The sequence below is a fragment of the Grampus griseus genome, assembly GCF_964374135.1.
Source record: "Grampus griseus genome assembly, chromosome: 8".
In the NCBI taxonomy this organism is placed as follows: domain Eukaryota; kingdom Metazoa; phylum Chordata; class Mammalia; order Artiodactyla; family Delphinidae; genus Grampus; species Grampus griseus.
In genome coordinates, this window is record NC_139002.1 from 106010745 (window position 1) to 106080016 (window position 69272).

The 69272-nt window shown below is 53.7% G+C and overlaps 2 protein-coding genes across 2 annotated transcripts; one reads left to right on the forward strand and one right to left on the reverse strand.

Annotated features, from left to right (window-relative positions):
* Positions 1 to 12866: 12866 nt before the first annotated feature.
* On the reverse strand, positions 12867 to 24841 carry MRPL21 (mitochondrial ribosomal protein L21). The gene is made up of 7 exons (XM_082659367.1): positions 24711 to 24841; positions 21388 to 21445; positions 19087 to 19172; positions 17861 to 18024; positions 16110 to 16162; positions 15634 to 15737; positions 12867 to 12981 (listed from the first exon to the last, which is right to left on the reverse strand). Exons 1-7 carry the CDS (start codon positions 24823 to 24825, stop codon positions 12917 to 12919), a joined length of 645 nt encoding a protein of 214 aa, XP_082515493.1. The 5' UTR covers positions 24826 to 24841; the 3' UTR covers positions 12867 to 12916.
* Positions 24842 to 24912: 71 nt separating this feature from the next.
* Positions 24913 to 50418, forward strand: IGHMBP2 (immunoglobulin mu DNA binding protein 2). Its single transcript, XM_082659368.1, has 15 exons — positions 24913 to 25063; positions 26780 to 26949; positions 30006 to 30189; positions 30396 to 30493; positions 32221 to 32384; positions 33867 to 34067; positions 36155 to 36302; positions 40642 to 40816; positions 43514 to 43696; positions 43984 to 44102; positions 44626 to 44720; positions 45667 to 45790; positions 46471 to 47301; positions 48768 to 48940; positions 49396 to 50418. Exons 1-15 carry the CDS (start codon positions 24978 to 24980, stop codon positions 49591 to 49593), a joined length of 2949 nt encoding a protein of 982 aa, XP_082515494.1. The 5' UTR covers positions 24913 to 24977; the 3' UTR covers positions 49594 to 50418.
* Positions 50419 to 69272: the final 18854 nt, after the last annotated feature.

Genomic DNA, 69272 nt, shown 5'->3' on the forward strand with positions numbered 1-69272 from the left:
AAAAAAATATTTATTTATTTTTGCTGGGTCTTAGTTGCGGCATGTGGGATCTAGTTCCCCAGCCAGGGATCAAACCTAGGCCCCCTGCATTGGGAGTGCGGAGTCTTACCCACTGGACCACCAGGGAAGTCCCCCCAAGTTTCACTTTAAAAAAAATATTTTCATGTATTTATTTATTTTTGGCTGCGTTGGGTCTTCGTTGCTGTGTGCGGGCTTTCTCTAGTTGCGGTGAGCGGGGGCTACTCTTCGTTGCGGTGCGCGAGCTTCTCGTTGCGGTGGCTTCTCTTGTTGTGGAGCACGGGCTCTAGGTGGACGGGCTTCAGTAGTTGTGGCTCGCGGGCTCTAGAGCGCAGGCTCAGTAGCTGTGGTACACGGGCTTATTTGCTCCGCGGCATGTGGGATCTTCCTGGACCAAGGCTCGAACCCTGGTCCCCTGCATTGGCAGGCAGATTCTTAACCACTGCACCACTAGGGAAGCCCCTGGCAGGTGGATTCTTAACCACTGCACCACCAGGGAAGTCCCTTCATGTTTCTGAATTAAAAAAAATTTTTTTTCGGCCGTGTGGCATGTGGAACTTCCCCAACCAGGGATCAAACCCGTGCCCCCTGCAGTGGAAGCGTGGAGTCTTAACCACTGGGCTGCCAAGGAATTCCTGGAAGGTTTTCTTAAGGAACTTTTCATATCAGGTGAAATACCAGTTTCAATTTCAAGGTATGGGTTTGACAGTAAAGCAGAGTCTTCCTTAAAGGAGCAGGCAACTCACATCTTTCCTTTTGTACGCATTGCACGGTCCTGTGAAGAGAACTTTCTGGAAGGTAAGAAACTGTCAGTGAGCCGCTGAGCAACGTGCCTTAACAATTAGCCATGATGCCCACGTTCACCCCAGCACACCCACTGGTGCAAGGCAAGGCGGGTGCCTCTAATGTCCCCACTTTTTTAAAAAATGTAAGTTTATTTTATTTTAAATTAATTAATTAATTAAATTTTGACTGCATTGGATCTTCGTTGCTGCACGTGGGCTTTCTGTAGTTGCAGTGAGCAGGGCTACTCTTTGTTGTGGTGCGCGGGCTTCTCATTGTGGTGGCTTCTCTTGTTGCGGAGCACGGGCTCTATGGACACGGGCTTCAGTAGTTGTTGCACACGGGCTCAGTAGTTGTGGCTCGCGGGCTCTAGTGTGCAGGCTCAGTAGTTGTGGTGCACAGGCTTAGTTGCTCCGCGGCATGTGGGATCTTCCCGGACCAGGGCTTGAACCCGTGTCCCCTGCATTGGCAGGCAGATTCTTAACCACTGCACCACCAGGGAAGTCCCGCTAATATCCCCACTTTGCAACAAGGAAACCAACGCACACAGTAAGAACTTGCTCAGGGCACAGACGAAATAAGTGGCAGAAGTGGGGTTCAGCCTTGCGGGGCTGGCAAGACTCCACTTTTCTTTAACATCTTTATTGGAGTATGATTGCTTTACAATGTTGTGTTAGTTTCTGCTGTATAACAAATAAAATCAGCTATATGTATACACATATCCCCATATCCCCTCCCTCTTGTGTCTCCCTCCCACCCTCCCTATCCCACCCCTCTAGGTGGTCACAAAGCACGGAGTTGATCTCCCTGTGCTATGCGGCTGCTTCCCACTAGCTATCTATTTTACATTTGGTAGTGTATATATGTCAATGCTACTCTCTCACTTCATTCCAGCTTACCCTTCCTCCTCCCTGTGTCCTCAAGTTCATTCTGTACATCTGTGTCTTTATTCCTGTCCTGCCCTTAGGTTCATCAGAACCATGTTTTTTTTTTTTTTTTTTAGGTTCCATATATATGTGTTAGCATATGGTATTTGTTTTTCTCTTTCTGACTTACTTCACTCTGTATGACAGACTCTAGGTCCATCCACCTCACTACAAATAATTCGATTTTGTTTCTTTTATGGCTGAGAAACATTCCATTGTATATATGTGCCACATCTTCTTTATCCATTCATCTGTGGATGGACACTTGGGTTGCTTCCATGTCCTGGTTATTATAAATAGTGCTGCAATGAACATTGTGGTACATGACTCTTTTTTTTTTTTGAAGATGTTGGGGGTAGGGATTTATTAATTTATTTATTTATTTTTGCTGTGTTGGGTCTTTGTTTCTGTGCGAGGGCTTTCTCTAGTGTGGGGGCCACTCTTCCTTGCGGTGCACGGGACTCTCACTATCGTGGCCTCTCTTGTTGCGGAGCACAGGCTCCAGATGCGCAGGCTCAGTAGTTGTGGCTCACGGGCCTAGTTGCTCCGAGGTGGGATCCTCCCAGACCAGGGCTCGAACCCGTGTCCCCTGCATTAGCAGGCAGATTCTCAACCACTGCACCACCAGGGAAGCCCCCATGACTCTTCTTGAATTATGGTTTTCTCAGGGTATATGCCCAGTAGTGGGATTGCTGGGTCTTACGGTAGTTCTATTTTTAGTTTCTTTAAAACCTTCATACTGTTCTCCATAGTGGCTGTATCAATTTACATTCCCACAATAGTGCAAGAGAGTTCCTTTTTCTCCACACCCTCTCCAGCATTTATTGTTTGTAGATTTTTTGATGATGGCCATTCTGACTGGTGTGAGGTGATACCTCATTGTAGTTTTGGTTTGCATTTCTCTAATGATTAGTGATATTGAGCATCCTTTCATGTGTTTGTTGGCAGTCTGTATATCTTCTTTGGAGAAATGTCTATTTAGACCTTCTGGCCATTTTTGGATTGGGTTGTTTGTTTTTTCGATATTGAGCTGCATGAGCTGCTTGTATATTTTGGAGATTAATCCTTTGTCAGTTGCTTCATTTGCAAATATTTTCTCCCATTCTGAGGGTTGTATTTTCGTCTTGTTTATGGTCCCCTTTGCTGTGCAAAAGTTTTAAGTTTCACTAGGACCCATTTTTTAATTTTTGCTTTTATTTCCATTTCTCTAAGAGGTGGGTCAAAAAGGATCTTGCTATAATTTAAGTCAAAGAGTGTTCTTCCTATGTTTTCCTCTAAGAGTTTTATAGTGTCTGGCCTTATGTTTAGGTCTTTAATCCATTTTGAGTTTATTTTTGTGTATGGTGTTAAGAAGTGTTCCAATTTCATTCTTTTACATGTAGCTGTCCAGTTTTCCCAGCACCACTTATTGAAGAGGCTGTCTTTTCTCCACTGTATATTCTTGCCTCCTTTATCAAAGATAAGGTAACCATATGTGTGTGGGTTTATCTCTGAGCTTTCTATCCTGTTCCATTGATCTATATTTCTGTTTTTGTGCCAGTACCATATCATCTTGATTACTGTAGCTTTGTAGTATAGTCTGAAGTCAGGGAGCCTGATTCCTCCAGCTCTGTGTTTCTTTCTCAAGATGGCTTTGACTATTCGGGGTCTTTTGTGTTTCCATACAAATTGTGAAATTTTTTGTTCTAGTTCTGTGAAAAATGCCATTGGTAATTTGATAGGGATTGCATTGAATCTGTAGATTGCTTTGGGTAGTATAGTCCTTTTCACAATGTTGATTCTTCCAATCCAAGAACATGGTATATCTCTCCATCTGTTTGTGTATCATCTTTAATTTCTTTCATCAGTGTCTTATAGTTTTCTGCATGCAGGTCTTTAGTTTCCTTAGGTAGGTTTATTCCTAGGTATTTTATTCTTTTTGTTGCAATGGTGAATGGGAGTGTTTCCTTAATTTCTCTTTCAGATTTTTCAACATTACTGTATAGGAATGCAAGAGATTTCTGTGCATTAATTTTGTATCCTGCTACTTTATCAAATTCATTGATTAGCTCTAGCAGTTTTCTGGTAGCTTCTTTAGGATCCTCTATGTACAGTATCATGTCATCTGCAAACAGTGACAGCTTTACTTCTTCTTTTCCGATTTGGATTCCTTTTATTTCTTTTTCTTCTCTGATTGCTGTGGCTAAAACTTCCAAAAGTATGTTGAATAATAGTGGTGAGAGTGGGCAACCTTGTCTTGTTCCTGATTTTAGAGGAAATGGTTTCAGTTTTTCACCATTGAGAATGATGTTGGCTGTGGGTTTGTCAAATATGGCCTTTATTATGTTGAGGTAAGTTCTCTCTATGCCAACTTTCTGGAGAGTTTTTATCATAAATGTGTGTTGAATTTTGTCAAAGCTTTTTCTGCATCTATTGAGATTATCATATGGCTTTTAATCCTTCAGTTTGTTAATATGGTGTATCACACTGATTGATTTGCATATATTGAAGAATCTTTGCATTCCTGGGATAATCCCCACTTGATGATGGTGTATGATCCTTTTAATGTGCTGTTGGATTCTGTTTGTTAGTATTTTGTTGAAGATTTTTGCATCTATATTCATCAGGGATATTGGCCTGTAGTTTTCTTTCCTTGTGACATCTTTGTCTGGTTTTGGTATCAGGGTTATGGTGGCCTCGTAGAATGAGTTTGGGAGTGTTCCTCCCTCTGCTATATTTTGGAAGAGGTTGAGAAGGATAGGTGTTAGCTCTTCTCTAAATGTTTGATAGAATTCGCCTGTGAAGCCATCTGGTCCTGGGCTTTTGTTTGTTGGAAGATTTTTAATCACAGTTTCAATTTCAGTGCTTGTGATTGGTCTGTTTATATTTTCTATTTCTTCCTGGTTCAGTCTTGGAAGGTTGTGCTTTTCTAAGAATTTGTCCATTTCCTCCAGGTTGTCCATTTTATTGGTATACAGTTGCTTGTACTAATCCTTTATGATTCTTTGTATTTCTGCAGGGTCAGTTGTTACTTCTCCTTTTACATTTCTAATTCTATTGATTTGAGTCTTCTTCCTTTTTTTCTTGATGAGTCTGGCTAGTGGTTTATCAATTTTGTTTATCTTCTCAAAGAACCAGCTTTTAGTTTTACTTATCTTTTCTATTGTTTCCTTCATTTCTTTTTCATTTATTTCTGATTTGATCTTTATGATTTCTTTCCTTCTGCTAACTTTGGGGTTTTTTTGTTCTTCTTTCTCTAATTGCTTTAGGTGTAAGGTTAGGTTGTTTATTTGAGATTTTTCTTGTTTCTTGAGGTAGAAGTGTATTGCTATAAACTTCCTTCTTAGAACTGCTTTTGCTGCATCCCATAGGTTTTGGGTCGTCGTGTTTTCATTGTCATTTGTTTCTAGGTATTTTTTGATTTCCTCTTTGATTTCTTCAGCGATCTCTTGGTTATTTAGTAGCATATTGTTTAGCCTCCATGTGTTTGTATTCTTACAGTTTTTTTCCCCTGTAATTGATATCTAGTCTCATAGCATTGTGGTCAGAAAAGATAATTGATACGATTTCAATTTTCTTAAATTTAGCAAGGCTTGATTTATGACCCAAGATATGATCTATCCTGGAGAATGTTCCATGAGCACTTGAGAAGAAAGTGTATTCTGTTGTTTTGGGGTAGAATGTCCTATAAATATCAATTAAGTCCATCTTTTTTAATGTGTCATTTAAAGCTTGTGTTTCCTTATTTTCATTTTGGATGATCTGTCCATTGGTGAAACTGGGGTGTTAAAGTCCCCTACTATTATTGTGTTACTGTCAATTTTCCCTCTTATGGATGTTAGCATTTGCCTTATGTACTGAGGTGCTCCTATGTTGGGTGCATAAATATTTACAATTGTTATATCTTCTTCTTGGATTGATCCCTTGATCATTATGTAGTGTCCTTCTTTGTCTCTTGTAATAGTCTTCATTTAAAAGTCTATTTTGTCTGATATGAGAATTGCTACTCCAGCTTTCTTTTGATTTCCATTTGCATGGAATATCTTTTTCCATCCCCTCACTTTCAGTCTGTATGCATCCCTAGGTCTGAAGTGGGTCTCTTGTAGACAGCATATATACGGGTCTTGTTTTTGTATCCATTCAGCCAGTCTATATCTTTTTTTCTTTTTTTTGTGGTATGTGGGCCTCTCACTGTTGTGGCCTCTCCCGTTGCAGAGCCCAGGCTCCAGACGCGCAGGCTCAGTGGCCATAGCTCACGGGACCAGCCGCTCCGCGGCATGTGGGATCTTCCCGGACCGGGGCACGAACCCATGTCCCCTGCATCGGCAGGTGGACTCTCAACCACTGCGCCACCAGGGAAGCCCTAGCCAGTCTATATCTTTTGATTGGAGCATTTAATCCATTTACATTTAAGGTAATTATCGATATGTATGTTCCTATTACCATTTTCTCAATTGTTTTTGGTTTGTTTTTGTAGGTCTTTTTCTTCTCTTGTGTTTCTTGCCTAGAGAAGTTCCTTTAGCATTTGTTGTAAAGCTGGTTTGGTGGTGCTGAATTCTCTTAACTTTTGCCTGTCTGTAAAGGTTTTAATTTCTCTGTCCAATCTGAATGAGATCCTTGCTGGGTAGAGTAATCTTTGTTGTAGGTTTTTCCTTTTCACCACTTTAAATATGTCTTGCCACTCCCTTCTGGCTTGCAGAGTTTCTGCTGAAAGGTCAGCTGTTTACGTTGTGGGGATTCCTTTGTATGTTATTTGTTGCTTTTCCCTTGCTGCTTTTAATATTTTTCTTCATATTCAATTTTTGATAGTTTGATTAATATGTGTCTTGGCATGTTTCTCCTTGGATTTATCCTCTATGGGACTCTCTGTGTTTCCTGGACTTGTTTGACTGTTTCCTTTTCCATGTTAGGGAAGTTTTCAACTATAATCTCTTCAAATATTTTCTCAGACCCTTTCTTTATCTCTTCTTCTTCTGGGACCCCTATAATTCGAATGTTGGTGCGTTTAATGTTGTCCCAGAGGTCTCTGAGACTGTCCTCAATTCTTTTCATTCTTTTCTCTTTATTCTGCTCCATGTTAGTTATTTCCACTATTTTATCTTCCAGGTCACTTATCCATTCTTCTGCCTGTTATTCTGCTATTGATTCCTTCTAGAGAATTTTTAATTTCATTTATTGTGTTGTTCATCATTGTTTGCTCTTTAGTTCTTCCAGGTCCTTGTTAAACGTTTCTTGTATTTTCTCCATTCTATTTCCAAGATTTTGGATCACATTTACTATCATTATTCTGAATTCTTTTTCAGGTAGACTGCCTATTTCTTCTTCATTTGTTTGGTCTGGTGGGTTTTTACCTTGCTCTTTCTTTCTCTGTCTTCTCATTTTGCTTAACTTACCGTGTTTTGCATCTCCTTTTCGCAGGCTGCATGTTCCTAGTTCCTGTTGTTTTTGGTGTCTGCCCCCAATGGGTGAGGTCGGTTCAGTGGCTTGTGTAGGCTTCCTGGTGGAGGGGACTGGTAACTGTGTTCTGGTGGATGGGGCTGGATCTTGTCTTTCTGCTGGGCAGGGCTGCGTCTGGTGGTGTGTTTTGGGGTGTCTTTGAATTTTGTATGATTTTAGGCAGCCTCTCTGCTAATGGGTGGGGTTGCATTCCTGTCTGGCTAGTTGTTTGGCAAAGGTTGTCCAGCATTGGAGCTTGCTGGCCGTTGGGTGGAGCTGGGTCTTAGCATTGAGACGGAGATCTCTGGGAGAGCTTCTGCTGTTTGATATTACGTGGGGCTGGGAGGTCTCTGGTGGACCAATATCCTGAACTTGGCTCTCCCACCTCAGAGGCTCAGGCCTGACACAAGGCCGGAGAACCAAGACCCTGTCAGCCACACGGCTCGGGCAGCCATCCTGTCATGGAGTCACCTGAGAGCTGGGCGTCCTATCAGGGGCTCCTCTCCTCAGGTCCCGGAGATGCCTGAGGGGTGGCCTCCTGTCAGGGGCTTCCTGGTCAGGTGCAGAGGCCTGAAGGCTGGGCGTCAGGTCTGAGTCATGTGGGGTACTGGGCACTTGCCTTCTCTGCTCCAGACTGCAGCGTTGGGGGGTTCGGCTGGTGTCTGAGGCCCAGGTTACGGCTTCCACCCAGGTTTACATCTGAGCCCCAGGTTTAAGACTTGGGGAGTTTCAAGACACCACTTTGAACAATTCAAAAAAGCCCCTCAGGGGCTTCCCTGGTGGTGCAGTGGTTAAGAATCCACCTGCCAGTGCAGGGGGCAGGGGTTCGAGCCCTGGCCCAGGAAGATCCCACATGCTACAGAGCAACTAAGCCCGTGTGCCACAACTACTGAAGCCCCCACGCTCTAGAGCCCACGAGCCACAACTACTGAGCCCATGAGCCACAACTACTGAAGCCCGTGCGCCTAGAGCCCATGCTTCACAACAAGAGAAACCACAATGAGAAGCCTGCGCACCACAACGAACAGTAGCCCTCGCTCACCGCAACTAGAGGAAGACTGTGCACAGGAATGGAGACCCAACGCAGCCAAAAATAAATAAATAAATTTATATTAAACAACAAAAAAACAAACACCCCCCCCCCCCCGAAAAAAAAACCCCTCAGTTTTTTATTTGTCCAAACCTTCAGCCCCAAGAGGGCCTCCCTTGGCCTCGGTTAAGAGGGGAGACTTGGCCACTGAGCCTCCTCAACCCCGGCCGCCCATATCAGAACTATCTGGGTAAGCAAAAAAACACCTTCACCCCTCTACGGTTTAGTTACTTTGTGTGTAAAATGGTGAGAAATGACAGTACCCACGTTGCAGGGCTCTTCGAGGCTTAGATGATTTAGTGCACCTGGCACAGAGCATCTCACAGATGTCACCGTTGTCAAGGTCTGACCTGCATGGACCTCCCAGTAACGGCCTCAACTCTGCTCCTTTGTCCCCTCAGGGCAGGGGCTGCGTCTCCCCACCCTTTCACGATTTCCTCTTTGGCTTGCTGGCTGCAGGCAGGCCCCACGCCAGGCAATTTTACTTGAAAATGACCCCTCCACGAGGTGACCTTTGTCCTCCCGAGATCGTTCCAGGACAACCTGATAACGACTCTGCCAGTCCTGAACTTCTATCAGGAGACTGGGGTAGGGCCGGACTCTATTTTGCAATTCTGTACTGCACACCAAGGCCTGGAAGCGTTGCCCAGGTTCCAAGGGGAGGATGTGTCTCTGGTGGCCGCCCCCGGGAGCAGAGGAAGAAGCAAGCCAGATGGCGTCTCCAGGGAGGTGAGCATTCCAGGTTCTGCATTTCCCCATCTGTCGCGGGGCCTCGCAGGAAGTGGGTCAAAGGGCACCCAGCCGCCAGGTGTGCTGCCCTTATCTCCGAGAACCAGGCCCTGCGGGTTTGTGCCCTGACTCAGCAGAAGTGGCCCCAGGAGTCCGAGGCCCCAGGGGTGGGGAGACGTCGGGAGGAAGCTGCCCTCCTGACAGCTGGGCTCACCTGCAGGAACCAGAGCAGCCCCGCCGGCACTGTACAGCAATTTACATCTTTATTTAAAAAGTATTAAAAAAAATTTTTTTTGGCCATACTGCATGGCATGTGGGATGTTAGTTCCCCAACGACGGATCAAACCTGTGTCCCCTGCAGTGGAAGCACCGAGTCTTAACCACTGGACCGCCAGGGAAGTCCCAACTTACATCTTTAATGTTTGTAGAGCTCTGTCTGACTGTGGTCCTGCTGGACACCAAGGACTCCATCTTTTCCGTAAAGCTGCTGGACCAGCAGCCTCACCCGACGCCACTGGGCAGGCTCCACTGACCCTCCTCCCCCACCAGCCCGCATGCCCCCACGCCTGCGGCCCCGAGCACAGCCTGGGACCCACGCTGCAGACGGAAGGAGCCCCTTCACCCTCCCCTGGTCAGCAGCAGCGTGGAATTAGGGGTTGTGACAGAGACATTCGTGCATGCACCTGCATCCCTGCCGCGGGCCAGGTGTGGTCCTGGATGCTGTGTGTACATTAGTGAATAAAACAGATACGCTCCCCCCTCCTGGAGCTAGTGGTCCAGTGGGGGAGGGAGGCAGAGGAGAAACCCGGGACAGTAAAATACACGTGCGCTGACACCAGGTAGAAGACGGGGAGCAGGGACAGTGACCTGGGGGGGGACCTGCTGAGATGGGACAGCTCCACAGCCCCATCTGAGCCAGTGATACGTTTCAGTAGCAGCCAGGCCCCCTGGTTAATAACGGAGGTGACAGTCTGATCAAAGCCCTGTGCCTGGCCCGGGGCTGGCCTGCATCCCATCGTCCCCTTTCACGCTCCCCCTATATGCTCCACCCTCACTATCTGTCTGGACCTGCTAGGTTTTGGGGTGACAGCGGACTCGGGTCTCGGGCCACACCTGGCCCTGAGAGGGTTAGCCCTGCAGTCTGGCGGAGTGAACTGGGCGGAGGATGCAGGGGCAGCCTGAGCTCGGGAGCCGGCGAGGCCAAGGTGGTGCCCGCTGGGCAGGGGTCTGGATTAATGGGGTGGGGGGGGGCAGGGAGGCAAGCAGGTGCTTGGAGGCCAGGGTGAAGGCCCCACTGCAGACGGAGCAGCAAAGTAGTCCTGTGAAAAAGGGAACAGAGACACCGGCCTGGGAGGACCCCGCAGGCAGCGAGGTGACAGGCGGTGAGGGTGGTGTGGCTGGAGCCCCCTGCCAAGCCCAGGTGACCTGCAGCTGCAGTGTCCAGGCACCGGCCAAGAACGGCTGGAAGGGGACAGTCATCAACGACAGCCACGGGAATCCAATTTTTGCCTTTTTTTTTCAGTCAACCGATGTGATTCATTAACCTAGTGGGTTTTTCCCTATGTTTAAAAAGTTGTGGTGAAATATACGTAACATACAATTTACCAACTTAACCACTTTTAACTGACAATCCATCGGCATTAATGACATTGACAAGGCTGTGCAACCATCACACTATCCACTTCCGGACTTTTTTTATGACCTCAAACAGAAACCCGGTGCCCAGGAAGTGAGAATTCAAGTGAGAATTCTGCTTCCCCTCCCCCAGCCCCTGATGACCTCTCACCTACTTCCTGTCTCTGAATCTGCCTAGCCTGGGTATTTCACATGAGTAGAATCATACCATATTTCTCCTTTCTGTGTCTGGCTTCTTTCACTCAGCACACTGTCCTCAAGGCCATCTGTGCTGTGGCAAGTGTCAGAATGCCACCAGTCCTCTCTGTTTTTGGCTGTGCCGGCTTGCAGGATCCTAGTTCCCCAATCGGATGGAACCTGTGCCCCCTGCAGTGGAAGCGTGGAGTCCTGACCATTCCTTTCTTATTGCTGAATAAACACGTCCATTGTACCTGTAGACCGCATTTGTTTATCCATCAGGATGGACACGAGCTATTTCTGCCTCCTGGCTATTGTGAATGTTGCCTAGTCCAGTTTTTAAAAGCAGTAATCTTTCACCAGTTCGACACCGATGTCAATGCTTTAAGGGCACGTCACCAGTTCCCCAGAGCACAGTGGCTCTGCCCCTTTCTAGGATCACAAATGCTGACTTCGGCTGAGCAGTTGCTGTCACCCAGAATCCTCACAGCGGTCCAGCGGGGGGTACCAGTATCGCCCCCATTTGAGGGATGAGGAAGTTGAGGCCCAGGGACCAGATAACGTGCCCAAGGACTCCTTGGAGGGTGGGTGTGGGGTTCACACCAGGTCAGTCTGGGTCCGGAGCCACCCGCCCCCTCCCCAACTACGTAAGCTGGGCTGCCTGACTACAGCAGACGACTTCAGAACCTGTTCTGTATTTCAAGCATATGGATGTGCATAAGATGAAGCATGTGGAAGGTGATTCCCACCTTACCTGCACAGGTTAAAAGGACCACAGGAGTGGGCCCTAGGCCGGCCGAGAAGACCCGGAGAGAGCCAGGGCCCGGGATCCAGAGCCGTGGCTCTCAGAGCAGTCCGCACGAGCCACAGCGTGTGGAAAGTTATCACAGATCCTGACGCGGCGGTGTCAGAGGGAGAGCACCCACGCTCTGAGGTGGGCTCACCATCCCTGCCGCCCACCCCAGGGGCACTGCAGCCAGTAACCGGCGGCCGGAATGCAGAATCTCCGCATCCAGTAGGACTGCTGCCCCCTGCTGTACATGGAGGGCACTGCAGGAGGGGGAGCGTCCCCACAGCCTGGCCAGCCAGCGTCCCCCAGCATCCCTGAGGGAGACTGGGTACCTGAAAGGGCGCAGGGAGGAGAGGGGTAGGCCTCCTGGTGCAGTGCCGCCTGCCTCGCTCACTCCCCCGTCATGGGACTCTGGAAGAAAGTATTAACTACAGTTTGATAAAGGGTTTTATTGTGTCCCTTGAAAGCCCTAACTTTTCTCTTGGAGGAAGCCCGGCCTCTGTGAAGGACACAGAACCAGACACCTGGGCCGCCTGGGAGCCCCCCGCTCCCTACACTTGACCCCCACCTCCACGTCCTTCCATTTGCCCTCCAGCCCTGGCCAATCTGGTTCGGGATCCCTCCCTTGTCACAGGGGTCAGCTGCCGGCCTGACCCGCCCCAGACAGCAGCCCCCAACCCTTCTGGGACAGGAGGCTGCCTTCAGGATCAGGTTCAAAACTGCTCCGGCCCCTCTGCTCTGTCACTTCACATCCACTTCCCAGCACGTGCTGCGCTGCCCCAGCTCTGCAGCCCCAGCGCCGCGCCCCGGCCTTGGACAGAGTGCCCCCCCTTCCCTGCTGGACCCAGCGGAGCAGAAGGACAAGGGCAGGGACTCTGCACCCAGATGCCTGGTTTGCATCTCGGCTTCTTGGAAAAGCAAATCACTAGAAACAGGTAGTTGGATTACCCGAGGGATGGGAATTTGCTCACGTCTTTGTACATCTTGCCCAGGAGTGGAATCCAGATCGTGTCTCTCCTGGCGTCAGCTCCTGGGCCCCGGCTGTGTCCCCCACGTCGCGCACCTGCTGTGCCCGGTGGAGGGCAGCCAGTAATATCAGTCTGTGTCTTACACGAGCATCCAGGCTCCAGCCCTGGGAGGGCCACGCCTGTAATTCTTCCCGAATTCCTGTTTCTCCAGCCAAGGGAGACTATTCCTTACTAAGGATAAGCTCCCAGTCAGGGTGCTCAGCCTCCAACAATCGACGGCAGGACTGAGCCTGTTACGGCAGAGCCGCCTACCCCAGAGCACAGAGACCCGGACTCCTCGGAAAGTGGGTTTATTTTTATATTTCTAGAAACATTAGCTGGATGATCAGCACAGACGTGGAGCAATCCTGATGGTGTTTATCCGGAGGACGGTCTGAGGGCTCACGATAACTGCAAGACAGAGCAGGGCCCGGCATGAACACAGATCCGGACGCCGTCAACCAGCTACCGCGAGACCCAGCCGCCGCCCGCTCTTTCCTCGAGGGTCTGCCTTGCACCAGCACCGCCCCGCAGCCGGGCAGAACTGGCCACCCAGTGATGTCCCACAGGCTGTGGTTTTTGGTCATCACTGACCGCCTGCCTCACCACTCGCTCCGTGAGCCCCGTCAGACCCCACAGGGGCTGCAACACCCCGGGGCCTGGAGGCCAGGGGCGCCCTTGCTGCGGGCCCCCAGCCTGGCCTCCCCCACGTGCCCAGAGACCCCTGCCCTGCATGGGTGGGGGCACCCCTTCCGGCTACGCTGAGGCTACTGGAGGTGGCGGAGGGTACAGGAGAGGCTCCCTACTGACCCAGCTCTAGTAAAGCTGAAGCTACCGTCTGGTACGTTTCACCGTTTGTAACCGAGGACTGTGAGAGACATACATCGTCCCTCGTTGTCTGCAGGGGATGGGTTCCAGGACCCCCGAGGACACCGGCATCCAAGGATGCTCAAGCCCCCTAATAAGACGGTCTAGTGTCTGCATGTGACCCACACACACCCTCCCGTACACTCTAAACCATCTCTAGGTCACACGTGAGGCCTAAAACACTGTCAACGCCATATGAACAGGTGTAAATACAACGTATAATATAGATTCTATGTAAGGACTTGGTGAAGCAAATTCAAGTTTTGCTTTTTGGAACTCTCTGGAATTTTTTTTTCTTGCAAATTTTTTTGTTTTTGGCCCTGCGGCACACGGGCTCTTAGTTGTGGCATGTGGGATCTTAGTTCCCTGGCCAGGGATCAAACCTGCACCCCCTGCATTGGAAGCACGGAGTCAACCACTGGACCGCCAGGGAAGTCCCTCCTGCAAATGTTCCATCTGTGGCTGGTTGACTCTGCGAGTATGGCAGACGGGGATATAGGGGGCCAACTGTGCACCTCCTGAGACAAGATGCTGCAGCCTGTGGGTCCCGCCCCAAGGGGCTGTGACCTCCAGTGGAGGCCCCTGCAGGGACAGTTCTGTTCCCGCTTGTGGGTTTACTGGGAAATGGCAGGGGGCTCTGGATGGGAACAAAAGGTCGTGTGGGGTCAGGGAGACGGGGGAGACACAGCCCAGGCCGTGGAAAGCGGGCAGCAACGGCTAGGTGAGGGTGGAGGGGGATCCCTCCGTGAACCCTCATCCCGGCCCTGCTCCGTGAGGCCGGGCAGGAGAGCAGGGTCTCCTGCCCCCACTCAGGGCACAGGCTCCCCTCCTGTCCCTGTGATGAGCCGCCAACTCCCGCAAGTCACCACAAGGCCGCTGGATACAGTGGCCTCTCCACTCCCGCTCAGCAGGCCCTGCCTGCGCCCCTGGGGGAGGCCCCTGCTGTGAAGTCCCCCCCTCAGGTGCCAGCCCTTCCCGCCACCGCTTCCTCCCTTCCCGGCTGAGGTTCTGTCCACCCCACGCGCTGCACCTGCCAGAACCCGCGGCAAGTCCACACAGGGGCGCTGCTTCTTCACCTCTCCGACCTCTGACCTCACCCCTTCCTGCCTCCATCCCCTCCCCCCTCCCAGCAGACCCTCCTTGGTGACGCCCATTGTTACTGGCCCTTTAAATCAGGCGCACCACATGCGCCTGGACGCCCCTTCGGCCTGGGGACAGGACGGAGGGGCCTCCTGTCCCTGGTCTCTCAGCTCCTGTGCTCGAGCCCACCCTGCCCGCTCCATCCCACCAGCATCCGGACGCCCTGGCCCTCCAGGGGCCACCCCGCCTGCCGCCTCCCCAGGGAAACCTCTCCTGACCTTCTCTCCCAGGACTGCCTTCCTTCGGGCTCCAGACGGGCCTCCCTCCTCCCCCAAAGCCTCTTTCACTCCTTCAAACAAACCAGCCCCACCTCCGCCTCCCGGCCCAGTCGACCTCACACCCTTCCAGCCACCACCTCTTCTCTTTAACCACCTTCTGAGGATGCTGTCCCCACCTGCCTTTGCATCACAGAACAAACATGAACGAACGCCCGAAGCATTACGGTAAGATGAAGTCTGACGAGCCGCCCACAGGAATTGGAACACAGGACACACGATCCCTCTGCATTTGTTACTCCTTCCTTCCCCGCCCCTCCAGAGGCAGCCACACCCGTGATTCTGCGCAAACCGTTCTTCCTTTAAAAATGTGCCATTGTTATGTGTGTGCGTAATGCGTGCGGGCGCGAGCGTGTGCCCAGCAGCACGAGGCTGAGCTCTGCCCACCTCTGGGCTTCATGACTCGGCCTCACCCTCACATAGTCTAAGATCGTCCCTGCCGTGTGGAGGTGGGCCATCCACTGCACTGGACAACATCCCACCGAGGGAATCTCCGTTGCTCGTCCATTCCCCGTGGTGGACACGTGGCCTGCTTCTGGGTTGTCCGCAGGAACCCAGCTGCCAGGGCCGTGCCCTCCACAAGCCCCGGAGTGGTTAACGACTGCTACCCGCCCCTCCCCGGCAGAGCCAGGACGTGGGCAGAGCTCTCACTGGTCTCTGGGCTGCTGCACCCACAAAAGCGCCTGGCAGAGGGCAGGGCTCCGTCCAACCTGGCCCAGCACAGGACACAGGGCAACACCCAGAGGACGGGAACGCAGCAGCCACGCTTTCTCCAACTTACTTCTTTTCCTTTTGTAGTTTTTCCTTTTCTTGAATCTCATATTGATTTTTGGCCATGATTCTGTCTTTTCAATGACTGTGGCTTCTACTTGAACAAGATCCTTTCTGGAAGAGAGGAAAACGAACAGTAATGTACCTTCCTGATTATTTTTCAGTTTTACTAGTGCTTTACGTGAGAACATCTAAATAAAGTTTAACTTCCTTTTCTGCCGGTTATCAACGTCATACGCCCTCCCTGCAGGCACTGTGAAAACTACCAAAAAGCACAGCAAAGAACAGTGTCATCCCACAGCAAATCTTAAAAGGGCCAAACTGCAGTGAATGAGTAACAGGTCAACGATTTGTCCTGGATGCTCTGTATGTGGGACACTACACACCCACGGTGAGAAGCATAAGCGTGTTGAGCTTGGTGGCTGCAGCGGGTGTGACGGGAGCCCCTCTGCCCAGCCTCCCCGCCGGCATCTGAGAGCACGTTACCCGAGGAGGGGTCTGCCGAGCAGCGTGAAGTCGTCGGCCCCAACCAGCAGGACCTGGAATCAAATAGGCGTGTTACCAGCAAATAACACAAAGCCCCTAGAACAGGCAGTCGCCCGAGCACACTGGAAAGGAAGCAAGGTGTCGGTTCCCCGAAACCAAAACGTGGGCTTCCTCTGCTATCTAACTAGCCACTCCCTCAACCTGGGACAGAGGTGGGGGCGCCAGCTGGCGGCCTGGCTGTGTGTGCAGGGGCGCCCGGCTGCCTGCGGACACGCCCGCGCTGTCAGACCCGGACACGTGGAACTCGGTCATCTGGGCGAGCACGTAACCTCCTATGGCAACAGTGGCTTTTAAAATACAACAACTTTTTATTGAAGTATAATACATATGGGGAAAAAATGCACAAACCAGACTGTGGTGTCTTTTATACAGTTCACAGTCCTGCTGATACTGCAAAGATTGAGGTTCAAGGTATTCTTTTAATGACTGCAAAACCCTGCACGGCCAGGCAGCCTCTCTCACTGGAGGGAAACTGTGACGCTAAGCGTGGCCTCAGATGAAGACAGTTCTGCGACCCAAGTGCAGTGGGGTTCTCATTAGACATTGGGAGACTGTCTGAAATTCTCCTGATGAGAAAAAAACTCGATTGCATTAAGCTTAAATGTCTAAAGACAAAGCCTATTTTATAATAACATCAACGCGCTATGTGTGTTAGGTGATGACAAATAACGAAATCTTGCTTGACTCACTCTCAGCCCGACACGTTCTCTGTTGCTGGGCTTCCGACGTTACGAAAAACCACCTGCATTAGGTGGAGCTTCCTATGTTTTTGTTAATGTGAAATGTTTCAAAATAATGTCTTTTTAGAGATCCTCACAAAAACACTCCAGAAGTCTCTTATTTTAGATGTAAAAGGTAAATGTACTCTTGTTCGTGAGCTCATGACAGAACCACGGGGGTCACCAAGGAGAAGGGGCTGTGCTGGCTGGTGGCATCCACACAGCGCCCTGGCTCAGCCTGAGCCGTGCTCCTGCTCGGATCACAGGCTGTGGGAAGACCGTCTGAGAAAGGAGAGTTTAATGCTCCCCTGGGTGTAAATATGCAAAGAATCTACAATCTCAAAGGAAGGAGGAGTTTTAAATTATAAAGAAAACCATATGTCATATCACATCACACCAACAGTTAACCACGTCCTAAAAAATGATCCGGTACAGAAATCTCATATTTTATCTACAGTTTTATGAACAGAAATAGGCAAAAACCAAATAGGCCCCCGAACACAAGCGGAGGGCAGAGGCACTTGGCTAAACACGCAGGACACACCACGCGGCAGTTCAGGAGGGTCGGAAGACGACCAGCGCCCTGCGAGGTGCCTCTAAACCGTGCTCGCCGTTCAGCACAGCGGCAGCTGTCACGCCTAACGTCAGGGCAGTGCTCGAGCCGAAACGGAACATTTTCTCTTCATAAATCCTGGCCTGAGAACTCTTTACATCCCTAACTGGGATTTTCACTGTACCTGTGATCAGATATTTTCCTCTAAGAATACACTAAGGAGACGTGAGACAAACCCTTCTCTGTCTGATGTGAGACAGACACACGCGTCCCCTTAGAGAAACGTGCTGATCGGCTCCCTGTAAGGAGGGGCCCTACCGAGTCGGGCCGCCCTCGGGGAGCAGCTCTGCCCACACCCCCCTGACCCCACCGTGCCCACTGGCCAGCCTGCCACGTCCCCAGAGCTGACTCAGTCTCACCTTCTCCAGCCGGATCCTCTCTCCACACGCAACGTCTAACTTGTTTTCAATTAAGATCAGGTCTTCAGAGGTCACCTTCCACTGGTGGCTGGCGAAGTGCACCACTGCGAAGAGCCTGCCGTAGCGGCCCCGGGCGATCAGCTCGTTCACCTTCTCCACGACCTCTGTGGGGAGAAGGGCGGTCAGGGTCACAGCTACACCCTCACCCGGGTGCCCGCTGCCCCGCCGCAGGCCAGGGTGAGCCGCTGCTCCCAGGAGCTGGCACTGGGGTGCGCGGGGCACATGGGGCTCTTATAGACGATCGTGCCCCGACGGCACAGAAGCCCCCATCCCCCTGCCATCCTCCCGCCTGAGCGCTCGGCGTGCCTGGCTGGGTTTCTCTGACTCCGCGGTGGAGAAACCCTCACCTGGTTTCATTCCCAGTCGTTATTAACGAGCCAGCGGCCTGGCAAAGTGAGAGGAGAGGCCTTCTTGCAAACAAGGAAAACCTAGAATTATACCCTCGTGGCGCTGGATGCTACCTGCTCGCGTCCGCCCACACCCAGTCCCCGCTCCCACGGTCACCGCCTCGTCTTAGGCCCGGCCCTTCTCTCCTGCCCCGACCCTCCTGGCCTCGCCTGGGGCTGGGCGCAGGGCACAGTGTCTGCCCTGGAAACCGAATCACGCCCTCGGCTGCACCTGGCCAAGAAGGCGGAACCTTGCCTGCAGCTGTACTTTTCGGGCACAGCATCCGAAATGGTATTTAACAACTGCAAGGTTCCACGCGTTACTATGGACTTCCAGCTTTTGGAAACTGAGGATCTCGCACTCATCCCGGTGCTGGGCGTGGTGGCCACACTGCCCTCCTGGCGACACGCATCCTGCGTGACATGCCTCCCGACACCCTGATGGCCTCTTGAACACCTGGGCTGGGGCCAGCTTCCACCGAGGACCAGGCACGTCGTTCTTCTTCCCTGAACTCCTGTTTCTACCAACAGCGGGGAGACAGAGCTGGGCCCTGGCCCTCGCGCCACCCGCACTACCTGCCTGCGACTCGGCTGGTGCCTTGCTGCCCTAGGAGGGCTGGCTCAACGAATGAGGGTTTTGAGCTCTGGTGTCGAGCGGACCCGAGCTTTCACGCTGCGCCGTGTCTCGGGCACCTGGAAACGTGAAGTCCTTGCTCTGTGGCCAGGAGGCCCCCTGTGGTGGAAGCAGGGGCGCCACCCCCTAGCTTCTGCCTCTCTTACCTGCGTGGTGTCTGGCCTCCTCGACGGGGTCTGGCACAACAACTTCTGGCCAAGGTGGTGAACTCAGTGACGTTTTAGGAACGTATCTGTAAAAATATTTTACAGACGTGGGTCACACACACGTGAAAAGACGGTTCAAGATGTGTGAGAAATGACTGCGCTCAGCACACTAGGAAGGGCAAGGATCCGGCACGTCTCTGATGCTTGTGTGGCTGGCGGGACAGCTGCCCCCGCAGTTGTAGGGGAGCAAAACCTGCTCGCCCCAAAATGTCTCTTAGGCGTGCAGATTACTTCAAGCCGAAAACAATCAAGGCCCAAAAGACGCAGGAAGAAACCTTGGCAGGAGGCAGGCAGGCCTGGGTCTGCACGCAGCTTCCTGAAAGACTCGAGATGGAGGGCCTGTCCTGGGACACAGCATCACCAGAGACGGCTGCGAGGAACACAGGGGCCCAGAGATCTGAGGCCGCTCCTGTCCCACTGTCTCTGCAGGCCCAGCCAACATTTATTCACCAAACATCTGCTTTTCCACCTCCACGTGAATTGCCTTCGTCCCCTTAGAAGTCTCAAAGCCCCACCCTCAACATCGTCTTGTCTTTAGCTGAAGCTGCTACTTAAGGTGAGAGCTTCTGCCATTTGCGCGAGTGGCTCATTTCTCCTGGGTCTCTCCTGTGTGTACAGGTTATTAAACTTTGGTTTGATTTTTCTCCTGTTAACCTGTCTCATGTCAATTTAACTCTTAGACCAGCCAGAAGATCCCAGAAAACTGGGGACCCTGCCGCTTCCAGCTCACTGTTTGCTCACTGTGAAGTGAGCGAACGCCCTCCCTGCTGGAGTCAACTGGCCCCCAAATGAAGCTGTGCACTCCCGTCACGCATCGTGTCTGAGCGGCCCCGGGCGGCCCGGCAGCAGCCAGCCAAGGACCGAGGGACAAACCTGGAACGGGACTGGGGGCAGCAGTGGCCACTCACGGCGGTCACAGAAGTCAGCCGAGTTCATGAAAGCACCCTTTAGGGTTTCTGCCTCCACCCTCACCCAGGGTGCCCACTGCTCCTTTAGAGAAACACCAGGCCCTGCGTCCCCCCTGCTGAGAATCTCCGCTGCAGGAGCGCAGGCGGCTGCGCTGAGAGCTTACTACGTGCCAGGCGCTCTTCTCTTTTTTTTTTCTAATTTTTGTACTGAAGTATAGTTGATTTACAATGTTAATTTATGCTGTACAGCATAGTGATACGGTTATACACATACCTTCTTTTTTATATTCTTTTCTGCCATGGTTTATCTCAGGAGACTGAATATAGCTCCCTATGCTCGCCAGGAGGACCCTGTCGTTTATCCATTCCATGTATAATACTTTGTATCTGTTAATCACAAATTCCCAATCCATCCCTTCCCCATGGCAACCACAAGTCCTTCTAAGCTCTTTTTTGTTAAAAAATTTTATTTTTGGCTGCATTGGGCCTTCGTTGCTGCACGCAGGCTTTCTCTAGTTGCGGCGAGCGGGGGCTACTCTTCGTTGCGGTGCGCAGCTTCTCATCGCGGTGGCTTCTCTTGTTGCGGAGCACGGGCTCTAGGCACGTGGGCTTCGGTAGTTGTGGCTCGCGGGCTCTAGAGTGCAGGCTCAGCAGTTGTGGTGCACGGGCTTAGTTGCTCCGCGGCATGTGGGATCTTCCCGGACCAGGGATTGAACCCATGTCCCCTGCATTGGCAGGTGGATTCTTAACCACTGTGCCAGCAGGGAAGCTCCCTTCTAAGCTCTTTAAGTGCAGAAATTCACTCGACTCTCATGAAAACCCACTGAGATGGAGACTAATACTGCTTCCATTTTGCCGAAGAGGAACGAAGCTCAGAGTGCGTGGCCCTGCTCAGGGCCCCGGGCTGACAGGGCGGGGCAGGGACGGGACCCTGTGTGTTCCTACCTGAGTACGATTTTGTCAAATTTACCTTCTGTAGTTTATATTAATTTTATGTGTTTTCTTTAACACTGAACATGCTCTTTCAAATTATGTAAGGTCCTCCTGAAGATTCTGACACAACCATCCCGTGGTTCGACCTTCCCAGTTGGAAATAAATCCCCAATTAGGAGTTAAAAGCTTTTGCCTAGAAAGACACAGCTGTGCAAGGCCCAGAACACCTTTGCCTTTGGGTGCTTGAGGTTCTGTCTGTACTTCTATATGTCAAGGGTCTGAGAAAAATACTGTCAAAAAGTTAAAAGAAAACTAAATATTCTTGAAAACCCAAATGCTTAAAGTTCTGACTTTAGAAAGGAAAGGAAGAGAGTCACCAAAACCCACATTTTGATATTACCCTTGTGGAAATGAAGCGCTCTGCGAACTGAACCTTCGAGAAGCAGACCACAGGGAAGCTGAGGGAATAAAGAAACACGCGTAGTTACTAACACGAAACGCAAACCGCCCTTTACGATGCTCAGTGTGCAAGTGCCGCTCCTGTGACTGGCACGCGACTTAAACCACCATATCACGACATGTCTACAGAAAAACCTAGGCCAACAAAACTAAAAGCACATCACTTATAGTCACTGGCTATTACCATAAGCGTCAGGATGTGCTTGTCACGCCATTGAAAAGGGCCTAAAACCAAATCACCTACCTGCTAACCCACTCCTTGACCACAGGTGCCCACTAAGTTCAGGCCCTGTTCGGTACCCCAGTGTGGGAGCGGCCTCCAGGACGCCCCGACGAGCCCACCTCCTCGTGTTCTCACCCGTGTTGTCCCCCGACAGGGCGCTGGTTTCTGTGACCAACAGCATGTGGCAGAAGTGACAGGACAGCACTTCCGAGAGTAAGTTATAAGGGCAGCTGCTGTCCTGGGTGTCCTCTCTCATCTCTGCTGCAGGGCTGCTGTGCGGTGAGCAGTCCCTGGAGGGGCCTCCTGCCAGCAGCCCAGGGAGGGAGCTGGAAAGCAGATTCTGCAGCCCCAGCTGACAGCCTGACTTGAATCTAATGAGAGACTGGGAGCCAGAAGCACCCGCTAAGCTGCTGCTGGATCCTGACCGTCAGCGATGGATAATACATGTTAGGTATCTTAAGCTGCTGGATGTGGGGGTAACCTGGGACATAGCAGTAGATAACTAATGCACCGACAAAGGTACCCACAGCCTACTGAGAAGGACTCAGAAATAAAATGCCTGGTAAGTGCAAAAAGCAGAGGACAGGTTTCTCAATAACTACTGTTGGTTTTATTTTTTCAATTGGGCTCTAATTTATAAACCATAAAATTCACTCTTTCGAAGCTCACTCATTAGCGGTTGTTCCCAATTCTTGGTCTCCTGGGCTGGTTTCTCTTCCCCTCTGCCATCTTGGTGCGCTTGTGGTTTAGACATTGGATCTTACCTCTTCTTTACCTATAGCCGTTCCTCTGGTGATTGTATGAATTTAAATGTCACCTATACACTGGTGACTCCCAAGTTTACACCTGCAGCCTGTCGGACACGACAAGCACCTGTCTCTTTGTCATCGTCACCTGCATGTCTAACAGGCGTCTCAGAACCTAACAAAGGCTCCTGATCTGCCCCTCATGCCTGCTTCTCCCGCACCCCTCCCCATCTCACGTAATGGCGACTCCATCTTTCTAGTTGCTCAGGCCCCAAATCTCAGTCATTTATGACCCTTCTCTCTCACACCCCTCAGCCAACCTATCAGCAAGTCCCCTTGCCTCTCTTTGAGAGATCCGGGCTCTGAGCACTTCGATCGCCCGAGCCTGCGTTGCTACTGACACCCCGCCCTCGCCCTGGCCCCCCTCTGCGCGGCAGCCAGAGGGTCCTGCTAGAACTGAGCCCAGCTCGCGTCACTACTTTGCGAGACTCCACAAGAGCACCCCGTTCACTCAGAGAAAAAGCCGAGGTTCTTACAGCGGCCACAGGGCAGTGGGCATTGCGGTTCCATCTGTCTCTCTGAGCCCATGCCTCACGAGCTTCCCCTCGCTCACTGCACACCTGCCATTCTGGCCTCCTGGCTATTCCGGGAAGATGCCAAGTGCAAGGGCCTATGCCTGACCGCTCTTGCCCTGGACGCTCCCCCACGTGGCCCCCAGGCTAATTCCCTATTTCCTTTGGGTCTCCACTCCAATACCGTCTCAGTAGAGAGGCCTTCCCCACCCATCCTATTTAAAATTGAACCCTTTCTTCCCAACTCGTGCTTTATTTTTCTCCATGAGTCGTAACAGCTTCGAACATACTATATAATTTGCTGTTTCTTAAAAATCTTCTTGTCTCTCTGCACAACCCTTCCCCCTGCGTCAGAATGCTAGCTCCATAAAAGCAGGGATTATTGTTTTATGTTTATAACTGATGTATTCGCTATCCTGGACCAGTGTTTGACTTGTAACAGGTGCTCGATAAATGGTGAATATACGAATAAATGAATGACATCTACTCTGCTAAGCCATCAGACGAGGCCCCTGTGGAACACTCCACGATTGGGAACTTGTGATTGGCCTCTCGAGAGCCATCCCACCGCTGAAAGCTCACAAAGTTCCTGCACCTGATCTGCTTCCCTTGCCTGTGGTCTTAGCTTAGCAGTGACCCCACTGGGAACAAATGGTGCCCCAGGATCATCCTTTAGATCCCTAAGGATCGTGCCAGTGTCCACCCTGTTTCCTCCACTCACTCTTCAAGGTCCTGCCTGTTCACCATTTTGGTCACCCTCTCTTTACTCAGTTCACTTCATCTGTGCTTCTCTCTGAAAACATTGGGTCTGGAATTGAACACAGCATTCTAGAGGTGGTTTTATAATGGTAGAATGCAGTAAGTCCCACTGCTTTTGTAAAAACTTCCCTGCCTGCTTAAACCCAAGTTTTATTATGGAAAATGACAAGCATACAAAAGTAAAGAGAATAGCAAGTCCTCCTGTATCTCTCCCCAGACTCAACAGTTATCAACTCTTGGCCAAGCTTGATTCATTCACAGTGCCTCTGGCCCAACTCTGTGATTAAAGCAACTGTCAGTGTATTTCTATGAAAGATAAAGATTCTTAACAAAAACACAACCACAACATCATTATCACACCTAAAAAAGGGAACAATTATTATCAATTCAGACCCAATTCTAAAACATACATAAACATTCCCTCACACAGATACACACTCCAACCGTTTCAGACAGAAGTTTATAGTGTTTCTGAGAAACATAATCTTTTTGAGCCTCATGACAACCCAGTGCCTAAAATACAGCTGTCGCTTTTGCTGGATTGGTTACCATTAGGCAAGGACATCCATCACCATTTTCCAGATGAGGATGGTGAGGCTCAGAGCGTGGCTCGCAGCCTGCGGGTGATGGTTAACGCACAGGCCTTGGAGCCGGACCGAGCTGTCTGATTCAGTCCTCTCCCACCTCCCTGCTGTGTGACCGTAAGCAAGCTACCTAACCACTCTGAGCCTCAGTTTGTTCCCCCGGTTAAATACAGCCTATATGGAAGTTGGGGAGCTTTCATCAGTATTTAAGCTACTAACTAAAGGAACCAGGATCTGAACCTAGGGTTCCCCAACTCCAAAGTCCGCGTTGTAATCACCGCATCAAAAAAAGCGATTAACATCGGTCGGACACAGACACACATGTGGCGGGACGGCAGGGCGCCCCACTTCCTCCCTTCACCCCGCGGCCAAGGTCTCACCCTCTCCGGGCCCCGACGCTCTCAGGACACTGCGGCTGCATGCAGACACCAGCCGTCTGAAAGTGACCGGCAGGGCCGCGGCCGCCACAGCCGCGGCCGCCACAGCCGCCGCCATCTTCCCGCAGCCTAGACCGACACCGGAAGCGGAAGAGGCGCGAACCTGGTGCGTCGACGCACCGGGCCCGGCCGGGAGCACCGCCCCTCGCGGCAGCCGGAACTCGGCGGCTCGGGACCTCGGCTGCTCCGGGCCCAGGCCGGACTGCGGCCATGGCGTCGGCGACCGTGGAGAGCTTCGTGAACAAGCAGTTGGACCTGCTGGCGCTCGAGAGGGACGCGGAGGTCGAGGAGCGCAGGTACGGCCGCCGGCCCGGGCCTCGGGTTCGGTCCGGCGGTTCCCCTAGGCCCCCGTACTCTCCCAGCTCAGACCTCGGGCGGACCTCCCTCCTGGGGGCTCGGCCTGACCAGCCTGGGGGTCGGGATTTGCCCTCCTGACTCCTCGAGTCCGAGTCGCGGCTGTGAAGGGGCTCGGCCTCCCACACAGATGGAAGCCTCTTCAACCCCCGGGACAGCCCGTTCCGTTTGGGGGACCCTTAGGAAGGGTCTGTTCTCCCCCTGAAGTTCCCCTCTGAACTTTGCCTCGTAGGTCCTGCCTCTCTCCCCATTTCCATCCCCAAAGTGTTCTCAGCCCTCTTCCGTCATCGTCCCCTCTGTCAGTGTCTGCGCCTGTTCCGTGCCAGGCCCCGAGTGAGATAGTCACTGATGGTCCCCTGGCGGCTGGGTTTGAGCGGAAGGGGCAGGTGGGAGCGGAAACAGTTCCCTCCCAGCGTGATAGATGCTGACCCGTGTGTGCAGGCAAAGTGCTGTGGGAGCAGGAGGGTGGACAGCTGAGGCTGGGGAGCCTTAGGTTGAGGCTGGCTTCGTGGAGGAGGTGGTGCCTGAGCACAGCTTGCAGAAAAATAGGGATTCAGGTGGAGGCGGGGGAGGATATTCCTGGAAGAGATGTGGGGAGGAAGGGCAGCCCTGCAGGCGAGGGTGGAGCCCTGAGAAAGCCAGACTTGTTTCCGTAGGGCTGAAACTTTGAGAGATGACACTGAGGCCTGTGAAAGCACCCCACATACATCAGCCCCTTTAAACCTTACGTCAGCTCTGCGAAGTTGGTTACTGTAATTCTCGTTTTATGTCTAAGGAGGCTGAGACAGAGGTTAAGTCATGTGCCCCAGGTAACACAGGTCGAGCCAGGATTTGAGTTCAGGCAGGCTGATCCCAGAGTTTGCACTTCACCGTTGTGCTACCCAAGTGGAGAGGATTTGTTTTAGAGGTTTTTGATCGTGATGGTTAAGAGCATTTGCAGTCCTGTCGACGTCAGTGGGATCCCAGCTCCATGATTTATGGCTGGATGACTTTGCAGCCTTAGTTACCTCATCTGTAAAATGAGATCATTCTCACAGCAGACCAGTGAGGTGGGAACACAATGATCTCTAAGTCAAGTGCTCAGCACGGTTCAGAGTACAGAGTAAGCACCCACGGGAAGATAGGCGGGGGCCAGATTGGGAAGGGCCTTGTGGAGAAGATTGTATGATATTCCTGTGCAGAGGATGGGCCTCGGTGCAGTTAAGCAGGTCAGAGAGGTAAATAGATTTTCATCTTAGGGGGGATCTGTTGGATGTTGCTGCTGGGATTGGCTGGGGAGAACCCAGAGATAAGGAAGTTAGGAAGCTCGGTTTAGTCCGGAGACGGCCAGTGATGTGGGCTTGAACCAAAGCTGTGGTGGCGAGGATGAGGCAGGGGTGGATTCTGGGTACAAATGGGAGGGGCCTGGTGGGACTCAGTGACACACAGGACTCAGGACAGAAGGTGAAGATGAGCGAAGGTTCTGTCTTGGGAAGCTGGGAGGAGGGCACAGATCGCGCTGGGGCTATAGGGGGGGCAGGTTTGAGGGGGGGCAGTTTTGGAGTTTCCCTGGTCACCCTTCATGCCTGTGCAGGATCTCCATCTGTTCTTCCTGCACGGTTGGAAGTGAAAACTGGTAAAATACAAATACTGAAGTCTCGACATGGGGTGTCTCCCAGGTCCTGGCAGGAAAGCGTCTCTCCGAAAGAACTCCAGAGCCGAGGCGTGTGCTTGCTGAAGCTGCAGGTATCCAGCCAGCGGACCGGGCTGTACGGACGGTTGCTGGTCACCTTTGAGCCCAGGAGATGCATGTCTGCAGCTGTGCTTCCCAGTAACAGCTTTATTTCCGGTGTGTGCATTTTTGACGTAGGTGGACTTTGAGTATTGCTGTCTTCAGATGTGGCTTGTAAAGACCAGGTCACATTCGACCAGTTGGGGAATAAAGCATTGTAATGGAAAGCTCTCACTGAGAAGTTCAGCAGTTACGAGGCTTTTTGGTAGTTTAGAGCAGCACTGCCCAGACTGGCAGCCACTAGCCGCGCGGGCTTATGGAACGCTCGCGGTAGGGCTAGTGATCGCTGCTGGTGTAAAATAGGGCTAGTGATCGCTGCTGGTGTAAAATGCACATGAGATTTTGAAGATTTAGTGCAAAAAATTTAGAATATCAACAGTAATTTCTTTGAAAACTGATTATATCTTGAAATGATAATATTTTTCATGTATTGGGTTAAGTAAAACGTGATTAAATTTACCTGTTTCTTTCGGTTTTTAATATGGCTACTAGAAAATGTAAAATTACACATGACTCTCACATGTCTCTTGAGTAGCCCTGGTCCAGATGGTTCAACGTGTGTAGTTGTGTATTCCCAGACCTTCCTTGTGCCAAGGATACTTTGGCTAAACTTGTGGCAGCTCTGCTGGAAAGGAGGGGCAGTTAGAAGAAGCTTCTTAAGCTCACACCTGGGATGCTTGTTTTATTTATTTTTATTTTTTCCTTTGGCCACGCCGCACGGCATGTGGGATCTTAGTTCCCTGACCAGGGATCGAACCTGTGCCCCCTGCAGTGGAAGCGCAGAGTCCTAACCACTGGACCGCCAGGGAAATCCCTGGGACGCTTGTTTTTGATCAGACCTGGAAACTGGGAGAGAGCAACACTGCCGAACACTGCACTTCCACTAGAAAAGTCTCTCTGCCTTGTTTTGGTGGTGACAGTTTGTTGGTTTCATATTTCGATTTTCTAGACTCTTGCCCCACAGTTTTTGGAATACGGGCTGGGTTTGGAGACAGATAGGAGGAGGGGAAGCTGCTGGTTTGGAGTCAGGTCTTACACTTTGCTGTTAAGTGGCCGAGAGTCAGTCACGTGTCCTCTGAAGAACAGAACCAAGGGGATTATAGTTGAGCTCTCGGCCTCGCCATCAGGATGAGTGGGTGGGACTGAATGTGCAGGGCGTTTGTAAACTCTGAAAACCAAAGGAATAGTATGTGTTCAGTTAGTAAGTGTTGCGGAGTGAATGACCTGAGAGGTTGATGAAAAGCTGATAAACAGGAAGTCAGCTGTTTATGTGAAAAAGTGTGGAGCTGAAAATCTGATGTGTTGCTTCGGCTTCTGATCAAACGTAGGTGGGGTTGTTAGTTTTTCGTCTCCTGAAGAGAAGTTTTAAGGCTCTGTAGCTGAGAGGTGTGAATTCTGCAATGTGGGACCCTACTCAGGGCAGCCGGTGGGGAAGTCACAGTCGGGACGGGGTCGCCTGCACTCAGCCTCACGGAGGTCCCCGTGCACAGAACCAGACCTCGGGCCCAGGGGCACTGCTGCCACCTGCTCTTTGTCTTTAAAAGTTGGGGCGGGAGACAGAAAAGATTCAAGGTGCAGATGAAACTCATTGCCTAGAAGGAAAAAAAAAAAAAAAAAGAATACGCCTCATGCTTGGTTGACGTGTGGCACGTACTCTGACTCGGAATAAATGGGGTGTGAGTATGTGGGAGGCCCTGGCTGCATCTCAGCGTGGATTCTTGTTTGGTCAGAACTGTCTGTGTTCAAGTGACAGAAACCCCGAGCCAGATGGGCTGGAACAGGAGGGGGACGCATGGGTTGTGATAGCTGGAAGGTGGCTGCACGGCTCAGAGGAGGTCACCTGGGCTTAGTTCCGCTCCGTGTTTCGGCTCCGCCCTCTCCTGGGTTGGCTTCCTTCTCAGGCCCCAAGTGGTAGCAGCTTCAGCCCTCACGTCCTCTCCAGTTTCTGGTCCAGGTGGGAAGGGTGAGGGCATCCTTCCAGCTGTCCACCCAAAAGTCTCACCACATCTCAGGGGCTCTGACTTGGTCCCTTGTCCATCCCCGAGCCAGTCACTGGCCAGGGGGCTTGGGAAGCCCTGATTGGCTCGGGTGTGGGTCGTGTGCTCCGTCCCGGCATCGGGGGAAGCCTCTCAGACTCGCCTGGTGATGGATGAATCACCAAACAGCTGTCGCAGGAGTGGGGAGGCCCAGCTGAGTGGGCAACAAACCACCCTCTCCCTCCTTCATCAGTGTTCCCTTTCCACCTGGAATGTTCTCCCCCAGGTGAGCTCGTGGCCCCCACTGTTTCCAGCGCCCACCCTGCTTACGGGTCACCCCTCAGAGAGGCCCTTCCCACACACTCTGCAATGGCACCCTCGTCCCTCTCCACCCTCTGCCGCACTTCATCTTTTTTTTTTCTTTAATACATTTATTTTATTTGTTTTTGGCTGCATTGGGTCTTTGTTGCTGCACGCGGGCTTTCTCTAGTTGCGGTGAGCGGGGGCTGCTCTTTGCTGCAGTGCGTGGGCTTCTCATTGCAGTGGCTTCTCTTGCTGCGGAGCGCTGGCTATAAGGCGCGCGGGCTTCAGCAGTTGTGACGCATGGGCTTCAGTAGTTGTGGCTCACCGACTCTAGAGTGCAGGCTCAGTAGTTGTGGCACACGGGCTCAGCTGCTCCGTGGCACGTGGGATCTTCCCGGACCGGGGCTCAAACCCGTGTCCCCTGCATTGACAGGTGGATTCTTAACCACTGTGCCACCAGGGAAGCCCCTGCACTTCATCTTAAATAAAGCCCTTGGCTCTGACCCCTGGTAGGTTTTCGTATTTGCTCCTCTCCTCCCTAACGTGAGCTCAGGGACCGTGTTTTATTCCTAATATAGACCAGCACCCAGAACAGTGCTGGGCACAGAGGAAGACTTTAAATATTTTATTGACTGTCATGTTTGTTTTAAACAGTTCATTGAGCTCCAGTAAATTTTCACATATGATGTCAGTTAAAAGTATTTTTTTTTTTACTGATTTCATTTCTAATGAAAGTAACAGATACAATGTTTGAAATATGCTGGAATTTGTTATATGAAGTAATTCACGTTTAATATTGTTCGGCGTTTATGTAACTGGTCCTTGCTTCTGTAGGTGACATAGTGGGTCTGTATGAGGAAGACAGTCAGTTGGCCACTGGGATCCTGACCCGGATCACCCAGCAGTGGGTCACCGTGGCCTTTGATGAGTCCCATGATTTACAGTTGAGTTTGGACCAAGAGCATTCCTACAGGCTGTTAAAACTTGCCAACGACGTCACTTATAAGCGACTGAAAAAGTAAGTGTGTGTGACTGGAAGTCACATGTGACGTTTTCCTTAAACACCTCCCTCCTGCTGGGCAGAAGAGGGCAGGCACATCCGTCTGGGGTCGGTCGCGTGCCCCTCATGGGAGGTGGCGGGCAGCAGCGTCGCGTGGAGCCTCGGGCGCTGGGTTAATTGCTGGTTTTCACTAAGCTCCTAATTTTCATTTTCTCCTTTGGCAGAACTCTGATTACCCTAAAGAAGTATCATTCTGGCCCCGCGTCCTCGCTCACAGAGGTCCTCTTCGGCGGATCAGACCCCAGCCCTGCCAGTGAGATACGTAAGAGCTTGTGGTTTTCCTTTTCTGGTTGAAACCACCATGGACAGGATCTCGAACAGTGAGACCCTGGGCCATTTTAGCAAGAGTTTGAGAATGTACAGAGAGAAGACATCTACCTTAGTGTCTTTTTATAAGCTTCTTTGTGTGACTTGCTAGAACTAAGTCTCTTTCCTGTACACGGCGTCAAAGAAGTAGTTCATTCCATTTCTTTTATGATGTTCTTTCTAATATATCTAAATATCGAATATTTTTGTTTTGAAATGCGAGGGTATTTCTTCTAGCCCAGTGCCCTGTGAGAACAGAGGATGACTGATCATGCTTCATGCTCGATAGCATTTTTTTATAGTTTGAAAAGTCTCAGTTCTAAGTGCATTTGATTATTTTCTCAGTATCCTGTAAATTGAAGACAGTTTATTTCTAATTGTAAGAGTGCCGTGTATTAGTCATAGAACGTTTGGAAATAAAGAAGCGTATAAACAAGGGAAAGAAATCACTCGAAAACCTGCCACTTAGAGTGAGCCTCACTGGTACGTGTGTGTATTCTTCTAGTTGTTTTTCCACGTCCACATAGAACAGTCTGACTTACATACAGACACACGCATGTGTCCATGTACACCCCCCCCCCCGACTGTTCTCACGGTGCTCTGGGCAATTTCTCATCTCCTTCAGTGTCCTGGAGAAGCTCATTTTGAGAGGAGTTTATCACCTCATCAAGCAGCTGCCCGTCACTGAACCACCCCGTAGGTGTTGGACTTGGCTGGTTTTTACAGTATAGCTTCAGTCATTCTCACACAAGGGCTGCCCCACACCCTTTTCCTGTCACGCCGGTGCTCGTACCCTGGCGGTGTGTTGGCTCTTAGCTCAGGGCTGCTTTGTACCTTCTCAGATTCCAAAAGCACTCACATTTCAATAAGATTTTATTTCTGCCAACTGTTTACCGAGAGGCTACTATGAGCTGGGAAGGGAACTAGCATTGTTTTTGCTGTGTTTCAAGGAACAGGATGTGCCCTGGTTGTAGCCAGCGTCCAGGGGAGAAGGGAACACGCAGGAGCTCTGGGTCGGATGCTCCGTTGCTCTCTCCGAGTCTCTTTCCGTCTTAACCTCCGGGTCGGTGCCCTATGCCCGTGGGGGTCAGCACGCTCGTCTCTGCTGTGGGCACCGCGGGGCGGAGGCTGCGGGTGCGAGACTGGATGCAGCGGCACCTGCTCTCAGAGCACGGAGCTTACGAAGCAGGTCATTAGAATCGGCCATGGAAGATTCAGAACAGAAACATGGTCCTGGATCTGCTCATAATTCTTGTTTGTTTTCATCGTTTTACGGGCGCTTAAAAAGGGCCACTATGGTAGAAATGAATCTGTTCCCAGAAACATTTACTTTACAAGAAGCTGTTATTCTGGAGCATGAGTTGGCAGACTTTTTCAATAAAGGGACAGATGGTAAACATTGTAGGCTGTGCCGGCCGGTGCGACGGCGGGCTGCTGGGGACAGTGTCCCGGGACACCTGCCTCACTGAGCAGGCGGCCGGCTGGGCTTGGCCTGCGGGCCACAGTCTGCAGATTCCTGGTCCAGGAAAACAAAGCAGGTTGATTTTGCGTTGACTGGCCGACCCCTGGGGAGGGCCGGCTTTCTCCCCGTTACAGCCCGTATTTCTGTCGGCACATGCGGGGTCAGGGGCGGGGAGTGCCGGGTGACGGGGAGCTGGGTCCTCACTGTCGCTTGTTCCGCAGCGCCCCTGACTTTCTACAACGCCACTCTGGACGCCTCCCAGCAGGAAGCGGTCTGGTTCGCGCTGTCCCAGAAGGAACTCGCCATCATCCACGGGCCTCCTGGCACCGGGAAGACCACCACTGTGGTTGAAATCATTCTCCAAGCTGTGAAACAGGGCTCAAAGGTGGGCAGTGGGCACCGTGTCCCCGCCGGCACCCCTCACTCTGGTCTGCTGCGCTTGCAGGTGCCCAGCAGGGCCCCAGCCTGGGCTCTGGGGGACTCGGTCGGCAATGTTCCTGAGTGTTTACTGACTGAGCACTGGGCTGGGCCCTTTTCAGTCTCTGACAGCGCTTGGGACTGTTGGTCTGGGGTGGTGAGGTCTGGGTTACTGTCGGCCAGGCCACAGTCCAGGAGCCGCGTCTGCTCAGCACCCATGCTCTGTGCTCAGACCCCTGCTGGGCATGCCGGGTGTGCAGGTGACCAGGGACTGTCTGTGCCGTTCAGGAGGAGACCGTGCAGCCAGTTCCCGGAGACAGAAGTGTTTTGGTTGATCAGGGGGTCTGGTGAGTTGTGCAGAGTGCAGGTTACCGGTTTCCGAGATGTGGAATGTGATATCGTGTATTGTTGTTCACTTAGATTTTTAATGGTTGAGAAAGGATCTTTCATCCTCATCTGTATCAACACAAGTCATCGTGGATTCTGAGCACATGGAAAGCTTTTTAGAAAACCTTTCTGGGTCGTAAACGTTGGATAAGGATAAGAATTAGAGCAATATGGTCCACATTTGCAGGTTGACATTTCCTGGGTGCTTCCTACGAATGAGGCACGTTTCTCAGTCTTTCCAGAGTTCGCCCCTTTAATCCTCACAGAAGCCCCGGGTGCGGGGACTCCATGGTCTCGGGCCCCGTCCCTCCACAGTGGGTGGCAGAGCCAGGACTCAGACTCGGGCGACACTCTCCCCCGAGCCCCTGCTCCTGCAGGGAGATCCATGTTGGTTACAAGGCCACGTCCAATGGTCTCCTGCAAATGACTGTCTTGGCAAGATGTTTACCAAGAAAAGCTGGTGAAAGATGACTTACTGGCAGGGAGCAGATTTGATGGTTTAATTGGGTGCCTCTGTTTCAGGAAACAGTGAAACAGGAGATACCTGTGTTCACGCTTTGGTGCAGACCGCCTTTGGCCACCTAGATGGGGTGGGGACTCTCCTCTCTGCCTCCCCTTCCTGCTGCACCCCCTCCTAAGAGCCAGACTGCAGTTCTGGAAGCAAGATTGAGCCTGTTCACGAAGGCTTTTCCTCATTCCGCTTTGTCAGACGATAAAGTGACTTGATGGGTGATGAGACGGGTGTCCCAGCCCTGATTATCTCAGGGCACTTGGAGGCCTTTCCTTCCAGTTGCCGGGCATCCTTTCTGGTCCTTTGGAGCCTAACAGGTTCTTAAGACCCGAGGTCTAGTATCCAGATGTTGTGTCAGTTTCCAGTAACTCATGTCCTGCAGACTGTCTGCATCCGTCCCTACAGCCGGACGTTTACACTGTAACGTTACTGGTTGTGCACGTTCCACCCTCCTCTCTTTAACTTTTGGACTTTCCATTTGCTTAATAGAAACTTAAGTGATTTCGTTAAAAAAGAAATCACCAAGCCCGAGTTTGCGCTGTGCTTCCCCAGGTTCTGTGCTGCGCCCCCTCTAACATCGCCGTGGACAACCTGGTCGAGCAGCTGGCCCAGTGGAAGCAGAGGCTCCTGCGCCTCGGGCACCCCGCACGGCTCCTGGAGTCTGTCCAGCAACATTCCCTGGACGCGGTCTTGGCGCGGGGTGACGGCACCCGGATTGTGGCTGACATCAGGAAGGACATCGACCAGGCCTTCGTGAGTAGCTCTCAGCCGGTGTCTGCTCTGCGTGTGGTTTCGTGATCTGCAGTCTTTGCCGGGAGTACACTGTATCCTCTTGCTTTTCTCTGGCCTTTGCCGATTCATGTACTTATGTTGAACGTTGGGACTGCCCCTGTGCTCAGCACTGAACAGGGACTCACCTGTCTTCAAGATAGTTTCATGAAGAGGCGAGCAATTGTCTTGCAGAAAATATTCCTCTTAAGGATTCCCTATGTCTGGCATGTTGGCTGGATAATATCGACCAGCAAAAAAAAAGCAGCCTGAAAATAAAAATTCAGAAAATATGCATCCTCCCTAAATTTCTAGTCCATTAATATAAAACATGGTGTAATCCTTGTGAAAGAGAACTAGGTAGGTGATAGGTTAATCTGAGATGGAGTTTTCTCGTGCAGTTCAGAACTTTCGAGCTCTTTGGTTCTCTAGTTTACACGTCCGCCCCCAGTTCCCTTAATCGCGTGTCCTGCCCTGTATTTGCTCACCGCCAGCCCATCTCACTGCCTCACATTTCTCTCCTCGTGTCGGGGGCTGGTGCAGAGACTCAGCCTTCCCCACGGACCTCTGGAATAGTGGGAACCCCAGGGATGGAGACCAGGACACACGCATGTTACTGAAGGTTAAAGGCGCTGTAGGAATTTGCAGTGATGTGATTCGCGCTGTCACACATGTGGATGATTTCATTTTCCTTTTTTAATAAACTATTTAATTAATTTATTTTTGGCTGTGTTGGGTTTTTGTTGCTGTGCGCGGGCTTTCTCTAGTTGCGGCGAGCGGGGGCTGCTCTTCGTTGCGGTGCGTGGGCTTCTCATTGTGGTGGCTTCTCTTGTTGCAGAGCACTGGCTCTAGGCGTACAGGCTTCAGTAGTTGTGGCTCGTGGGCTCAGTATTTGTGGCGCACGGGCTCAGTAGTTGTGGCGCGCGGGCTCTAGAGTGTAGGCTCAGTAGTTGTGGCTCACGGGCTTAGTTGCTCCGCGGCATGTGGGATCTTCCCGGACCAGGACTCGAACCCGTGTCCCCTGCACTGGCAGGCGGATTCTTAACCACTGCGCCACCAGGGAAGCCCAATTTCATTTTCTTGTTCCTTTTTAAATCCATGCTTTTTGGGACCTCCCTGGTGGCGCAGTGGTTAAGAATCCGCCTGCCAATGCTGAGGACACGGGTTCGAGCCCTGGTCCGGGAAGATCCCACATGCCGCGGAGCAACTAAACCCGTGTGCCACAGCTACTGAGCCCGCTCTCTAGAGCCCGCGAGCCACAACTACTGAAGTCCACGAGCCACAACTCTTGAAGCCCGTGTGCCACAACTGCTGAAGCCTGCACACCTAGAGCCCGTGCTCCACGAGAGAAGCCACCGCAATGAGAAGCCTGCGCACCGCAACAAAAAGTAGTCCCCGCTCGCCGCAACTAGAGAAAGCCCGCATGCAGCAATGAAGACCCAATGCAGCCAAAAATAAATTAAAAAAAAAAAAAGTCCGTGCTTTTCAGAGTTCTCTTCTCTGTAAGTTACACCTCCCTCCTGTCATTCTGGCTAAAACCCCTTCTCCAAAGCAGAAATCACAGATAAGGAAGGGGTTACGTGTCTTTTACATATGGAAGTAAGTCAGGGTCTAGGTAGACATTTTGGGGGCTGAAGAAAATATTTTACTCTCTTGACAAATGTGGAATAGTGAGAGAAGCTCAGCTTCTCTCTGTATAAGCTACTAAGTCCCAAATCCTGGCACGAGCAGGTGCTTTTTCTTCCCCAGGAGTATGTCTGATGGATGACTGTGCAGGGTAGGGCTGGGCTCCCACCCCCGGGCTCGGCTGAGCTTACGGTTCTTGGAGGACCTACACTCTCCCTTTCTCCCTCTCCCTGTGGAGGTGACAGTGGCTCTAAGGCCAGTCAGGGTGTCACCTGTGTGGATCTGATGCTCCTTCAAGAAAGACTTTTGACTTTTTAGCGCATTTGAAGGGACTTACATGAGTGGACCAACTGATGAGAAATAAAAGCATTTTGTGAATTAAAAGGAGCTAAAATAAGTGCAAAGTCGAGCCAGAATTATGATGTTTTCTTTGCTTTTCTTTACAGGCAAAAAGCAAAAAGACCCGGAACAAAAGAGAGAAAAGTAATTTTCGAAATGAAATCAAGGTATTAAGGAAGGAGCTGAAGGAGAGGGAGGAAGCAGCCATGCTGGAGAGCCTGGTTGCGGCCAACGTGGTCCTCTCGACAAACACAGGTGCGGGGACGGGCCTCCAGCCCGTGTGGCCTCGAAGAGGGCTGGGGGTGTGCCCTCTTCCTTGGTTTTCTGGAAGAGTTGGGTAGAATTGTCTTTACAATTGGGTAGAACACACCAATTCCAGACCTTCTGGGCCTGCAGTTTTCTCTGTAGGGAGGCTTTTTCTTTTTTTTTTGGCCACACTGCATGCTGGTGGGATTTTAGTTCCCCAACCAGGGCCTGAACCTGGACCATGGCAGTGGAAGTGCCGAGTCTTAACCCCGGAACTGCCAGGGAAGGGGACTCCCTGTAGGGAGGTTTTTAACTGCAAATTCAACTTCTTTAATTGATATAGGATATTCAGGGTGTCTCTTCTTGAGTGAGCTTGTGTCTTTCAAGGAATTTGCCCATTTAATCTAAGTTGTTCAATTCCTAGGCATAAAGTTGTTCATAATAACTCCTTATTTAAAAAATGTCTATAGCATCAGTAACAATGTCACTTCTTTTGTTCCTGATGTTGGTAATTTGTATCCTCTCTTTTTTCCCTGATCTTTTGGCAGGAGGGTTATTAATTTATTGATCACCTCAGAGCACTGGCTTTTGGTGTCACCAGGTTTCTATGTTATTTTTCTGTTTTCTGTTTCATTGATCTCGGCATTGGTTCCTATTATTTCCCTCTTCCTGCTCACTTGGGTCTAGTTTGCTCTTCAATTTCTGTTTTCTTCAGCTGGAAGCGGAGATCATTGATTTGTATTGATTTGAGACCCGTTGTGTTTTATACTATAGGCATTTAGTGTTATAAATGTTTCTCCATGTACTGTTTTCACGGCATCCCATAAATTCAGATGTATTGGTTTTCATTTTCATTCATTGTGAAATATTGTCTCATTTCCCTTTTAATTTCTGTTTTTGACCCATGATGGTTTAGAAATGTGTCATTTTCTTTCCAAATATTTGGAGGTTTTCCAGATAGCTTCCTATCATTGATTTCTAATTTAATTCCATGTGGACAGAGAACGTACTATGTACGGCTTGGATCATTTCATTGAGACTTATCTTATGGTCCAGAATGTGGTCTCTGTGAATGTTCCACGTACACTGGAAAAGAATGGGCTGTCTGGTTTTGTCACAGCGTTTTCTAATGGTTGGTGACTGTCGTTCAAGTCTGTATCTTCCTGATGTTCTGTCTGTGTGTCCTGTCACCGAGCGAGGGGTGTTGAAATCATCTGTAACTACGCGTTCGTTTATTTCTCCTTGGAGTCTGTCAGCGTTTTCCCTGTGGCCTTTGTAGCTCTTTTACTTGGGGCGTAAACGTCATGTTTTCTTTATTAATTAACCAGTTTATCATTATGAAATGACCTTCTGCATCCCTAGTGTGTTCTTTTGTTGAAGTCTGCTTTGGTATAAAGATAGCCACTGCAGCTGGAGACCACACTTAGCTGCTTTAGGCCTTTCTAACGTGGCCGCTTGGTTCTTAAAAGCCAGCAAGTGAGAGAGTCTTGTTGCAAGATGGGTTACAGTCTTCTGTAATGTTACCATGACGTGACACCCCATCATCTTTGCTATATTCCTTTGGCCAGAAGCAAGGCACGGGTCTGGCCCACGCTTAAGGGGAGGGTATTCCACGGAGTGTGAATCCCGGGAGGCCAGGGTCAAGGAGGGGGTTACCTTAGGGTCTGTCTGACACAGCCTCTCATGGGGACTACTCTAGGGAACGGAGTCCAGGTTCTGATTGACTTTGTAATTATTGTTTCACCCAGTTGCCTTTTAAATCAGATAGGACAAAACCAGAATTACAAAAATGCTCTCATACTGTCTTTTGTACTTACCTATGGAGTTGCCTCTGTTGGTGCTCTTTGCTTCTTGGTGTGGATTTGAGTTACTGTCTAGGGCTCTTCACGTCACCCTGAAGGACTCCCTTTAGTATTTCTTGAAGGGCAGGTCTCAGCTTTTCTCTACCTGGGATTATCTTTTTTCTCCTCTTGTTTTCGAGTGACTCTGTTTTTAGACGTAGCGTTCTTGGTTGGCAGCCTTTTCCTTTCAGGTGTTTGACTGTGTCACCCCCGCCTCTCGGCCTCTGTGGTTTCTGCTGAGAACGCAGGGTTAGTCTTACTGAGGATCCCTTGTACGTGACAGGTTGCTTCTCTCCTGCTGTTCCTTCTTTGTCTTTCGGCAGCTTGACTGTGGTAAGAGTCTCGGCGTGCTCCCTTCGGGTTAAGCACGTGGATGTGTTGAGTCCCCTGGATGTGTGCATTGTTTTCCATCAGATTTGGGAAGTTTTCAGCCATTATTTTTTCCAATATTCTTTTGGCCCCTTTCTTGCTCTCCTTTCCTTCTAGGGCTCCTATTATGCACACGTTCGTGTACTTGATGGTCTTCAAGGTGCTGGTCATGGGATTCATTCTTTATTCTTTCTGTTCCTCAGACTGAATAATTCAGTTGGCCTGTTTCCTGATTCTTCTGCCTGTTCAGATCTGCTGTTTAGCCCTTCCAGTGAATAACAGTTATTGTACTTTTCAACTGCAGACTTTTTTTTTTTTTTAAATAATTTCTGTGTCTTTATCGATAGTCTCTATTTGGCGGGACGTCATTCTCAGACTTCCCTCACCCTCACCTCCTGTGGGCGCAGAGCCCCAAGGTGAGCCATAGGTGAGTGCGTAGGGCCTCCTCTGGTCTTTCCCGAGTGTGCACACAGCCCTTACACGAGTGTGGCTTCTAGGTTCTCGGCCACGTGTCGGAGCTTTCAGAGCCCACAGACGTCTCACTCCCCAGGTTTTCCTTCAAAGCTTCTGGTCATCCTGCTTTGCGCCAGCTGTTATCCTCGGCCTCCGAGAGCACTCGTGTGCAACAGTGGCCTCTGGTCGTTTCCCACTGACACCCCCTGGGGAGGGGCTGTTTGCACAGGGCGAGCTCCAAGTCAGGTCAAATAAAGACAGTCTTGCGAGTGGGACCTTCCAGGGAACCAGCAGCAAGTCTGACAGTGACAGTTCTCTGGGGGCGTGGCTTCGAAGGAGTTCTGTCCCCAGTGGGGCAGGCCACTGCTCTTCACTGTGACTGCAGGCCATTGGTTTCAGGGCCAGCACAGAGCTGGGAGCAGTGCCTGTGCCCAGGAATGCCACAGAGCCCACTCTGCTTGCCCAGAGTTAGTCAGTTTTCGGAGCATACACTCCTGGATTGCTGTAAGCGTTTGATTGATTTCTGGAGTTCTGAAAGAGTCAGTTCTGCCAGTTCTGCCAGTGTTCTCGTTGCTCTGGTGGTGGAGGGAGTTTTCAGAGGCCCTTATCCAGCCGGTTCTGCTCACATTCTTCTCTGACTGACTTCAGTGCAGCACCCGCTGGAAATCACAGCTGCCCCTCCGTGCAAGGTCAGCATGTGGCCTTTTAGGTCCCTCCTGGTTAGACTGGGGAACTGGAATGCGATTCCTAGAAGCGCTTCCCTCTGCAGCGTGAAATCACAGCCATAATCCAGGCACAGCTCTTAGCCATCCAGAGCCCCGTCCAGATTCTGCCCTCTCTGCAGACAGACTCCCTAACCGTCTCTGAAAAGTCGGGCTCAGGAAAGTTATCGAGATGTAGGTCTTAATCATAAGATAATATACGTCGTAGCGTCATTAATCTAGGGGAGAAGGGCAAGAACTCACATTTGTAGCGTCTGTTAAAGCCTCTCATCTTGTGGCAAGCACTTGATACGTATTATTTAACACGTGCTACATTTTTATATATGTATCTGGGTAACCAGTATGTGTTATTTGACACATCCGTGCTCTGTTAGCATGTGGTGTGTGTAACAGTCTGTTTGTAGGGGTCGGGTGGCTTGCCCAAGGCCTCACCGCTGTTTGTGAGCGTGGGCGCGGGCCCCGGGTCTCGCCCACACTGGACCTCATTCCACTGTACGGCTCTTGTGTTCCACGGAGGAGGCACTGGTGCAGTGGTTCTGTGTTGCTGGTACGTAGGGGTTTTCCTCTGGGTGAACGCCCAGCAGTTCATTTTCTGTGTGTTCAAGAGAACACCTAAGAAGAGAATTAACTAAATTCTAAATTCAGAAAATGATACAGAAATTACATTTAGAATTAAGACAGCCTTCCAAGGATTTGGGGTCCCAGCCCCAAAGCGGTGATTGATTTTGGTGAATGAAACGTTGGAGTGGCCGTGACCAGGGGCGCACTGCTTCACACTTACACGTGGAGTGGCTGGAACCGTGAGCTCCGGAACGTCCTGCCCAGGTTTTATTCCAAGGTGCAATCATATTACACGAGCCTTAATACAAGACTAGATGATGAAACAGTGGCTTGTTGGTGGCTCTTTTGGGGTGACTGCAGCCGGTGTATCCTGTAAAGGCTTACGGTTCTGATTTCGACCAGGTGCCTCTTCGGACGGCCCCTTGAAGCTGCTGCCAGAAGGCCACTTCGACATGGTGGTCATTGACGAGTGTGCCCAGGCCCTGGAGGCCAGCTGCTGGATCCCCCTGCTGAAGGCCAGGAAATGCGTCCTGGCCGGAGACCACAGGCAGCTGCCCCCCACCATCTTCTCTCACAAGTAAGGCCCCTCCGCCCCCAGCTGCCACCCCTGTGTCTATCCCTCGAAGCCCAGCCCAGAAGCCCCGGGCTTAGCCGGAGGTCCTGGAGGTGCTGGGAAGCCTGGCCGATGTGCTGACTTAAGGATGTGTGGTGGGCAGGTGGCTCCCTGGGCATCTGAGCCCCCACTTTGGCGGAGGGAAAAGCCTGGGGTCCCCCTGATCGGAGGCGCGGTTTCAGTTACACCGCACAGAGGAAGTAGGGTCTCAAGATATATGACTCACAGATCCCAGAAGAGGGGACGCGGCCAGCAGGGGAGGGGCAGCCGTCCAGCCCAGGTCACTAGAGAGCGGCTAGCAGACCTGTCATTTATAAGCTGGTTGGGGCCGAGGCCGCTGGCTTCTCCCGGGCTTCACTCTCAGGGGTGGCTGTAAAAGGTGCCCCGGGCGAAGCAGAGCGGGAGCGGGAGCCCTGAGCTCGGGTCCTTCCCTGGGCGTGCGGGCTCTGGTGTGAGCTGGGTGGTCACACCGTGAGGCCGCCCGGGCAGCAGCTCCGAGAGCAGTGGTGTTTCTCATCCCGCCGGGGGTGCCGTCCTCCGTGGGCTCCTGTACTTGCTCGTTCAGACGGCAGCTTGGTCAGACGTGTGCTCCCTGAGGTCGGGGGTCGAGTGGTGTCCATGCTTGTGGCCCCAGAACCGGGCGCGTGCTCAGTCCCTGCCTGTCGAGTTGACGTCCTCTAACGGGGCGGCAGGTGGGGGTGCGCGCTCGCGCGGGGGTCCCGGGGGAGTGTGACTGGCTCTGGCTCATTGGCCCTCATCTGCAGGCACGTCCTTCCGCTGAGGACATGAGGGGTGGCTCAGGGGACTGCGCTCCTGCCGCTGTAGGGCCGCAGCAGTCAGTCCCTGGTGGTGTGACTGCTTCCCGGGTGCGGCCTGCTGCCGCCACTGGGCCTCTTCACCCCGTCCGCAGACCCCCAGGGCTCCGGCCACGTGGGCCCCTCCGTCCCTCCTCCCCGGGTGTCGGGCCCCGACCGCCCTTCATTCACTTCTCTGTCATCCCCGTTGACGGCTCGCTCGCCTGGCTTTGTCAGCACTCGGCACTCCTGGTGGTGGTGTGTGTCAGTCCATCGTTTACTTCCCAGCGGCAGTGTGAGGCCTGTGAGGCCTGGGGACAAGGCCTGGCACTTGGCGTCCCTGAGCAAACTGGCCTCTTCCGGGCCAGCTCCCATGCCCAGGTCCAGAGGTGGCTCCCAGAGGCTGAGGCCCCCGCGAGATCAGATGAGCAGACCTCTCCCTGCTGCTGCTGTTGGAGACGAGGGTCTTCTCCAGTCCGTGCGAGGGAGGCCGTCGGTGGAGCTCGCAGGAGGGGAGTGGCGACCCTGGAGCTGAGGGGTGTGCAGGTCAGGGTCCCCCAGGAAGGGGCGTCCGGCCGGGGGCTTCAGAGTGAGGGCGCAGAGCGTGGGGTAAATAGAGTGGGAGACGGGGGAACGTGGTTTGGAAGATCGTCCTGGTGGGAGCGGGCGTGCACGTGGGGAGGGGCTCGGATGCTCTCCAGAAGCGGGGCCTCGGGGGCGTCGATTCAGCAGCTGGTTCCGGAGGAGGCCCGGGGGGTCCTGGGAAGCGGGTCTCTGGGTGGATGGTGTGGGCTCGGGGAGGGGGCACCGTATGGTGTCTGTGGAGAAAGCAGGGTGATTTGGGGGAAGTCTGTCTGTGGGGTCGTGCTGGGTGTTTCTGGGTTTGTGGTTGGGGCTGGTAGTCACCTCACCCCTCCTGTCCTTGGCGCTGCTTTTGGTTGGTACCTTTATTAAACAGCGTTAACTGCAGAGGCCTGGTCAGTTATGGAGGGAGGACGGATGCCTGGGTAACACTGGACACTTTCCCTCCGTGGTGAGAGGAGGCTCTGGAGCCTGGCCGCCTGACCTGGTCCTGGCTCTGCGGCTCACTGGCTGGGCGGCCTCGGGCTGGCCTCACTCTCCTCATGTGGAACAAGGGAAGCGTACCAGTAACCGGCTCAGGTTGTGTGAGGATGAGACGAGTTAATCGGTGTCAAGTGCCCAGAGCAGTGCCTGGTGCGTGGGAAGCACCCAGCAACTCCTGTTGTTAGTAGTGGACTCCTGACGGCCGGAGTGTGTTGGAATTTTCAAAAACTTGTCTGTGTTAGTTCCCTTCAGCTGCTGTAACAAATTACCACGAACTCAAGCAACGGGGCTTTGTTACCTTACAGTTCTGGAGGTCCAGAATCAGCCTCTGCGGCTTGAGATCAAGGTGTGGGCGGGGCTGGTTCCTTCGGAGGCCCCGGGGGGAGAGTCCGGGCCTTTGCCTCTCCCGGCTTCTGGAGCCACCTGCCTGCCTCACCTGTGACCCCTCCTCCGTCCTCAAAGCCGGCTCTGCAGCATCTTCAGGGCTCTCTTGTCACATCGCCTCCTCTGATGCTGGCCCTTCTGCCTCCCTCTTAGGAGGCCCTTGTGATGACGTGGGCCCTCCCGGATGACCCGGGATCATCTCCCATCTCTGCTCCTCCCCTTTGTCACTGAGGTCCCATGCTTGCAGGTCCCAGGATTAGGACGTGGGCACCTCTGAGGGGCCGCACCCTTAGTTCTAGGTCAGAAGTGGGCGGCGTGGGTTGCGTGCTGAGGTTTGAGGACTGCTTTCCTCCCTGGCCCCTGGTTTAGGCTGGACTCAGGACTCAGACCCTCCTTCCTTGTCCTCTCCTTGGGGCAGGGCCGCACTGGCGGGGCTGTCGCTGAGCCTGATGGAGCGCCTGGCGGAAGGGCACGGCGCCAGGTCGGTGCGGATGCTGAGCGTGCAGTACCGCATGCACCAGGCCATCGCGCGCTGGGCCTCGGAGGCCCTGTACCACGGCCAGCTCACGACCCACCCTTCCGTGGCCGGGCGCCTCCTGCGGTGAGTGACTCGGCTACACCCCCGTCCCCTGTGTCACCGGAACCACGTTCCACAAAGATCTGAGCGTGAAAGGCGCTTCTGAGACTGGATTTCTGCATCTTGTCCTGGAGAGCTGGGTCGGGCTCCTGCAGTCTGAGGTCCCTTGCTCTCTGCACTCTCTGCACCGCCCGTTGTCCTGTCGGGGGAGAGGGGCAGCTGGGGGAGAAGGGCAGCGGGGCTTCTGTTCCTGGGACCCCAGCGCCGCTCTGTCGCCGGGGCCTCGTGTGTTCAGTCTCACCTGTGTGCAGGGATCTCCCGGGAGTGGCTGCCACAGAGGAGACGGGTGTCCCCCTGCTGCTGCTGGACACGGCCGGCTGCGGGCTGTTTGAGCTGGAGGACGAGGATGAGCAGTCTAAAGGGAACCCCGGTGAGCCTGCCTGCAGAGGCCCAAAACGACCCTGGGCTGCTCTTTAAAGATCGAAGCCCCTCTCAGCTGCCCGCGTCAGAGAGGAGCGGAGCGAGCAAGGGGAGCAGGCGACGGCGCGGCGCTCCTTGGGGCGGCGGTCCTGAGCCAGACGCCCTGGGAGGTCGAGTTCTCGACGGGTGGGCGGCCCCAAGTCAAGGGAGCGGGTGGGCCCAGGCCGCGTCCTGTGTGCTTGTTCAGAACCGAGTGGCCTGGCGCGGCCTGGCTTGGCCTTGGGACGCGACCCTGGCTCACTCACAGGGCTGCCAGTCAATGGGTCGCACGGCCGTTCTTCCACTAAGAGGAGACTCCCGTCAGCTGTGGGTCCTGTGCGCTGTTTGCTGGGCCTGGTGGCCCCTCTGCCCCAGGTTGTTGGCTTGCAGGAGTCAGGCCCAGTGTGAGAGCAGCCTGTCGTCACAGACGGAAAAGTGCTTAAAAAACAGGCGTCGCCCCGCCTCGTGCTGAAGAGTCGTCCATTTCCCTCCAGGTGAAGTGCGCCTCGTCAGTCTGCACGTCCAGGCGCTGGTGGACGCCGGTGTCCAGGCCGGCGACATCGCCATCATCACGCCGTACAACCTGCAGGTGTGGGGCTTCGCTGTCTCTTGTGTGTCGGGGCGACTTGCCGCCCCAGAGGGGCCAGAGGACGAAAGCTCCAGGGTGGAACTGACCACATCCTGACTGGATCCAGGGCTCAAATGACCTCAGCAACGGCCTCCGTCCACCTGTCCGTGTTTTCCGCCTGCCATGCCATCCCCTGCCCCATCCTGGGCTCTCGCCTGGTTTGCTGTGTCGGCTGCGTTTTCAGGCCTGCCCTCGGGGGCCAGGCAGCCTCAGCACGACGTCGTCCTTCCAGGGTGGTCCCGGGGGCGCCGCCTGTCTCTTTATGGCATTTCCCACGGGAGTCTCAGCTTTGAGTCTTATCGGTCCGGCTCAGGTTGTCCCGTCCCTGAGCCGCTGGGATGAGGGGTCCTCGCCCCTCCTGGGGTCAGCCTTCTGGCTCGTGGGGCACCACGGGGCTGGCGCGGCTCCGGAGGCTGCCTGAAGGAAGGTCGGGGGCGCGGCTGTCGCCTGGAGAAGGCGGTGGGTCGGGACCAGCAGACACAACAGGCGTCTGCTGCCTTCTCTTGGGCTTTTCTGCCGTTTCCCCTCTCCGTGCCTCTGTGCTCGTGAAGCAAAGCCTGCCTGCTTTGGTAGGAAAGACGTACCTGCTTCAAAGCATTCTGAGGCTGATCAGTTGCCGTCCCGGTTTGGAGGCGTCACACGTGGGGATGTCTGAGCCAAGCGAGATGGTGACACGCACGTCAGCGCTGGGGTGTGGGTCACAACTGCCACGTTTGTGTGCTATGTTGGTCTGTCGTGCGCACGCCCGTGGGAAGAGCGGTTCTCGGAAGCCTTCTCCCCGAGGCTCCTGCGGGGCCTCCCTGGGGCCTGGCAGCTCTGCAGGGCCAGGCCTCCGCCGGGCTGAACGGCAGCGCGTCCAGGCCGCCCCGACCTGGGCTGTGATATGTGGCCTCGCTTGGTGTTTCAGGTGGACCTGCTCAGACAGAGCCTCACGCACAGGCACCCGGAGCTCGAGATTAAGTCTGTCGACGGCTTCCAGGGCCGAGAGAAGGAGGCTGTGATCCTGTCCTTCGTCAGATCCAACAGGAAAGGTGTGGAGCCGGGACATCCCTGGTGGTCCAGTGGCTAGGCCTCAGCGCTTTCCCTGCCCAGGGCCCAGGGTCGATCCCTGCTCGGGGAACTAGGGTCCCGCAAGCCGAGTGGGGTGGCTGGGGAGACCGGGACGCTGCTGCAGAGAGGGCCCAAGAGCCCAGAGCTTGTCTCCTGGCCTCCAGGCCAGTTTAGCCTCAGGGCATGGCTTCTGCGGCCAGGGCGTGTGGATGTACCATCTGGTAAGAAAGCTGTACCCAGAAACAGTTGTTAGTTAATGGGCTCTGTGAGTCGTTTCCAGTACGAGGTTGGCAACAGATAAGAGGAGGGGATAAGCTGAGGTGGGGGAAGAACACACTGGAACGTCCCTGGCGCTTTCCCTCGTGTGTCGGCCGCAGCTGCAGCCCTGGGCTGTGTCCTGGGTCTGGGCTTAGGGAGAGGACTTTGTACCGACTTGGGAATGAGCGGCAGTCTGGAAGCTGCCAGAGCTCCAGGTGGGGCCGTGGGACGGTCCTAGACGGTGGCTGGGGGCTGAGGGGTGGGCGCTGAGTGACGGGGCCCCTGGCTGTGGGGGTGGACGGAGCCGCGTGGTCCTTCTCGGGTGACAGTCGCTGATGGGGGGAGACCTGCCTTCCTAGCCCTTAGTCCCTGCTCCCTGCGCCCCCTCCCGGCTCGTGTGCAGGTGAGGTTGGCTTCCTCGCCGAGAACCGGCGCGTCAATGTGGCCGTCACCCGCGCCCGGCGGCACGTGGCCGTGGTCTGCGATTCCCATACCGTCAGCAGCCACGCCTTCCTGAAGACGCTGGTGGACTACTTCACAGAGCACGGGGAGGTGCGCACAGCCTTTGAGTATCTCGACGACATCGTCCCTGAAAACTACTCCCGTGAGGGTGCCCAGGGCCCTGGCCAGGCCGACGTGAAGACCCGTGGCTCTGCCGCGACGGCCAGGAGGGCTCCCGGGAGCAGGCAGCCCACGGGGGCCGCGCTGGGTCGGAAGAAGCCGGGCACGGCGCCTTTGTCCTCCGAGGCCCAGCCTCAGCTCAGCCTCAACGGAGGCGGCCGGGAGGGGGCCAGGAGCAGAGATGGCGCAGAGCAATTCAGGGCTGTGATAACGGAGTTCGTGGCGAGTGAGAAGACACAGCTAGAGTTCCCTGCCTCCCTGGATTCGCAAGACAGGATGTGGGTCCATCAGATCGCGGAAGAGTACGGGCTGAGGCATGAAAGTGCCGGGGAGGGGAAGGAACGGTTCATCACCGTGAGCAAGAGGGTCCCAGCGGCCCCTGCGGCTCCAGCAACCCCGGCAGGGCCTGGCAGCAAAGCCCCTCTGTGTCCAGAGCCCCCCAGCCCTGCGCAGGCAGAGCCCGCCATCGGGGAGCAGAGCAGCCGGGGCCAGCCGGACCTGAAGGCGCTGCACCTGGATAGACTGCAGAGGGTGGGGAGCCAGCCGGAGCAGCGGGCCACGGGCTCCGGGCCGCGGAAGTTACCAGAAAAGAAAAAGAAGAAAGAAGCAGAAGGTAAGCTGGTCGGCTCGCGAGAACACAGGCGTGGCGTCCCCTTTACTGGGGAGTTTGCCCCACCACAGACCCACCTGCCACCCTCGAAAGAATCAGGACCCCTTCCCGGTGGTGCCCCTGCCCTAATCCTGCATTTTGTGCCCGGTTTCAGTCGGTGTGGTCTGAGTTCCCTGAGTTCCGTGCTAGTCACAGTGTCCTCTGTGTGCCCGGGGCCTCGCCTAGGGCCCGGCAGGTAGGGAGCCCTCAGAGCTTCTACTGCAGGTGAAGGGCCCGGAGGAGCAGCTGGGGTGGGCCCGGGGCCCCTGGGACGGAGGGGCAGCCGCAGCGCCCTGCTCCGGCAACGGCGCTCCTTCCACGGGCTCGCGGGGTCCCAGGCAGGGCCGCGCACTCCGCTGTCGCATCCCAGGCTGTGCTGGCCCTCTGCTGGGGCGCCCGGGGCCTGTTTACTCTGCACCCCCGTCCCGTACTGAGATTGAAGGTCCAGGGTCTGGATTTTCTGTAGACGCCTAGGTGAGCTCTGTCACAGCCGCTTCCCTCTTGGCAAGACCGCAAAGGCGGTCCCGTTCCCCGTATTCCTTGATGCCTGTGCGCAAAGCTGCGTAATTCTCAGCTTTCAGAGCAGCCTCCCTGCACCTGAGGGCCCGTCTGGACTCACTCCATGGCATTTAGTGAGCGACCTCCGTGTGCCAAGCCTTGCGCTAGTGAGCAAGACGGACGCCACCTCCGCCCTGTGGGAGCTGACACTCTGATGGGGGAAGGAGATGCTTCCCTCCTGTTTAAACCCCACTGAGAACATGTAACTGCCATGGAGGACGGGGGCCAGGAAGGCATGACTGGAGGAACTGGGCTTCCTTCCAGAGGAAGGCGTGGGCATGGCCACTTGAGGACCGAGCGCCCTGGGGAGACATCACCCCATTTCACAGCTGCTGGCACTGCTTGGGGTTTGAAACGCTTCTTCAAGCAGCCAGAATTATGGTGTAATTACAGAATTACGACCATATTATAATTGTATCTCTCTTCCTCTTCTGAGCATTTTCCTACAACTGTAAAAGATTTTCACACACCTGGTTACGAACATTAAGGTTTCATTAGCCCTGGCCGGTGAACGTGCAGGAGTTCATCTGAGCATTACCCTGGAGGCGTGGTAGTTCGGGGTTTTTATACTTAACGAGGTAAGGAGCATTCTCACATTTAAGTGCTTCTCTGGATTTAAGAGGATGAACTTCGTGCAGGCCTGCTCCCTGCACGGCCAGCCCTTTCCGGAGACTCATGCCTTCACTGCCTGGTGTGAGTAGTCGTCGGTTCAGTGAGGGACCCAGCTCGATGGTGCATCTGCTCACGCGCTGTGGCCCCGAAAGCAGGAGGCCGGGCGCAGCTGCCCGATAGGGCAGACGTGGGCCCAGTGGGAGACTTCCGGTCCGACTTCTTTCTCCTTGCCTGTTCGGGTGACGCCTTTCTCCCCTCAGGACCCATGGCCATAGATCTGCCCGCCGGGGAGGACTTTGACGCCCTGGTCTCGGCCGCCATCAAGGCTGACAACACTTGCGGCCTCACCGAGTGCACAGCCAGCGTCGTAACCCTGGGCCAGCTCTGTCTGCACTGCGGCCGCCGTTACTGCCTCAGCCACCACCTGCCCGAGGTACGCGGACCCCCGGGTTCGGGCAGTGGGGAGGGCGGCAGGGCTTTGTCTCCAGGACACAGATCCTGGGTGTATGCACCCCATATAGACTGGGCCTGTGCGCGTGTGTGTCAGCCACATACAGACTGTGGGCCTGTGCGTGTGTCACCGCGAAGCAGATTGACATCACCCTGCCAGGGAGGTGTGGGAGCCGGCCCTGCACTGGCATCTGCTCGGAGGAGGGTCTGGGCAGGGCTGCAGGAAGGGTTTTGGGCTCTAGCTGCCAGCCCTGTGAGGGTGTGGACCCTGCCTGCCCCCCACCCCTGGGAGCCTGTAGGTGAGGGTCCATGTGCGGGAAGGGTAGGGAGTCCCTCCGAGGTTGGTGCTGGGGCTTCCTGACCCCCAGGCTCTGCGATGGCAGAACTGGGGGCCTCTTCCTCCACCCCCAGCACAGCACTGCCTCTTGTGTCCCCCAGATCCACGGCTGTGGGGAGAGGGCTCGCGCCCATGCGCGGCAGAGGATTAGCCGGGAAGGGGTCCTCTACGCCGGCAGCGGGACCAAGGACAGGTCCCTGGACCCTGCCAAGAGGGCCCAGCTGCAGAGGAGGCTGGACAAGAAGCTGGACCAGCTGACCGGCCAGCGGAGGGGCAAGAGGAAGGAGAAGGGGAAGTGAGGCTGGGAACACCACCGCCTGCACCGCCTCTGTGTCTGAAGCTGTGGCTGCCGGTGAGCGGCGCTGCCCCCGGCGTCTTTCTGTCCCTGGCGGCAGCTCCTGGCGACGGTGCTACAGGCAGACCCACGCTGTCTCCCCGGTGACGGGGGCGGTGAGCTGTTCTGATGTGGTGGGTCGCGGTGGAGAGGCCATGGGGCACAGCTAGGGCCAGTGGCCGCTTCTCAGGGCTGTTGTAGGGAAGGCCCTGGACTGCTGCGTCCCCTTCCTCACTCCCGGCCCAGGCCATTTTCCGAGATCCCGCCCTCGGAATCACGGGCTGCTGCTTCCGGCGTTGGGAAGGTTCTGTTCCCTCGGACCCCTGCCTGGGCCTCAAACTCCATAAAAGTGATGTCCCCGCCGTCAGGGCTGGCCAGCGTTCAGCCCGTCAGGGGAGAGGGCGCCCAGGTGGCGTCTCGGAGCTGGCATGTGTCCTGCGTGCCCCCGTGCACGGCTCGCCCCTCGTTGGGGCTGTGACTTCACCGAGGCCGTCGTCTGTCTGTGCCCTCGTGGTTGCAGTGGCCCCAGCCTGACCTGACAGCCCTAACCATTCTGCTGCTGTGCAGGCCCTAGCTCAGGCCCGGGTGTGGTTTACAAAGGCTCCTGGGCCGGCACCTGCCCGTCCTCGGCGCTGTTCCTGGTGACGGTCTCGGGAAAGAGCCACCCCAGAGCGCCGGCGCTGCTGACCCCTGCAGACCCAGAGCCCCCGGAGGTGTCCTCCCGGGTCCTTCATTGAAGAGAACCCCAGGTGGATGTATTCTTTTATCCTCAGAGTTTTTTGTGTTTCAAAGGGATATAAGTGATTTAAAAACCAAATAAAAATATGTGCACGTTGTCCACAGTATGTGTGTTATGTGTTTCCGATGTTCGTTCTTCCCCTCTTTGCTCAAAGCATCACTTTCCGAAGTGGTTGAGAACCGGTGAGCACAGGACACTCGGGGCCTTAGGGGGGAGGTGGGCGCCGGCCACGCGGGGCAGCTCTTGTCCTGGGGACAAACGACAAGGGGGAGAAAACGTACCTGTTCTGCTTGATTTTCTACCAACTGGAATGAAAGTTTCAGGTTGGCAGGTGTAGCACTGTGAACTGGAGAGGAAAACACAGGGTCCGGCTCGAAGGAAGGACAGCACTGAGGACGGCGCTTTGCCTAGAGCTGCCGCTGGAGAAGAGGCCAGGCCTGCACGGGGCCTCCGGGCATCGGTCTGGCTCCTTCTCTGTCACCAACTGCACCCTCCCGGCCCCATCGTCATTCCCATCCCCGGGGCCCTCAGAGCCACTGGTGTTCAGGTGTCTGGGTTTTTGGCCTCAGTCTCCCTCAGGAGCACCCCCCAGATGCCATTTATCCAGCATCTTGATGGAGCCTGTCCTTCCCGCCAGGCCCACACGCTTGACCACCCTGCGTTTGCCAGTGCTGGGCCCCGCCCCCCGCCTGGCGGCCCTCCCTGTGCCCCCTCTCGTGGGGACGCCCCACCCCTGCCCAGGCCCGACATCCACTCTGCACCACGACCCCTCCTCCTGCCCCTTCCGTGGGCGCCTTCCTCACTGGCTCCCGTGAAGTGGCTGCAGGACTGAATTTTTCAGGAAGAGGAAGGAGTGGGGACCTGGGTGCATTGTGTCTTTAAGTGCCACACACGTTCTGGTGATGATTCATGTCAGCACAGAGGGCACTGCCTCGTGTAGAGGCGCAGCTCCCGCTGCCCTTGAGGGCCCAGGCTGGTGGGAAACGTGGGCGTGGCTACAAGGTCACAAGGTGTCTGCGTTTTAAGCATCGTTACATGGTTGCTGAGCGGTACGGTGGCAGCTTTTCTGCCTCCTGAGGGTGCTAATCTCCCTGCCTCTGTGGTAACAAGCCCCGATCCCCTTGCCACAGGGAGGCTCTGGGTCCTCAGCTGGATCAGAGAACATACGCTAACAGCCACAGGAGGGCCAGGTTCAGGGATGGGCCAGAATCCAAACAGGGCCCATCAGGGATCTACCCTGGGGTCCACAGACAGATGCTAAAAGAAAGGTGTTGGTTCTTCTTCCACTGGGGATGACCCACAGCCACCCCTCCTGCCATCTAGAGGAAGCCTGTCTGTAGGAGAGAAGGAGGCCAGCACAGAAGCAGCGCCAAAACGGGGTGTGGGGGAACAACCTGATCACATCGAGCACCTGGGTCCAGCCGCACCTGATCCCCAGCCCATTCTCAGTGTCCCGGACTAATAAATCCCCTTTTCTAGCCTTGGGTCTCCGTCTGCCTTGGGTTTCCGTCGCTAGCAGCTAAAAGGATCTTTGCTGACCCAGTTGTGCCCACGTCTGTGTATCTTATTGGGTCTATCCAGTCCTGGCACAGAGGCGGTGCCGAGTCAGGGCACCGGAAAGGGCAGGGCCTGTACCTTCGTCCCGTGGGCCATCCCGCCAGGAATGAGCTTGGCCATTCCTTGAGCATTCCTTGGCCTGCTCAGGCCATCCCGAACAGGAAGAGCTCGAAGTAGAGGAAGGAAGTTGGCGCGGGGGTGGCGAGAGACCTCCCGAGTTGGGGGGCCCTGCGAGTGGATGCCAGCTCTACTGAATGTGGCTTCTTCTGTCACAGGGACGGGAATGGGCCGCCTCTCTGGCTATGCTGAGAAGTCCGCAGCATGGCAGTGGGCAACGGGCAGTGGGCGGTGTGTGTTGGCAAGGCCTGGGCCGGGCTACTGGGCTCTTGGCAGTGCCCCGTGTGGTTTGCTGTGGTTGCCTCACACCCCTGCCCCACATGGAGCCTTCACCCCTCCACCACTGCCCTCCACTCAAGCCGGCTTTGACCCATGGTTAAAATGTCATGAGTTGATGGTTACAACACAAAAGTTTTCCGTTTCTCATCCCAGAGAGACTTCGTTAGGAAAATATTTGTGGCTGGTTGCTCAAAAAAATGTCCTAGAGTTCAGCCTGGGCAGGGTAGCCCCAAAAAAGGAGAAAACATCCCAGGCCAAAGAAGCGTGAGCTGCCGGCACCTGCAGGCTGCAGCCCTTCCTGAAGGAGCAGCTGGCGTTGGGGTCCCTTCCGGGTGGGCGTGCTTCTTTGCCTCTGTGGAGGCACTAACGAGGGGGCCTGCCGTTTTCTTCTTTTGGGGTAGGGGCGATACGGCCCAGGACGGAGCCCCGGCTTCAGAGCATGTCAGCCCTGGGGTGCATGCCCAGATCTGCCTTGTACGGGCTGCATGGCCCTGGGCCTCAGTTTCCTCGTCTGTAAAATGGGGAGGTAACAGGACCCATCTCACAGGGTTGCTGTGAAGATGAAAAGCTTTAAAGTCACAAGGCCCTTGAAAGAGTGCTTCAGTGCTCCGGAAGTGTCCGCTGTCCTTGTCATCTTGTTGCAGAGCTGCCGTGAAGGTGACACAAGACAGCACATGTGGCTCCTCGTCTGGGTTCAGCAAATGGTGTTTCCCGCCCTCAGCCACGGCCAGGGTGCCCGGAGCCCCAGGAGCTGGTCTGCTGCCAGCCGCTGTTGCTGATTCGGCGAGGCCTGCACCTGGGCTGGCACCCTGGGCTTCCTTCTGTGCAGCAGGGCGCACCTCACCCCCTGTCGGTGGGCCAGCCCTGCCCTGCCCTGTGTTTACCTGGGTTTGTTTGGAGCGTTACCAGGCGATCAGAGTGGGCTGATGGGTACCAGGCTGCTTTGGGGATGGTTTAGGCCTGAGTTACAACCTGGTATTAAAAAGGAACTGTGTGCTGTGCCAGGAGCATTTCAAAAGCTGCAGCCTTATTTGGTCTGGAAACTTCTTTGCTCGGAGGAAAAGTGGAGCGAGTGAGCCGACCTGGGCTCACTCTAGGCGGGCAGATTCTTAGTTATGCCAGCTTGGATTGTCCAGTTTGTGAATTATTTTGATCTCTGACTTCTCTCTTTGTTTTGGGCTGCCTGCCTGTTTCAGCAACGATTCCCCCCTTTTCTGCTGGAACCATCACTCAGCTTTCTCTCCCCTGCCCTCAGCTGCCGATGAGTTATTTTGTTGTACAGGTTTATTGAGGTGTGAGTATCATACCATAAAATCCACCCATTGCCAGTGTACAACGCAAGAAATTTCAGTTAACGTGTAGGGTTGGGCCGTCCTTCACCTCCACCACATTCCCTAATGCCCATTTGCAGTATCAGGGGAGGAAGTTCCCTTCCATCCTTAGTTTGCTGAGAGTTTTTGTTTGTTTATTTATGAATTTTTATTAGCTTTTTAAATTTTTTTATTTTTTTCATCACGGATAGGTTTTGGACTTTGTCACAGGTTTTTCTGTGCCTGTGGGGATGGCCATATGGGGTTTGTCCTTTACGAATATGGTAGACTGCATGAATTGAATTTTGAATGTTAAACCAACCTTGAATTCCTGGGGTAAATCCCACTTGGTCATGGTGTATAATTTTGTATATGTTGTTGATGGGGCTATATGATCAGAAACACTTGGAAATCACTGTTTTGGGGTCTGCCACAAATCAGAAGTGAACCTCCTTAGGGGGAAGCCATACTTGGATTCTTTCAATGCAATGAGTTAGAGATTCCAGGACCCAGAGAAACAGAAACCCAGCAGAGGACTTCTCACGCCCCTCTCTTCCCTATTAAACACAGTGTCCACACCATTCTGAGATTGTAATGCCACTCGTTTTAGCCTTTAGCCCCACGTGGAAAACTTCAGCAGTCAGAGGGTTCCTGCCCCCGAGCTGGACCTGCTCACCTTTCTCTGGAGTGGACTGAAGTGGCTTTTGGAGGTGATTTGGGGCTGAAACCCAACTGTGCCCAGCCTATCAAGTCTTACAAAACTGGCTGTGGCCACTCAGAGGAAGGGCTTTCAGTTTCTTTTTTTTTTTGTCTGTGCCGTGTGGCTTGCGGGATCTTAGTTCCCCGACCAGGGATTGAACCCAGGCCCTCGGCGGTGAAAGCGCAGAGTCCTAACCACTGGACCGCAGGGAAGTCCCTTTTCTGGTGGGGGGAGGGGGCTTCCAGTTTCTAATTTGCCCAGAGATGCTACGGAAGCTGCTAGTGGCCCCGGACAGACAGAGGCTGTGGACGGGCATGGGGTGCCCAGGTCTGGATGACACAGCCGAGCTGGGGCAGGGAATTTCTGGTTGATCCTCTGCAGTGAATGCAGGAGTGTCCTGGTGTCTTTCACACCCTTTCCTGGAGTGAGAGGACAGAGGTTACCCTTGCTTGTGGATCTCCCTGCTGGCTTCAGCACTTAGATCCACGCAGCCAAGCCCTAGCAAACCCTGTACGGACTGCTGGCCCTGTCTCTGAATGTACGGGGAAGACACCAACAGGCCATTGATCCGGGGCCTCAGCTGGGGATAAACTTGCGTCTTTCTTCTAGAGCACAGAGACAGCCGTCTCCAGGCCAAGGCGGGACCCTCCGCCTCGGCAAGCCTGAGAACAGGGGTTGTGCCACCCCATTCTTTATTCTCCCCTGTTGAGGCAACGGGAGGGGCAGGCCCCACGGGGGTCCCCCGGGCCCTCATCGCTGAGGGCAGGAGGCGTAGAACGCAGGCTTCCGGTCAAGATGACATTGCAAGTTTACGCTTCAGGGCACGGCCCTCACCCCCGTCTCTGACCCCACCCCCAGCCGTGCTAATAAAATGGAAAAGAGGTTTAAAAACATGAAGCCACACCCCACCCAAAGATAAACATCCCTGTGTTCCAGAAAGCAGACAGAACTAGGGCAGTCAGAGGCGGGGAAGCAGTGGGCCTGCTAGGCTCCTGGTCTGGGAAGAAGCAGGGGTGTTCTACCTGTGGGTGATGGGGGCAAAAAGGGCCAGTTCCGAGGTGGGGTGAGGCTAGGGCCACACTCGAACTAGATGCCGGCCGGGGCTTTCCCATTCAGCAGAGGGAAAAAAAAGGCTGTTCCCGTTGCTATGGCCGCATAACAAATTTACCCAAAACTCTGGTATAAAACAGCCGTTTATCAGACTCCTGGGTTCTGGGCTCAGGAATTTGGACAGAACTCAGCAGGACACAGAGATTCAAGATGCCCTTGGCTCAAGGCGGGAGGACGCTGGTGAGATCTGTCCCCCAGCACTTTGGCCCAGCCGATGCCTGTCTCCAGCTAAGACCTCCTCTTCGCTCAGTTTCCCCCGAGCCCACCTGCTTCCGCACTCTCTTCCCTCGAGTGGCCGCTCCCCATAAGCCAGACACCTGAATGCTGGATGCTCCCTCTGCTTCTGGGAGACTGAGGCCTGAGCCACTCAGGGCTTTAAGGTCAATTATACGCTGCTGGCTCCCCGGTGACTGTCTTCTTGGCCGTCTTCCCCCAGCTCCAAATGAATGCCTGCTCCCATCTGCACCTGGGTATTTAAGAGGCATTTCAAACTCCACACGTCACAATTTGAGCACCTGACTGGCTCCTCGGCAGTGGGCGGAAGGGTGGCCCCCAAAAGATATGCCCTCATCCTACTACCCAGGACCTACGAATAAGACTTTTTGGTCTATGCAGACGTAATTAAGGATCTCAAGATGGGATCATCCTGGCGGCCCGTGGGCCCTCAAGCCAACAACAGGTGTCCTTATAAGAGACAGAGAAGAGCTTCCCTGGTGGCGCAGTGGTTGAGAGTCCGCCTGCCGATGCAGGGGACGCGGGTTCGTGCCCTGGTCCGGGAAGATTCCACGTGCCGCGGAGCGGCTGGGCCCGTGAGCCATGGCCGCTGAGCCTGCGCGCCCGGAGCCTGTACTCCGCAACGGGAGAGGCCACAACAGTGAGAGGCCTGCGTACCGCCAGAAAAAAAAAAAAAAGAGAGACAGAGAGGACAGACACGAGAAGAGGAGGCCACGTGACCACAGAGGCAGAGATTGGAGGGACACGGCCCCAATCCCGGGAACACCTGGAGCCCCAGAAGCTGGGAGAAGCGAGCAGCCTCCTCCCCTAGGGCCTTGGGAGGGAGCGTGGCCCTGCTGACACCTTGATTTTGGACTTGCGGCCTCCAGAACCAGGAGTGAACAAGTTTCTGTGGTTTTAAGCCGCCCAGTTTGTGGTCATTTGTTGCAGCTGCCCCAGGACACTGACACGCCGTCTACATCTGCAGCTCGGTCTTCAAGGTCGCTCACCCCTGAACTCTCATGCTCATCCCGTGCACCTTTCTCTCATACCCCACAGTGACCTGCCAGCAAGTCCTCTGTTCTCTGCCTTCAAACCACGCTCAGAATCTGCCCGTGTCTTCCCATCGTACTGCTGCTGCCCTGGGCCAGACGCCCGCCCGCAGCCCGCCTCCGCGGATCCTGGCACAGCCTCCTCCTGTCCACCTCGGGGTCGCTGGCCGCTACACGGCACCTTCCTCCTCCAAGTCCCCCTTTCTCTGCTTTGCTCTGTGATGCTGGGCGGACGCTCAGCAGACCACACCCTGGTCCTCCTGTTCTGCCAGCAGCCGGCTCCAGAGGGAGACTGGGAGATGGTAGAAGGGTCCTGGGCCCTATTTTTCTGTCCCTCTCAGTGTCCCTCCAGCAGGACAGCTGCCTTTGGTGCTTCCGGAATCAGCCTCTCACCTGTCCTCAGAGGCTGCACAGCACCCACTCCTCAGAGAGCTGTGGGGCCCGCGCTTTGAGCTCGCGGCCCTTCTGTCCTCTCAGCGCTGAGGGTGATGGGTAGCTGCTTATTTTCTCTGTGCAGCCAGCGTCCTGGATGAGATCCTTGGACTGAAGTGCCCACCGTGGCTTCCCTTTTTCCTGACTCCACGGGTGCTCTGGTCTCCCCGCTTCCAGCCTTGCACCTACGAGCTGTTCTCAACAAAGCAGTCGGAGGCGGGGGTCCTGCCACACACGGACAAGGGGGCCGGGAGTTTGCTGTCAGAGGGAGGGCTCTGGGGTTTGTGGTGAAGTTTCAAAGCTTAGCAAAGTGGAACACATGAGACTTTATTACTACACCATTATAGTATCTGCCGTCCCCTCTAGCTTAGTGTTTTGTTTTATTAGCATTATTATTATTTTTTACTGTAGGTCCTTGTTGGTTATTTTTTTTTTTGCTGCGCTGCACAGCTTATGGGATCTTAGTTCTCGCAGCAGGGATGGAACCTGTGCCCCATGCAGCGCAAGTGCGGTGTCCTAAGCACTGGACCACCAGGGAAGTCCTGTTGGATATCTATTTTATTTTATTTTTTATTTATTTTATTTTTTACTTTATTTCATTTTTTTGCGGTACACGGGCCTCTCACTGCCGTGGCCTCTCCCATTGCGGAGCACAGGCTCCGGACGCGCAGGCTCAGCAGCCATGGCTCGCGGGCCCAGCTGCTCCGCGGCATGTGGGATCTTCCCGGACCGGGGCACGAACCCGTGTCCCCTGCATCGGCAGGCGGACTCTCAACCACTGCGCCACCAGGGAAGCCGGTTATCTATTTTAAATATAGCGGTGTGTACATGTCGATCCCAAACTCCCGATCTATTCCTCCCCTCCACCCTTGCCCCCTGGTAACCATAAATTCCTTCTCTAAATCTGTGAGTCTGTTTCTGTTCTGTAAATAAATTCATTTGTATCATTTTTTTTTAGATTCCGCATATAAGCGATATCATATATTTGTCTTTCTCTGTCTGACTCACTTCACTTAGTATGATAATCCCCAGGCCCATCCATGTTGCTGCAAGTGGCATTATTTCATTCTTTTCAATGGTTGAGTAATATTCCATTGTATATATGCACCAAATGTTTTGTTTTTCTTATTAACTGCTGGTCGTATGCCAGTGGTGGGCTGTGAAATCAACGTGCTGAGTTGTGACGAGGGTTTTAACAAAATTGAAGTGAAATAGAATAATAAGCGAGAATGGGAGTGATCAGAGTGTGACAGACGCGGTCAAAGGAAGCATCGTGTGACGAAACTTTCGTTCAGGGCTTTGTGCGTACAGAGCTGTGACGTAAATGCATTTCTTTCTGTGAGTCTTGGTTTGAAATGTTTGTAAGCTCCATGGGGGCGGGTCCGCGCCTGTCTCAAGCCCCGGTCCGCCTCCTGGAACTTCCAGTCATCTGTCGAGCACATGACTCGGGCCCATCCCTCTGTAGCCAGGACAGGGCTCTTTGGTGATTCTGCTCAGCGAGATTTTCTGAGGTCATTTTGCTGAGCATTTTCTTCTTTGTGATGTGTCTCTGCCCTTTCCCTGGAGTTCCTCTCGCGTGTATGGCAAATCTGGACCCGTTTTCTAGTTATTTTTACCTCTTCCGTTTTCTGTCTCTCGGCCTTTTGCTTTGTTTTTATGAGCTGTTCCTCAGCCTTATTTGCCCAACCGTTCTATTTGTTTTGAAAATTCATACGATCACATTTTTCACGGTTTAGGAATCCTCCAGTTTTTACCGCTCTCTCTCCTTCTTCCTCTCCTGGGGCGCTGTTGGTGGACCGCTCTCTGCGTTCCTCTGCCCGAAGCGCTTTTCCTTCCCCCGTGTTGCTTTTGTCTGCCTTTGCACGATGGCTCTCTTCAGACACCTGTTGGTTGTCCACTTGTATCTACTGAGGCCTGGACCCTCAGATGCACACGGGCTCGTTGACCGAGGACCCTGCTCTGGAGTCAGCTGCCTGGCCCTGGAGCTGGGGGCCGGAGATCGGTGCCTGTCTTTCCCTTTGGACTTTTTGGATCCCCAGTGGCAGGGGATGGCGTTGGGGGGGGCTCAGCCTTGCTGTTCATCTCCCCGAGTGATGCTCTTTCCTCTGTGTGGGATTCCCGCCACCACTGTGCCTCGGGCCCCAGGGCAGAGGTGCCCGTTTTACACACAGCAGAGACTAGGCTGGCGGTGAGTTTTCTCCCAGGTCGGGGAGGGGGCTCGCTAGGCAGCAGATGGGATTTGAGGATCTGACTGCATCTTTAAAAAAAAAAAGTGTGGCAAAATACACATAAAATTTACCATCTTCACCATTCTGAAGGGTACATCTCAGTGGCATTAAGAACTGTCACGATATTGTACAACCATCCCCACGGTCCACTTCCAGAGCTTTCTCATATTCCCAAATGGAAACCCTGTCCCCATTAAACACCAAGTTCTTCCCCCAGCCCCTGCTAACCTCTGTTCTACTGTCTGTCTCTATGAGTGATTGCTTCTCCGAAAGGATTTCCTCCATCCTGGTTATTTTATCACCCAAGGTCCCTACTTCCCGAGCCTTTGGTGATTCTGTGGAATCAGTCTGCTTGACTCCTGGGTGACCTTCAGTTGATGTATGTGTTTAGTCTGCCAGCTTTACCCCAGAGTTCCTCTATAATATTTAGGAATTCATCTTTTTGCAGATACTTTGTAAAAATAGAGTGGTAGAATCTTTTTTTGTTGTTTTTCTGTTTTTTAGGCCACACCATCCAGCATACGGAATCTTAGTTCCCCGGCCAGGGATTGAACCCGTGCCCCCTGCAGGGGAAGTGCAGAGTCTTAACCAGTGCGCCACCAGGGAAGTCCCTAGAATCATCTTATAATCACACTGTGTAATCATTTAATGTTCATGTTTAATGATAAAAATGGGATACAAAGCTATATATTCAGTACGCTGTAATTTACGTAAAACACACTGGTATGTGTAAGAAAGATGGAAAGCCATAAGGCCAAATTGTAAACCTCTCTGACCTCTGGGATTTGGTGTGGTGCTTGTTATTTAACTTGCACTGCTTTTTATCTCTTTTTTTTTTTTTTTTTTTTTTTTTTGCGGTACGCGGGCCTCTCACTGTTGCAGCCTCTCCCATTGCGGAGCACAAGCTCCGGACGCGCAGGCTCAGCGGCCATGGCTCACGGGCCCAGCCTCTCTGCGGCGTGTGGGATCTTCCCGGACCGGGGCACGAACCCGTGTCCCCTGCATCGGCAGGCGGACTCTCAACCACTGCGCCACCAGGGAAGCCCCGCTTTTTATCTCTTAAAAGTTTTCCCCAACGGTGAGTGTTGGTTTCCCTGCTGGGTCTGAGGTCCTCCACGAGCTTCTCCATCTTGGGCCTCGTGTGGTCCTGGTTGGCTGTGGAGTGAGCCTGGGTCTCACACGGGTGGGAGGAGGGGGAGATCGGCTCAGTCTGTGTTCTAGAAAATCCCTCTGGTGATGAGCATGAAGAGGTGTCGGAGGTGGACAGGAGTCATGCGGGAAAGTGTAGCCAGAGTCTGGAGAGGTGACCAGGGGGAGGGGGTGGGTGAGGGGCACAGCTGCTGAATATTCATGGGTTAAATCATTGGAATGTGTTGCCTGACCCACAGCGGGGTGAGAGGCTGGGAAGATGTCCATGTTTCTGGCTTGGGTGATGGGTGACTTAATGGTTCAGGAAGTCCCACCCAAATGTTCTTAATAATAATCGTATTTGTCTCATCTCTTTTAAAAAACGTTTTGGCTCCTTTGGGTCTCCGTTGCTGCGTGTGGGCTTTCTGTAGTTGTGGTGGCTTCTCTTGCTGCAGAGCACGGGATTTGGACGCGCGGGCTTCCGTAGTTGTGGCTCGCGGGCTCTAAAGCGCAGCCTCAGTAGCTGTGGCGCACGGGCTTAGTTGCTCCGCGGCATGTGGGATCTTCCCAGATGAGGGATCGAACCCGTGTCCCCTGCATTGGCAGGCGGATTCTTAACCACTGCGCCACCAGGGAAGTCCCCTGGCGGCATTCTTAACGTTGTACAGCTATCACCTCTATCTAGCTCCAAAACATTTCATCCCCCAGACGGAAACCCCACACCCACCAGCAGTCCTCCCCATGCTCCGCTTCCCAGCCCTTGGCAACCACAAATCTCCTTTCTGCCTCTGTGGACTCGCTTGCTCTGGACATCCCATATCAATGGGACCATACAATCTATGACCTTGAGTGTCTGGTTTCTTTCACTGAGCAGAATGTTTCTAGGGTTTTTCCGTGTGTCATGTGTAAATTCCTTCTTACGCCTGAACACTGTTTTCTGGTATGGTCAGGCCACATGTTGTTACCGGTTCATAATTATCCATTCGGCTGATGGACATTTGGACTTTTCCACTTTTTCGCCGTTGTGCATAGCGCTGCTGGGGACGTTTGCATATGAGTTTTTTTTTTTTTTTTTTTTTTTTGCGGTACGCGGGCCTCTCACTGTCGTGGCCTCTCCCGTCGCGGAGCACAGGCTCTGGACGCGCAGGCTCAGCGGCCATGGCTCACGGGCCCAGCCGCTCCGTGGCATGTGGGATCCTCCCAGACCGGGGCATGAACCCATGTCCCCTGCATCGGCAGGTGGACTCTCAACCACTGCGCCACCAGGGAAGCCCTGCATATGAGTTTTTACACGTACCTGTTTTCACTTCTCTCAGAGTGGAAGTGCTGGGTCAGTTGGTCATTCCCCGTCGCCTGGATTTCTTGAAAAGCAAACAGTGGCTTAAGCCTTCTAGCCTGCCCTGGAGCCGGGCTCTCTATAACAGTTATTGCCTTTGGTCCTCACTCACCCCTGCGAGGAAGGGACGGTTGTTATCTCCATGGCTGGCCTGGCCTCCGAGCCTCAGGTCCTCCCTCTGAAGGAGGAGCTGGCTTACTGCTGGTGCAGTCTGGGCGGGCCCCCGATGACCAGGGCTGCCGGGGAGCCTCCTGCAGAGAGCTGGCTGACCACCGAGACACAGGGAACCGTCATGAGGGAGGTGCCCATGATGGGCGGTGGCCGAGGAGGCCGCCACGGGAGGGCGGCGTCTCTATCTGGACTCACCCTCTCACTCCCCGCTTGCACATTCCTAGAAGAGGGGACTGGGGTTCAGCAACGCGTGAGGACCAGAGCTGGGTTCAAATCCCAAACGTGGTCCAAACTTATGTACGACGTCAATCCCTGGCTTCCCCCAGCCTCTGGAATTTCACTTTACAACAGGAGCCGAGAATGATGCTGAATCTTCTTGAAGAAAAATGGGAAGAACCAATGATAAAACTACTCCTACTCTGCTTACCCAGCACGGTCCTTTTAATATTTTACAGATTATCCTCCACGTGTCTGCACACTTTTACAGAGTTACCATCAATCAGGCTGTTCAGATCCCTTGTGGGTTCTGCTGTTTTGCACTTTATGTGTCTTAAACATTTTCCCACGTTTTAAAAAGACTTGTCGCGATTGTTATTTAAAATCGCCTTGTGAGTATTACATCACGTATTACATCATGGAGCTCTCTGTGATTCAGTAAACCATTTTCCTAATGTTATTCGGATCAGGGGTTGGCAAACTGTAGTCCTCAGGCCAAATCTGGCCCTCTGCCCTTTTCTGTACAGCCCTAAAGCTAAGAATGAGTTTTACATTTTGTAATGGTTGAAAAAAATCAAAAGGAGACAAATGTTTTGTGACATATGACACTGGCATAAAATGCAAATTTCAGTGTCTGTTAGTAAAGTTTTATCGGAACACAGCCCTGCCCACTTGGGCAGGGACAGAGTCCAGTGGCTGTGCAGGGACCGTGTGGCCACAAGGACTGAAATATTTCCTACCAGTCCCTTGACAGAAAAAAGTGTGCCTACCCCTGATTAAGGTTATTTACTTTGGGGGGCGGGTTTTGATTTCTTCAAAATCTTTTAAGTGGCAGGTGCTGTACGAGGGCTCTGGGGTACAGTGGGGCATGGAATGAACAGAGCATGAAGGGTTCCTGAGCTCTGGGGGCTGGTATGTTCTGGAAGTGACATCGAGTGGGTTGGGAAGAGGGACGGTGAAATACGATCATCTCAGAGAGTGGCCAGTGGAAGGTCCTGGGGTCTGGGAAGGCCCATCTGAGGAGCTGACACCAGGAGGTGATGTTAGAACTGGAATCTCAGTGTTGAGAAGGAGAAGCCGTGCAAAGACCACGAGGAAGGACGTTTGGGGTCAAGAGAAGAGTGGGTGCAACTGTCCTGAGATGGGAACGAGACGGACACTGTTGAGGAGCCAGTGGAAGGTGAGTGTGAGTGGGACAGAGAGTGATGGGGGTGGTGGTGGTCAGGTGGGGCAGGACCTCAGAGGCTGTGGAAGGGAGCTTGCATTTTACTCTGAAACCCACTGAGACCCAAGACCGGTAAAGGATGGATTGCAGGGGCAGAGGCAGAGGCAAGGAGAAAGTGAGGGGGGGATGGAGAGACCTGGATATATTTTGGGTTTAAACTTACAGGATTGCTGAAAGGATGTGGGAGATGAGGGGTTGAAAAGAGAGGTTAAGACACCTCCTGGGTTTCTGGCTTAGGCAGCTGGTGGATGGGGTTAGAATTCCTGAGATGGAGCAGACTGGCAGAAGAGCCCAGGACTCAGGGCTCTGCTGGGTCCCAGGGAGATTATTCTGGATTGCCTGGGTGAGCCCAGTAAGTCCTTGGAAGATCTGGGAGGCAGGCACGTGAGAGACAGAAAAGGTGATGTGGTGATGGAAGCTGAGAGAGTGATTTGAAGATGTTATGCTTCTGGCTTTGAAGATGGAGGAAGTGGCCACCAGCCAAGGAAAGCAGGCAGCCTCTAGAAACTGGAAGGCAAGGAAAACGGATTCTCCTCTAGAGCCTCCAGCAGGAATGCAGCCCTGCTGACCCATTTTAGACTTCAGACCTCCCAAACTGTAGGATGATGAATCTGTATTTTATTTATTTATGTCAAGTGGAAATTTGTTTTCTTTTCTTCTTTCCTTTTTCTTTTGGACCGCGCTGCACAGCATGTGGGATCTTAGTTCCCCGACCAGAGATTGAACCCGAGCCCCCTGCAGTGGAAGCACAGAGTCTTAACCAGTGGACTGCCAGGGAAGTCCCTATATTTCATTTTTTATTCAGTTTTTAGAACCAATAGCTTAAAGGGGTTACTTGAATGATCTCTAACGAAAGAAAGATTTCATGTTTATACCACGGCAGGGATTGCATTCCACTTTCATTTTTAGCATATGTATACGTGTCACCAAGTTTAAAATATTGAAGATCTGGTTCTGATACAACTAAGAGAGAAACATGGAAAATAGGACCCTGAGAAAATGTTATTTGCTGAACAAGGTTAAGAAGTGAAGCATCGTCTGTGATTTAGCTAATAAGTCTCATTTCATTCAGCATGCATGCTTCGCCGGCCAGAAGCTCTCTGTAGCATCACGCTTTAGCGACCTTTCAGGCAACCACAGACTAAAGTACCCCTACAAAGAGCTGTGTTTTCCTAATTATATAAAAAGAAAAAAACCTTGGTTCCAAGTCCATCCACTCAGAGATATTAGTCCAAATTGGTGTTGTTTTAAAATGCTAAATTCATGGTCATTTGTTACAGCTGCAACAGGAAAATAACGTACTCAGTAAAGAGTCCTCCAACCTTCTGCCCAGGGAGCTGGGGGGGGGGTCTCCCTGACCAGTGTGTAGCTTCACTTTTTCTCCAGTTGTCAGAATGAGCGTCGTCCCTGCTCTTGATCTTGTCTAGTGTCACTGGATGCAACCCTGAGGTTGGTCTGTTTTAGGACGGAGAGCACTAAGGGTCCATCCAGTTGTCTGTTTACCAATGCACCTTCGTGCTGGGCTCTGGGTTTGCTGAAGACTGCTGACCTTCAAAAGGCACGTGGGTTGAGCTCACAGACTCTGGAGCTGAACGCCTGGCCTGAGTCCATGTCTGCTGCCTCCTGGCTTGGTGACAAGCCCCTCAGTGTTTCACCACCTCAGCTACCTCAGCTGTGGAAGGAGGTGCTAACAGGACGCCCTGCCAGTGCTGCGGGGGACTGAAGGGGCTCGTCTGCACGGTGCCTGGAACTGTGCACGGCCCCCAGGGAGGGCTGCCTGCGTGCAAGTGCTGACAGGTTAATAGCCACATTTTGAGTGGGTCTTAACGCAGGGGGGCCTCAGCGGCACACGGCCTCCGCTGACCAGGCTGGGGCAGGAGGAGGCTGGTCTCAGGCACCCCTGGGACTAGAGGCTCAGGGTCCGCGGGAGCCATGGTGGGGCTGTGACTGCTGGAAGCGGTTTGCGTGAGGGGGCTCCTCGGTTTGGGCAGGGGCTCTAGTGGGAGGCTTCTGAGCTCCACGGCCCCCTACTACGTGCCCCCTTCCACCCCAGTCAGGCCCAGCCCTTCCTCACCAGTGTGGGACCCTTGCTAAGGGGATCTTTACAGGGGGTGGAGGGCGGGGCTTGAGGCTGGGAGGGGCCTGGAGGCGGGGTTTGTCCGGGGAAAGGGCAGGACTTGGGAGGAACTTATTTAGGTGGGACCTTGGTGGGGCGGGGCTTATCTGGGTGGGGCTTGTTTGGACGGGGCCTGGTCCTGGGGCCTAGGGCAGGGCTTGTAGGGGGCAAGGCGGGGCTTGGGGAGGAGCTTATCCCGGGGACCTGGCGGGGCGGGGCTTGGCGGGGCAGGGCCTGGTGGGCGGGCCTGGGGCAGGGCTTGCTCAGGGTCCTGATTCGGCTCCCTCCCTGGTTACCAGGTTTTGTTTCCGGGCGGAATAGCCTGGCCAGGTGGAGAGGCTGCCTTGGGTCACTCTTGGAGGTCCGGACGCTCTGCGAGGGGTCACTGTGAGGGGGCCCGTGCACCTCTTTGGAGGTGCTGGAGATGCCGCATCGGGCTTATACATCCCCATTGCGGGTGTTTTGGGGCTCTCTGAAGTGGGCTTCCCTCCCTGCACCCCGTAATCGCTGCTTGAAGGGCAGGAGTCTGGGGAGGCAGGAAGGCTTGGGGAGGTGACTGGCCGTCTCTCTTCTTCCCTCTGCTTTTCCCTCTTCCGCATCCTCCCTGAGTCAGACTGCAGTGAGCCAGGTCTGGAAAAGGCAAGTGTTCCCCTTGGCAAAAGGGAACTGAGAGGAGCCTCTGGGGGCCAGGGGGCCTCGGCCACAGAGCGGACTGGAGCAGACTGGAGTGGAGGCTGCCGGCCCAGGACGGAGAGCCTCACCCTCACGGGCCCCTGTCATCCTGGCCTCCCCTGGTCACCCTGGCTTCCCCGTTCATCTTGGCCTCCCCTGGTTATCCTGGCCTTTCCTGGTCATCACTTTGTCTTTGTCATCCAGCCCCCTTGGTCATCCTCACTGCCCTGTTTACTGCTCCCGGCTGTCTCTGGAGTGAGTGTGCCCTGGGCTCTGCAGGTCTGAAGTGGAGCTCCTGAGTCAGGGATGGGGTACAGCCCTGCCCCAGAAAACAAGGCACAGGTGATGTAAGAGCCAAGTAAGTCCTGGCTTTATTTGGGATGAAAACTCATCCTCTGAGATCCTGTGAGTCCCCTCGGGGGTTGACGTCTTTTACCTGACCCTTGGCGGACCCGGGGACAGGATGGAGGGGGCCTGGGATGGGGCAGGCAGGGCTGGGCTGTGTCCGTACAGCTCTGATGCAGCACAGGCCACCTCACCAGAAGGCCCAGGGTCCCACCTTAGGGATAACACTTCTCAGAGCCCACTGATAGACGGATGCAGGACATCCCTCTGTACAGCAGTCTGGTAGCAGAGGGAGGCGGTTGCTCCCATCTTACAGATGAGAACACAGCTCAGAGAGGACAAAAAGCACCCAGGGAGGAAGCGGTGGAGCCGAGGCTCAAAGCCAGAGTCAGTCCTTCCCCTCCCACCCTTCCCCGATCGCTGTGGTCCCTCAGCGAGGGCGGGGCCTTCCCACCTGCTCACCTGTACGACGCCTCAGGACGGACTCCGGGGTGGGGTGTGGGAATCGGGACGCACAGGCCCACTCACTGCCATGGTGGGTTTAATTTTCAAAGTTGCGACTCAATCCAACTCTGAACTGTTTACAAGTGATACATCTAACAGATAAGGATACAGAAAGGTTGAAAGTTAAAGGAGGAGAGAAGATGCACTGTGCAAGTACCAACCCAAAGAAAGCTGGGGACGCTGCGTTAATATCAGACAAATAGACCGTAAAGAAATAACACGACTAGGATTCACGAGGGTGAGTTCATAATTTACCACCAAAGCTCCAATTTCCCGGGATATAACACCCCGAAATTTGTGTGCTCCTAACAACATAGCCTCAAAATAGATAAAGCAAAGTGACACCTCAAGCATGGGCTTGCTTGTTCATTCTGAAAGCCAGATTTTGGTGATGGACTGCAGTCTTTGCCATCAGCCTTGGGCAGGGTTGAAAAGAGTCAGGCTTTTCTCTCAGGGAGTTCGCCCTACAGAGGGGAGAAAAAATATTACAGATGCATGAAACAGCTGGAGACCAGCGGCCAGCACCAGGTGAGGATGGTGCGGGTCACGGACTTTGGACACACAACATAGATGAACACCAGCAGGCAGACACACTCATTTCTCACTTTTGTTCACACAGTCGCACACGTGTGTCCACACAAACACCAACGGTCCCACCTGGGTATGGGCGAGGACCCTCATGGGGTGTGTCATTGGAGGGAGGGCCTCTTGGAGATGACTGTGGACTTGAGCCACCTGGGTTCCCCCCACCCCCACTATCGTGGCTGCTGTCCCCTTGGCCCTCAGGCCTGCATGCCAAGTGGGACATTGCACAGACGTGTCCTGGGCCTCTCTCTGTACCAGGTATTGTCCTAGGTCTGGAGCACAGCAGTGACTGAAAGAGACACAGCCCCTGCTCTCATCGTGAACATGTATCACACAGTGGCGAGCACACGGGGGAAATGAATTGAGGTTGGAAGACTGAGGGGTGTGTATGTATTGCATTATTTTATGTAAGGTGGTCAGGAAAGGCCTCTCTGAAGAGGTGACATTTGAGCAGTGACCTGAAGGAGGTGAGGGAGAGCTCTGCATGCAGGTGGGAGAGGAGCATTCCAGGCAGAGGGAACGGCAGGTGCAAAGGTCCTGAGGCGGCCTGGAGCTAGTGGGCGCAGCTGTAGAAGGCGAGGGCAGAGGTCAGCGGACTGGGGCAGGGAGACCATTGCTGCCCAGGAGTCTGTGCAGAGGAGGCAGGAAACGGCCTCAAAGGAGAGGCTGAAAGAAGCCAGGGTGCACCTGTGGGCCCCCTGTGAGCACCAGGCCCAGCACAAGGTGGAGTTACTCGCACTTGACCAAACACGTATTAAATGTCTGCTGTATGCGTGGTCCATGCAGGGTGCCAACCGGCCTAGGGTGTGGCTGAGCAGAAACCATGCGCCCCTCGTGTCTCCTGGGGCACTGACCCAGCGGGGTGGCAGGAACTTGGGGGTGAGCCTACCCCCGGTCTCTGTTCCCGGTCTGCAGGCCTCTGGGTGAACAGGGCCAGCACAGAGACCCAGGGCCCTGATGGATCACGTGGCCCCCGGTGCCCCCTCCCCTCGTAGCCAGCCCCCACAACCCTGACCGGGTCTAGGAACCTGGGGATCCAGGCCAGGCTCCCAGCTGCACTCCTACCCCGCCCTGCTCCATCCACCTGGTCACTTGCCCACTGCCCACGGCCCACCGCAGGCCCCGTCAGCGCCATCTGTGCTGCTCACGTGGCCGTGTAGGGGCTGCCCCCTCTGGTCCTGTCACCCATGCTGGCATTCAGCCACCGCGTGTACAGTCAGACCTTGAGGCCGTTGACACACAGAACCATCTTGGTACGGCTGATAACTTGCTCTTACCCCGAGCCCCCTGACCCCTCATTGCCCTAACTGCCAAGCCTGGGACCCCCTGGACCTCTCTCTGATGATCCAGCAACTGAAGGGTCGGCACCTGACAGTGGGAGGCCCATACCGGCCAAGACTGGGAGGCTGGTACAGGAGTTATGGAAAGCAGCGATGAGGTGCCTCAAAAAATTAGAAAAACGACCACTTCTGGACATTTATCCCAAGGAAATGAAACCAGCCTCTTGAAGAGATCTGCACCCCCACATTCATCACCACATCCCTCACGATAGCCGAGATATGGAAACAAGCTAAGTGTCTGGATGGATGGATGGATAAAGACGTGGTGT

Excerpts from the sequence above, each read along its gene's own strand:
- IGHMBP2 (XM_082659368.1), top strand. The coding sequence starts at position 24,978 with ATGGCGTCGGCGACCGTGGAGAGCTTCGTGAACAAGCAGTTGGACCTG. Across the intron at positions 36,303-40,641 it reads GGTCCTCTCGACAAACACAG|GTGCCTCTTCGGACGGCCCC; the intron begins GTGCGGGGACGG and ends GATTTCGACCAG. Across the intron at positions 47,302-48,767 it reads AAAGAAGAAAGAAGCAGAAG|GACCCATGGCCATAGATCTG; the intron begins GTAAGCTGGTCG and ends TTCTCCCCTCAG.
- MRPL21 (XM_082659367.1), bottom strand. The coding sequence starts at position 24,825 with ATGGCGGCGGCTGTGGCGGCCGCGGCTGTGGCGGCCGCGGCCCTGCCG. Across the intron at positions 21,446-24,710 it reads AGCGTCGGGGCCCGGAGAGG|CTTCCCTGTGGTCTGCTTCT; the intron begins GTGAGACCTTGG and ends TTATTCCCTCAG. Across the intron at positions 12,982-15,633 it reads AAACTACAAAAGGAAAAGAA|TTATCGTGAGCCCTCAGACC; the intron begins GTAAGTTGGAGA and ends TCTGTCTTGCAG.